The 71,641-nt window shown below is 40.0% G+C and overlaps 4 protein-coding genes across 7 annotated transcripts; all 4 read right to left on the bottom strand.

Moving 5' to 3' along the window:
- Positions 1-2,018: 2,018 nt before the first annotated feature.
- On the bottom strand, positions 2,019-9,486 carry LOC139916690 (excitatory amino acid transporter 2-like). 3 transcript variants are annotated; one of them, XM_071905662.1, is made up of 10 exons: positions 9,354-9,486; positions 8,363-8,515; positions 6,846-7,162; positions 6,708-6,810; positions 6,118-6,244; positions 5,703-5,936; positions 4,866-5,060; positions 4,190-4,324; positions 3,223-3,436; positions 2,019-2,090 (listed from the first exon to the last, which is right to left on the bottom strand). In XM_071905662.1, the coding sequence occupies exons 1-10, from the start codon at positions 9,484-9,486 to the stop codon at positions 2,019-2,021; spliced, it is 1,683 nt and encodes a 560-aa protein (XP_071761763.1). The 3 variants fall into 3 exon arrangements, with proteins under 3 accessions (XP_071761763.1, XP_071761771.1, XP_078146474.1); XM_071905670.1 differs by having other exon boundaries at positions 6,708-6,816; positions 6,912-7,162; XM_078290348.1 differs by lacking the exon at positions 5,703-5,936.
- An 11,197-nt stretch (positions 9,487-20,683) lies between these two features.
- pamr1a (peptidase domain containing associated with muscle regeneration 1a) lies at positions 20,684-34,017 on the bottom strand. Its single transcript, XM_071905682.2, has 11 exons — positions 33,894-34,017; positions 31,854-32,033; positions 31,132-31,257; positions 30,371-30,485; positions 28,997-29,214; positions 25,926-26,129; positions 25,288-25,482; positions 24,832-24,898; positions 23,868-24,094; positions 22,425-22,765; positions 20,684-21,516 (listed from the first exon to the last, which is right to left on the bottom strand). Exons 1-11 carry the CDS (start codon positions 34,015-34,017, stop codon positions 20,944-20,946), a joined length of 2,370 nt encoding a protein of 789 aa, XP_071761783.2. The 3' UTR covers positions 20,684-20,943.
- Positions 34,018-45,646: 11,629 nt separating this feature from the next.
- On the bottom strand, positions 45,647-61,028 carry LOC139916683 (cryptochrome-2-like). Its single transcript, XM_071905648.2, has 12 exons — positions 60,757-61,028; positions 59,670-59,778; positions 55,977-56,119; positions 53,674-53,858; positions 53,497-53,585; positions 52,668-52,808; positions 52,066-52,377; positions 51,288-51,439; positions 50,608-50,810; positions 49,397-49,483; positions 48,621-48,805; positions 45,647-47,502 (listed from the first exon to the last, which is right to left on the bottom strand). The coding sequence occupies exons 1-11, from the start codon at positions 60,912-60,914 to the stop codon at positions 48,624-48,626; spliced, it is 1,761 nt and encodes a 586-aa protein (XP_071761749.1). The 5' UTR covers positions 60,915-61,028; the 3' UTR covers positions 45,647-47,502; positions 48,621-48,623.
- Positions 61,029-65,772: 4,744 nt separating this feature from the next.
- On the bottom strand, positions 65,773-69,008 carry slc35c1 (solute carrier family 35 member C1). Of its 2 annotated transcripts, XM_071905728.1 has the most exons (3): positions 68,928-69,008; positions 66,985-67,496; positions 65,773-66,353 (listed from the first exon to the last, which is right to left on the bottom strand). In XM_071905728.1, exons 2-3 carry the CDS (start codon positions 67,463-67,465, stop codon positions 65,773-65,775), a joined length of 1,062 nt encoding a protein of 353 aa, XP_071761829.1. In that variant the 5' UTR covers positions 67,466-67,496; positions 68,928-69,008. The 2 variants fall into 2 exon arrangements, with proteins under 2 accessions (XP_071761829.1, XP_071761819.1); XM_071905718.1 differs by lacking the exon at positions 68,928-69,008 and having other exon boundaries at positions 66,985-67,659.
- Positions 69,009-71,641: the final 2,633 nt, after the last annotated feature.

The raw sequence follows: 71,641 nt of genomic DNA, 5'->3' as shown, positions 1-71,641 counted from the left end.
GGACAGTCAACATTGCTCTATAATTTTAACTTTTGTTATATGGTGTTTTTTTATAGAAACTTATAGCAAAAAAATAATAATTCTGACAGATGACAAAAAATGTCAGATTCTATACACTTGAATTATACATTTGACCTAGATAGAATATATACACAAAGTGCAAGGAGGCACTTTAAACATGAAGATATAAGCTGGTGCAAAAAAAAAAAAAAGAGAAATAAATAGTCCAGTTTTCAGCTAAGTTTGAAACAGAGTATATACAGTAAAACTCAACATCCAATGACCTTGTTGTTACGGCATCAGATTTGTCTAAATCCAGGAGGCAGAGCTTAGTGTGCACATGCTAAACAGACATGCCAATAGCTGGTTAACCTTATACTTAATTACAAGCTTATTTTATTGTATTTATGTGCCATTTCAAAAATGCATCTAAACACTGCAAGAGCCAAGGAAAATGTTGTGAGGAAGGCCCAGCCGTCCTCACTGAAACTCTAGTAAAGCTGGCTGGTGGAGAGATTGACAGACCTTTATTTCTTCTAATCCAATATCAGTCCTAATGCTCTAATGAAATGGATAGAGTTACTTTTATCCAGCAATGTCTTAAATCATCACACTGACTGCATTTTGCAGTTGACATCTTCAAGGCAAGGTTGTCATTTAGCAAAGAAATAAACAGTTTGAAACAAAACAGAGCAATGCACTGGCCTGCTGAGAGTCTGAGAGACAACCGCTCTTTCTCGCCTTGTATCTTACATCTTTCTTCTCTCTTTATCTCCCCCCCCCCTCTCTCTCTCTCCCTATCTATCTATCTCTCTCACTCTCCTGCACGCACGCACATGAACACAGACACACATAATATGCGTACACACGTTCCAGTACACAAGCATACTTTTGTGACTACAAACTCAGTGCTTCACACATAAAGAATAGATACAAAGATAAAAACAGAATACATTAACTGGTGATGCGTTGGTGCCTGCATGCACATGGGAGAAAACCCTACAAGTAATCTGTTTGCCCCTGCATGGCTCTCTGCAACATTTCCTGCACTGTTTGCGTCGGCCGCCGTTTATAAATATGTTGCCACATTTGGAGGCCACGCCCACCCCACTTAAGGTCTTAGTCCTGAGCTAAGCTCCACTGCTTAGGCTTGACCATGTGTGCGACATCAGGGTGTAATCTCTTACGTCAAACAGTCAAAGATCATGCAGTCTTTTACCAACCTGCACTTTCATCGTTCTGCCACAGGGAGCGCTGTTTTGCTTAGTTTGTTTTCTGTTTTCATAAACCAAGTTTGCTTTATTTTGAAGCTGAATAGGTTGAATGTTTGTGAAGATTTTATGAGAAGGCAGAATGTTTCAGAAATCATTGAAATACATGAAGCATATGGATAGTGACAACCATTCAATAATAAATGAATACAAAAATCTGTGGTTAATGGAACAAGTTGTGAAATTCTGGCCTGTTGACTTATATTTATTCAAGGTTGATTTACTCCAATTTTCAACCCATCTCTCACTTGGTCTTAGTATGGTATTTAATTGGCAAGACCATAATCCAAAGAACACACATTATCAATTCTGCCTTTAAGCTACAAAGAAAAGCATTCCTTACAAAACAAAAATGAGATGTTGCAAAACACAAAAGTATTTTCCTTTACATAACAGAAAGCTTGCAGCAGCACCAAGTAAGGCCCTGAGTGTTGTCAACTGAATGTTTTTCATTCATACAAAGTGCCTGAAATGCACCACTTGATTACAGTTTGTATCTAATCAGAGCAAGTGCAAGATCTAGTACAAGTTGGTGAGTCATCCGTAGTTTGCTCCAGTTGTTACCCTGCTGGGTAACTGGGAAGGAAAAAGACTGTCCGACCATAGTTTGGTATTGCAGAGCTAACAGTTGGCTCTGCTAACTTTGATTTTTTTTTTGTTTCTTTTTTGTTGTTTTGTTTAGTTTTGTCGGCAGAAAGAAAAAGCTGGTGGAACTCAGGGTAAGGCGCAGCAGCATCTGGGTTTGCTTTACTCGCGTTTCCATGGTTCCTCCTCAACAAGAGAGAACTCTGCAGTCTTGCCATTTTTGCCCATGGTGACCTGTAAGCAATTATCAAGGACATCTAACTATGGGGCCAAGGCACCATCATATGCAAACTGTCAACGGTTGGGAGCAGAGAAACCAGTGCTTCATTACATTCAGGCCATTGAGCTTGGGCTGAATTTACTGTGTGAATCCCCATCGGTGGTTTCCAAATAGAAAAACATTTAAAATCTCTGAATATGATACATTGATACAGTGATGCTGTTTTCCATGTGATTGTAATGTAGTTTTGTCAGTGACAGTAGCATATCATTACAGGGATGTTTCGAATTTTTCTGAGCTGGCCATGTATTTTATGGATTCTCTGCCCAACCGAATTACAATAATCATCAGTTCATCAAATTATCAGAATGCAACTTTAGTATCAGACAAAGTTGCATCATACAGGCAATGAAATATTTTAAAAAAATACTATGATTAAAATCAAATGAAATGCTCCAAAAATAACAGCAATCACTTTATTGCTGTACTCTGTTAAGAGAGCTGGCTACAATATGGGTAGCAAATAATGATTTGAGATGGGCATTTCATTAATGTATGTGTCACTTTGGATAAAACATTGTGAAATAGCAGTCTTTATGTGTACCACTGGCAACAAAAACACTTTTTAAAAAGTTAACAAAAAACTGAGAACTGTAATTTGGTCAGGGCTGCCACAAATACATGTCCAATTAAGAAAAAAACCCACACAAGTCCTTAGAAAATCAATTAAATCAATCCAAAGCAAAATACAAATCAAATATGATCTGATACAAGTCAAAGCTCAGGTTGATGCTTAAAAATATATAAACACCTTAGGCAGTTCATAAGGATTTAGTGTGAGAAAAAGAGCTTTCTTAAGGATGTTTCCAAAAGAAAAAGTATATAAGAACATAAATGGAAAAAAATAATTTGAATGGTTTTGATGACCTATACACTGGTATCACAAAAACTGCTTTTTCATATGATTAACAGGTGAATCCTTTTCACCTTTTAACATTGTTTTCAATTAAAATATTATATTTTCTATTCACAAATACACACGTATGACAGTATACGAAACCACATAAAAAGAAAGACAAGCACAGACAAACAGCTGGGGAGGATTCTCTACATACAAGTTTCTATATCCGTTAACGTGAAATGTACCTTGCAGTCGTCTATCAAGATTGAGTTGTGGTGAGTTGAATATACGTTCTGGTTGGTGTTATTTTCAAAGTAGGATTGTGTCTTTGACATCTCAAACTCCTCGCCCCGGGTCTGCTGGGCATCGAAGGTGTCGAGCTCGTCTTTGGAAAGGTGGTAGACGATACCCGCTCCATAGGAGTCTCCAACCACATTGACCGAGGTCCGGAACCGATCCCTGCATGTTGGAGGGGAATGTGAGGAGAAAGATGGAGAAAAAATACTCATTAAAAGAAGGTGGAACAACACAGGAGAAAGGAGAACAATCAGTGTTTCTTTTTCAACAAATTGATTTCCCGTTCACTCTGTAATGAGATGTGGGTAAAAAGATGTAAATGACACATTGTCTCCCACCAATGATGAAGTCACCGTCTGGGCCAATCAGAAACAAATATGTCACCTCTGTTTTCAGCTGTAATTGTCATTCCCCCTTGGGGCAATCAGTGTAAATTTGAATGTTGGAATGCAGCAGTGAGATGCATAATTTCCCAAAGTTTTGTCATAATCCAACAAGTAAACAAATGTTGTAGCGCCCCCTTTAAGCCAATCAGTGAATTTTTAAAAATGCCAGAATGGCGCAATGAGACACATCATTCCCTTAAGAATTGTAAAAGTCCGATCAGCGGCTAATCAGTGTAATTTTGAAAATGCCGCAATGGAGCAATGACATGCATCATCCCCCAAAGTTTTGTAAAAATCTGATTAGTGGTGTCCAAGACATTGTGTGTGAAGGACAGACAGATGTAAAGTCATGACTGACAGTTTTGATGCTACCTTGGCCGTTGCTTTAGCATTTCTGTGTTTTCCTGGGAAAGACCTACCAGACAGCAAGTGTGTGTAGGTGTTTGTCATACCCTCTACATATAAAGTTTGGGTAGAGTCTGTGTACAACTGTTTTGATCACAGGTGTTTGTGTGGACGGTGTACTCACAGCAGCCAGTCGACAGCCACCAGCAGACTGATATCCTGGGTGGGAAGCCCCACCGCCGTCAGGATCAGAAGCATGGTGACCAGTCCGGCACTGGGGATACTGGCCGCTCCAACACTGGCCAGGGTGGCCGTCATGCTGAAAATGAGACGAGGAAGTTCAAACATCAGCTGGAGGCAGTAAGCTTCCAACGTATCCCCGCCATTTTGCATCTCAACAATAATCAGCTACTATGTTTCTAATAAAAGTGGTATGAAAAAAAAGAAACATTTCACATGACTGAAATCAATCAAATCAAACTGAGTATATGAGTATAACTACAAAAATATGCATTGATTGTTAGTTTCTATGGATTGAGAAATTATTGAAATTTTATTGTTGATATTTAAAAGCATGTCAATTGTTTTTTAAAATTGATATGGAATCATCTTAATTCACGCATGTACAATACTATAACTATTGAAATAAATCTATTTATTTCAGTCATCTCTATTGTCCAAACAAGCTCCACGAGGTTCAGATAAAGATTTTACTGTGTATACAGATTTCACCAATATTAACAGAATAATCAGATAAATAGAAATATAATGGGCTATTCAAACCTCATTTACGCTCAGGCAGGCTTGACACCCCTGGTATGGGATGTTTGGTCACAGCCTTTTCTAACATGGAGTCTCACCTTACAGTAACGATCTGGCCCCAGTCCAGGTCAATGCCGTTCATCTGTGCTATGAAGATGGCGGCCACGGCCTCGTAAAGCGCCGTGCCATCCATGTTGATGGTGGCACCCACTGGGAGTACAAAACGTGTCACTCTCTTGTCGATGCCCAAGTTTTCTTCCAAGCATCGGAATGTGACAGGCAAGGTACCGGCACTGGGATGGAAAATGAGAACAGATGCTTTAGTATAAATTAATTAAAACTTTCCTAACTCTATAGCTGATTCAACAGTAAAATCTTGCAGACCTTAAGAGCTCCCATAACAATTTTATAAAGACTGTCTGAAGATAATTAATTTGACTAGATCACACTCAGTGATCCAGTCAGTCCAGTTTTGAAACTTAATTATACAATTCAACTATTCTTGCTAAAATAACCCTAACCCTGCTTCATTTATGCATTGCCAATTTATTAAAGGAGATAGTCGCATGCCTTTGATGAGTAGAACTTCACTACAGGAAGAAAAGAAAAACTTTTATATTGTTTTGAATTCACTTCAAGGTTGAAAACAGTGGTGGTTCTGACTCAGGGGTTGTTTTGTTTGTTTTGTCTGATAATTAAAAAGTGTTTCTCATAGCTGAACTTGGAAGAACTGAGCTCACCTTGAGAGGGGAAAGAGTGCATCTCATGTCATTAAAAAACCATAAAGTAAGGTCAATGTGAAACAAAATAAACTAACATGGGGGCGAAGCGAGAAACCATTGCTCGTAAGACTAAATCATAGTTGCTATTTGTCTCTCGAGTATAATAATCCTAGGAAAAGATAGACAAAACACTGAATATGGGAGAAAATCTACCTGGATGCTGTTCCAAGTGCTGTGACCCAAGCCTGGAAAATCCCCATGAAGAAGGTGAAGGGGTTCTTCTTGACTATGACAAAATATATTAACGGAAGAAAGATGCCTCCGTGGATGATGAGGCCCACTATCACCGTCACCATGTACAACCCCAGCTGTCTTGCAACCACCTCCAAGTCATTAATCGAGATGATCTTTCCACAGATGAGGCAGGCAATACCAAGAGGGGAGTACCTGCAGACAGATACATGGTTATGTTTACTGTAGAACACGCATTTAGATGTTTAGATGCATCACTGGGTTAGTATTCTACATGGATATCATTTTCAGAGAGAATGAACAGCAAAAAAAATGGGAAATTATTTGGCAAGTTTACTGAATGTGGAGCGATATTTTTTTGGCGGACTGCACTTACCACATAATTGCGCCAACCAGCCGCATAACAATCTCATTCAGGACATTGAAAAACTCCAACATCAGCTTGGCCTTCTCTCCCATTTTCCCCATAATAATTCCAAAAGCAACAAAAAATCCAATCAAACCTGTAAGTAAACAAAAAAAAAGCATCCAGTTTAAAATAAGCAACCAGGAAGAAAAAAGTTTCATCAATGTGTCTTACAGTCTGATTCCTAGCATGACTGGCAATAGCCATTGCAATGAAAGAGTGTTTTTTCAAATGCTAGTACAACAAAGATTTACAGGCAAACAGCTGACACTTGTTGGAATAATCTGTCATGTATATGGAAGTACAAAATGAAAGCCATATGTAAGGTATAATACATTCTTCTGCAGGTGCTGGTAATACGAGGAAAGCCAGCTGACAGATTGAAAATATTTTCACTATAAAGCAGAAACCACTTAGCAGGTAACGGTGGCAGAATGAGTAATTTTTGATCCATTGTTTTTTATATGACATTGAAAGCGAAAAGAACTTTTTTTTTTTCTTCAAAGACTGCCATTTCTTTTCAACTGTACAGTATGAATACTCTCAAACTTTTCACCAACCAAGGACATTCATTCCGCCTTTGAACTCAAGCGACCTCTTGATTGTGAACTGTGGAGGTGCTCTGGTCCTGTTAGTGGGCACCGGTATTTTGGTGATTACCGTCTGGATCTGGAAGAGAGGTGAGAGGGAAAAAAAACAGAGCTAGTAATGGACGAATCAGAATGCACGTGATGGGTTGGAAATGTTTTGTACAAGACTCGAACCTGTTGGAAGCAGGCCTGCACCAAGTTCTCTGGGAAGAGATTGCGGATGAGATCGAAGAAAGCGTCCACACTGGAGACGTCATCGTTCTTCTTCCCCTGTCCCAGATTCGCCCTCAGCTTGGGATTCCCTGGATGGATGAGCAGCACCAGCACCACTCCCAGGACGGCAGCGATCACCGTCGTCGACATGTAGTACACCATGGCCCTGGTGCCCAGACGACCGCTGGATTTGGCATCCAAACCAGCTAGTCCTGTTGGCATGGAAAGTTTAGTAGTTGAATCAAGCCAAAAGTGTCAAAAATGAAAGATATATCCTGAGATATACTGTATATTCCTGTACAATTAAAGGGGTGCTGAAATTCAAAATTTCCTCTATTTATATACATATACAGACAACGTTAAAATTAGATTTTGTTTGAGTTGATGAATTTAAAGTTATAGTATTTTCAAAGATCTATCCTTTTTTTACAGCCTGTTTCAGACTGATTTGGCTCTTAGATGAGCTGGTGTTGTCGGCCAATCAGGGTCCAGTATTGTGACTCTTCTGCATGTGAGGACTTTCTAAACTAACTAGACTACATTTATTTGCAAAATATCATTAAGAACATATTCTTATCTGGTGTCGTATATTTGAAAACAAAATCATGAAAACATAATATGGAACCTTTGGAACCTTTATATTGTTACATCAGGCTCAAATATGGAAGAAATGGAATGGAGGGCACACAAGGGCAGAGGTCATTTATATATTTTTTCATAATCTCTTTGATACTAATGTAACATTGAACAGGTGAAAACTAGCTTAGCACCAGTTACATGCTTGCCAGCTGTGAGCATCTTCGCTAATAATGCGAAAGTGTAAGCGCTTTGTTATGGATACAGACAACACCTTTAATCTTTTAGCACCAACACCAATTATTGAGACAAAGGGTTTAGAGTAGAGAGATGTTGCAAGTAATTTTTGTCTTGGAGAAACATCATGACTACTGAATGACCAGATAGGTTGGGCGTAGAGAACATATTTTTCTGAAAAAATAGCCTCAAGTGTGAAAAAAAAATCTGTATACCTGACAGAAGATTTGGAAATATATAAACCAGTGCAGGAACAGGGAGACACAGCGACAGCTTTTGGCCTAGTCTCACATTAAGCATGAAATCAAACATGTGTTCTTTCAATTTGCCTGAAGAAAACATACACCCACCTCTCCCTTCCTCCTGATGCTGTGTTTGCAGCACAACCCGAACCCCCACGCAACACCAAATAGCACCAAGCTCATTTGCATGACAGGTATCAGTAAATCAAGCATGGTACTGGCATCTGTTCTCTGGTATGTGTGTGGTGATAGTTTGTGACCTTCTTAGCAGAGCAAATTCTTCATACAATAGGAGCTCATGTTACATCTAGAAAAGGCGATGACCCAGTGCAGAATCCCTTTTTATACCTCACCCACCTGTGACCAGACTGGAGACAACGAGAGGCAGAATAAGCATCTTCAGCATCCTCATTAGGATCTCTCCTGGGAAGCCGATAATCATAATAACATCAGGAGGGAGAGGTGATATATGCCGCAGCAGCATTCCCGTGATGGAACCCAGGAACACACCTGACCCAGCAAGGGAAAAGATACCGCACCAGTTAACATCAAACACAAAGCCAGTAGACGCCACAGCATGAGATACAAAACATGAACACTTTTATCACTTTAACAGTGTCTTAAAATAAAAATATACGTCAATGCCTGCGTGATGAATTAAAACTCACCACTCACTCATTGCAGTCCCTCAAAAATAAAATCACAACCTATCATTGAAGTATCACAGAGCCACACTGTTACCTAGAGATGCATTCAATCTTTGAACAAATGGAAATTAATTATTAAAAGCCCCGACCATTTTCGCATCCCAAACGCACGTACCCACAGAGTCTAATATGTAATTACAACAGAATCTGCTCTCACCCACATAGAAGGTTAGTTGGTGCAATAATATGGAAATGTGACACATGTTTTCACTTTTATTTATTGCAGCTGATTAAAGTAATTACACTGATTTAGTGTAATTCAAGCTGTCAACACTCTCTTTATAAAGAACCTTGATCCAGACATTTTCCAAACCATTTATGTCCACACATGCCAACTACAGCTTAAAATGAACGTGTTGAAGACAGTGCCAAAACCAATGAAGATGCATCCTAATTTTAGCTATTTTGCTGGCCACTGATGAATTGCAAACAAAATAATGCAGCATATCTTCATAGACACTGTAGTTACTGTAGGATTCAAATTACATATCCTGAGAAACAGTGTAGCCACAGAGACATATGATAGTATGAAGCTACATTTTTCTTTGAATGCTGTGAAACTGTGAATCAACTGTTTTCAATATTCTATATGACATCTAGTAAAATTGTACGCGTCCAAAGTAGCGGGACCTACAACTTACCAAGGACGGTGAGAGTCAGAACCATGTTGTTCATGATTTTCTCACACAATCCCCCACATGCTTGACCCTCAGGGGGGTCATCCAGGGGCTCCAAATGGCTTTCATGCATCCTGACCTCCACTTGCTTCTGCATTTTGTTGCCACTGAAAGAAGGAAGGAAGACAAGGGGGGATTCATTACTGACAAACAGTGATGTACTAGTTGTACTGGATGGATCAGATTTAGATTTTTCTCGAAAAGCCACTGTTTAGTCATCAAAACAATATGAAAGCCAGGCGCAGTTGAGAGAAGAATTAAGCAATTCTGCTAGTTGACATTTGGAAAACAGCTCAAAGTTGAAGAGAACAAAACAAAACAAGAATATTAGAAAAATAGAGATGGGGATACACTAAGAGTCAGAATGTAGCTGACTGAGTTTTTGACAGAAGTATGTAGGTATTAAGAATTCAAACTCAATGTATATCAATGAGAATCAACCTCTGACCTTTTTTGTTTTTTAAAAGATTAAGACATTTCTACCTTATTTGAAAGTATGCATTGGAGAGTTTGAAATTATGCATTGGAGAGTATCAGGGAAGATGGGACAGAGGAAGAATAACATGCAACAGAGGTGATTAACTAGATTCAAACCCATAATGGCTTCAATAAATGATATACAACTTAGCCTGCTGAGCCATGAAGACATCCCAAAACTCTTTAAAGGGTCATTTCACACAAAGCTACTGCATGGCACTTGCCTTTTGCCATTATGATATGGCTTTGTCTACACTTACAAACTTTAAATACACACTGATGATTGAGAATTCTGAATTTATTGTGGGAAATGCTATACAATATTGCATGCTAGACTGGTATTTTTCTTATTTGTTCATCGTGTCATTAAACAATTAATGGACACATGACTAATACGGCTTTTAAGATTCTGAGTGCGCTGCGTTCTGCATGCATGAAATGTTGTAAAATGTTTGCAGATGGCCTGCCATAATTAGCAGACTGACATCCAGAAGTGATTAACAAAGAATCCACAAAGCAACTGTTTATATTCTGCATTGTCTATTCAAAAAGCATTATTCCAGTTTTACTTGCAAAACTTGAACCAATAGAATACCACGTCTTACTTATATTCTCCCCTCTGCTACTGCTGCTTTTGTTGGGAATCTAAGCATAATAATATAATTTGGGTGATCAATTTCTGTTTTGAATCAGAAACTTGAGCGACTAAACCTGCATGCAGTATTGTATCTATTTATCTAGTATTTTTTTTGTTTGAAGATTGTGGTCCGTGACTTGTGCTGATGTCGTGTGGTCAGGAACACTGAAGTGGTCTGAGGATTTCTCCAGTGATTGAGACACTTGGTAATCTCGCTGCTTAGAGATTGCAGACCTTGATTTCAGGTGATCCCCTCATCCATCCTCCTCTCCATTCCTTCATCTTACTGCATCATCACGTCACTGAAGCAACGAGTACCTCAGGTTTGTTGTGGTCTGGTTTAAAGCCTCTTTGACTTAAAGATCAGCTCTCCCCCGTGCAGCCTTTAAATCCCCCGCAGAGCACAGACGTGCACAGTTATGCAACAGTGAATGCCCCTGTCATTTGGACACTCCCGTGTCTTGAGCATTGCTGTCACTTTGTCCCAGATCAAGAGTCTGAGCCGACCTTTGTGACTTGACCACCTGGCAAATTATTTCTTACATCTATACATAAAATGAGAAGCACTAAATTGACTCTCCGCAAAAATCATGGGCTTAGTTTTTCCAATACTGCATTTATATTTCCAGAGGACAATTTTCTCTAGAAAGTTGAGATGAGTTGAGAAACTGAATGAGCTTTCCTTTATGTCTTCAAAAACATATTGGATGATTTATTATTTAAATTCCCTTCAACATAAGACATGCAAGGGAGCAGTTAGAAGTTGGGAATTTGAACAACTGCCAAGTCAATCAGGTCTGTCTGATACATTGTGCTCCAGCACTAATGAGACTTAAGCCTTTTAAAGAGGATAAAATTAGCACCTCAAGTGCACAAGTGATTGAGTTACGTAACAGCAAAGGGGCTTCCCATGAAAAGTCAAGGTGTCACCGCCACACGCCAAACGTCTATTACACAAAGGTTATACACAGAGGATTACAGGTTTGATTCCCAAGCTTCAGTGTTCAGATCACGTTTTTTCACAACTAAATGCTCCAAAACCTCTGAAACAAATCATTTAAGAGCAATGGTAAAAAACAATAAGAAGTTATCAATGGGAAAGCCTGAGCATTATTAGTTATATAGTTTGGTTCCAAACAAAATAAATGTTTGAAGAGGTGAAGAATATATTTTCTGTTGCAAGTAGAAAAATGCTGTCTACTAATACAATTAAGGACCTCACCAGCTCCCCTCTAGGCTAGTGATTATCAAGACCTCTTTTTTTATTATTATTTTTATCAAGACCTCTGTTTAAGATGTAGTTGCAGGACTGATGCAAACAGGTCAAAGGGCAGAACAGCACAAAGTGTACAAGTACGCTGTTCCCAAAGAGTAATGACAACCAATTCTGAAGGACAACATCCTTCCTGCACTAATGCATCACTAACATGGTATCACTAATGATATAAAATGACAGAAGTTTAGCCTTACTAACCAAGAACAAGGAAAGCAAAGAAGCTGTTGAACATTGTTTTGATACCAGTTGACCAAACATACAAACTACTGTCACATTACTACATGTTACTGGAGTATTCTAACATTGCTTACCAGGTGTTTTGTATGTTGCTTGTGGTTGAAATTGTATTTGTGGAGAGTAATTACACTACCATGGGCTTCAGTGAAAAAATTAACAAAATCATAACGCATCCATTTGTAAATCCAGTCAGAATCCCCCAAAAAAGTTTTTTTTTTTATCCCCTTAGAAGGGGCTCCGGAAACCTTAAAAATCTGCAGAAGAGTTCAGGGACCAAGAGGTTCTTCCTCAGCATCCGATGTACGCAAACCCCGAACTGGAAGACGATGAATGTTATCCACAGTCACAGACGGCTGCTCATTCAGCTACAGGTGTGTGTAGAAAGGTGAACTGACTAACCTGCAGGTCTGGCTGGAGACTCCCAGAGAAGAAGGTGGAGTCAACATGCTCAGCTTAGCTGCAAGCAGGGAGTGAAAGTCCTTGTTGCTCTTTGCTTTTTTTTTTTTTTACTTCTCTGTCTAATCCTTCTAAACAGAATGACTTTAAATGCCTCTGATGCACAGCCAGATCAAGACTCAGGAGGTGCTGAATGAGTGAAAGCAAGTCTGCAGATCACAGAATGAAGTGATGGGTGTCTTCGATCGGATGCAAATACAAACACAAAGATACACAAAGATGTTTGTGTTATTTCAAGCAACTAATTGGCTAACTAATTTATTTAAGTGTTCATATGCTGCACTAACAAATAAATTCACAGGTTTGTCGAGCTTGGATTTTGTACAAGCTTCTCACAAAGTTGTCAGGAGTTCAAAAACGCCTTGGTTCCACACTCACAACCGTTAATCACCAGGGCCGTTATCAGTGTCAGAAGCCCACAATCAATTTCTCACACAGTAGTCGATGTATCATGATGGGTTAAGTGTGACCTTGTGTTACTGTTGTCAACAAAGATGTGCACACAGGCACCGTTGATCACAAGCTCACTGACATTGAAAGAGAAGAAGATGTAGACTGAGAAAAAGATGATCTAGACATTACTAACAGAAAAGTGAACTGTTGTTGTTGCAGAGAATAAGCATCTTTCATCAGAACTGCTATTGTGGCAGTTTTCCTTGAAAAATGAAACTTTTATTTTCTTGAGTCTGCTTTTTCTATGATAGTTTTGTTTTAGGTTACACATATTTTAAAATGGGTGCTCATATGTGTCCTGTTTTTTTGCTATTCTGTACAGAGTTTAGCATTAACTCAGTGCTACTACTAACAACTGCCACTCCTGCATATTATATGCAATGCACATACAAATGAAAGATCTTCAGATCATGAGTAACCTTATGCATTATGCAGACAAGGTGAACGTGGCATGATTGTAATGTTAAGTGGGTTGTGCCGGGGTTCATTTGCATCCCTCATTAATATGTGAACCAGATAAATTTAAGGCCTAATCTCTGCTTGCTGTTGTATGGCAAGTGTGAAGTTCACAGTAAACAATAACTTGCAGATTAAGTAGCAAGCAAGCTTCAGGGAGAACTCATTTACCCAAAATAAAAGTTGCTTACAAGAGCAAAACTTAACAACTGAATGTATCTGTTTCCTCAACAGTTTGTTGAGTTAGATCAACATCATTTACCCAAACACTAAATATAGCTGATATTTGGCCAGATTTTTTTCATTTCTGCTGGCTTTGAATGGAGGTTGCAGCATGCAAGTCGGTTCTGTCAATTCCGTGCTTTATCTTTGTCGAAGATTGCTTGAGATTGAGATGAATTGAGTTTTGAATGGCGGAAATTATCAACTTTCCACAATTTTCAAAATTACATGTCTGTTGTACGTCAATAATAAGACCTTGAATAACAGTAATTCTTATTCTGCTCTCCATGTTACTAGTCCCACTGTCCCAGTTCATACAGCAGAGATGCAGAGCGTAGGAACAGTTAGGCCTTGATTTGAATTGAATGCAGTGGAACAACCAAGGTGCTATTTAGTCAAGTGAGTGGGCATGGTGCACTATTCCCTTACAGGAAGTGACCGTGGCACCATTTAATCTCTCATGGTACTTTGTAGTCATTATGACAGTGTTGCCATGGTAACATTTGGTCTCTTATGATGGGGTGACCATGGTTCAATATGGTCAAGATGATGTGGTTGCAGCCACAGTACAATTTAGCACTTATGATTGAGGTGGCCATGATGCTATTTAGCCATCATGACAACTTGTACAATTTTTCCCTTATGATGGAAACGTCATAGTATTGCTCAATCAGAAACAGAAGAGGATTGAGTGCCCACTTTCTGTTTCCAGACAAAGTGACAACTGGAACACAGTGTTCCTGGGTCTATTTTCCCTGCATCCATGTTACTGGGGGTTAAGGGTTGAGAGCCAATGATATCTTCTATCTGTGAAGCGTGTTTGTAAAGCTATCCATGTCTGAGTGGCTCTCAGTCCTTGGACAGGGAAAGTGAGACAATCTAAGGTCACCATTTGTCCCTTGCTCATGCAGCTCCACGCCTTGCTCCGCCTTTTCTGCCCTCTTCACCAAGCCGACCTCATGCTGCACCACCTGACAACACACACCACGCTTAGACAGCAGGTGTCTATAATTAACTAATCTGTCCTGAGCCATCCTAATCCAGCACACATACACACCGACATGGATCAGACGCACTCACAAAACAAGACGATAGCTATGGCATAATGGAAGACATCTCCATAAATCACAGTTAGTTGGTTTCATCCTTTTATTAGTTAGACTGTTCATACTTGCTACTGATCTTGAGCTACTCTAGCCTCTCAGGTCCAACAACCTACATGTCCTAAGAGAAGTCATCACACTTATTTGACTCACAGCAAAGTGAATACCATAAATCTCGCCCAGAGAATCATACTGGCCACGTGGAAAAGAGTATTCCATGCTTCCTCATGAGTTTTTACACCTATCTATGTACATCCAATTAAAAAAAATACAATTCCCAGCATGCACTAACCCCTGTTACATAACACAGGCACATGGATGCTTTACACAAAGTCCCTTAATTGCACAGAAGGGAGATTTAGTCTAAGGATACCACAACCTAGGGGGTCAGTCAGGATTAATAACAGTAAGGGTTAATAACTGTAAGGATTAATAACTGTAAGGATTAATAGGTTTCTGAAAGTCCCATGAGTGTCACACCAACAACCCAGATTTTCAGGAGAGCCTCTGTCCCAACTGCAGCAGATGAAGCCATAAAATGTCTGTGGCATTGAGGCCTTTTTGAACTCGGTGATTTCAAAAGTAATTGTCACCATGCACAGACATTTATGGCTTCATCTGTGGCAACCGCGCAACCTGGCATTGTTCATTTTTCATGGTCTTTGAATGGTATCTTTTATTTATTGTATGAATAAAAGATACCGTTCATTGTATGAATAAAAGACCATGAAAAATGAACAATACCAGAATAATGTTAACTGACCAAGCTATTCATTTGGAGGGTTAGGGTGAGGGTCGTCTGTTTTTTTTCCCTTTCTATCACAGCAACGCAGTAGTATAACTGCAAAAACAAGATGGTACAGAGAGCAATCACCACTCTCTTGTACAGTTTATTAACATTCCAGTCTATTCACCAAGAAAACTAAAGGAGTCAATTACTGTTGAAGTCACTGAATTGAAAAAGGCCTCACCTGTGAAGAAGCCCTTCAAACAGGCGCATTGAGCAGCCAGTGATTAGTGTAATTTTAGCGGTAGGGATTTAGATTTCCCATTTGGAGTCCTGACCCATAAACGGCTCAAAAATATTGAGTGTCACCACGTTTGTATTATTTTGTAAGTATTACTCTTAATACAAAAGACAGACACCAAGGCACTTTAGTTTGCAGGTTAAACCGCCATTTACTGAGGCAAGTGACCTACGTCTTGTGGCCCACACAGGATGTCAGTTTGCACTTGCATAGTTGTATCTGGCTATGACAATATGAACTTCAAGTGGCGATCATGAATATTCTCAATAGCAAGCAAAAATACTAAAAAGCACATTCGCAGTTGCAATGTGTAGGTCGTTGGCCTCAATAAATGTCTGTTTTACCTGCAAGTAAAAGTTGAAATTCAGTTCCAACCCTGATAGACCAAGAGTACCGATTCAACCTAACACCCAGGAAAGCATTCCTTGAGTGTTTTTATTCCTTTTATAGGACCAAGCAGAAATGTGCACATGATTTGAATTTTGAAGAACAATGTGATGTTTTAGATTTCCTTTGAAAAAGCTGCAGCCAAGATCCCTGCTGCATTCGACTTAACATGATATGGAGCAGCACAATTAGAGTTGTATAACAACAATTCCAAATTAAATTGCATGTGCCTTGATGGAGGTTTGATTCAGAGAGAACAGGCTCGACTGTACTGAGTGTTATTTTGGTACCTAACTGTGTAGATGAGGTCGGTCTTTATTTTCTGGATTTATGAATTCATGAATTTATTTGTGAAATGAAATGGAGAATTGGAAAATTATTTTGTTTAGTCAATAGACAATTAGACAGTTTTCCAAATTGCAAAGCTGAAGCCTCCGTAATAGTTTTTATTTATTTATCATTTGTCTTCTGGGTTTGATTTTCCAAAAAAACAGCATGTGAACGCAACGCTGTTTAGCAGCTGACTTGGAAGTCCTGGATGTTAGACCTTCCCACCAGCCCATGAATGCAGCATAATAGTTTCGGCTAAACATCCAGATCTGGATCATCACCAAAATCTACTGATGAACTGATCCCTGGGCTGTCCATCTGTCCATCAAATTCCATCATCGTTTGTTACTTCTTGAGATATGTTGCTAAAAAACAGACAGACGGGTGAAAACTCAACCTCCTTCCACCTTCGTTGGCAGAGAAAACCAAATTAAAAAACCTAAACCAGAATTTATTTTGCCCAATTAATATTCATGATGTTCACATATATTTTTGCAGAGTTTGATATGAACTTGGGTTATTTTTGTTTGGTTTTTTTGCAAATGCACATAAGACGTTTCATAAATCAAAGTATGGGCTTGTTTTACCTCAGTTCAACATAAACAACTCCATTGCAGCCCAAAAATTTGACGTAAAGTCCAATAAATCAAAGCGTAGATGAAGCTAGTAGTGGGGCAGCGGTGTTTGAACAGACGGCATCATTTAAGAATTGAGGCTTTAGGAGAAATAAAATGAAAGAATGCAGTGGAGGGGAAAAACAAGACACATCAAGGCATAAAAAGTGAGTGTTCTCACGGGTAAATATCAGAGAGGCGTGAATTGGCATCTTGATGCATGTCTGCTGATCCTGTTTTGATGACGATCCCATCTCTCCCTTCACCGTGCACCATCAACAGTGATCTAAAATTACACAATAACAAAAATGAAATAAGCACACAATGCATTGTTTTATTCTACTGCATTTCCTCAAAGGTTTTTGGAAGTGTTTTTCCTTAAAAGGATGGATGTCAAAATTATTATTAGGGTCTACACACCCCTTTGTGATTCTGTTTGTAATTCAAGTCTGCTTACAAGAGAAATGAGTCTCAAATACAACCCATATGGTTCATTTTAATCAGGATTTGTATTCCTTTGGGGAATTCTTTTGAATCTCAATTGCATCCTCTTGTATTTGAGTGGTCCAGCTATGTTTCAGCTTAGTCTGGGGTTGGGGAGGGGGGTGAGGGTGAATTTCACAGTACCTCATATTTATACTGATACACAGTGGCACAGGGGCAATAGTTTAAGGTTGCATTGCTTTGGGAAATTCTCACTTCCATAAAAATAATTTAGTTGAAGTGCAGCTATTCCTGTCCTGAGATGTACTGCAATGCTCAACAGAGCATCTCAAATGAATGTCATTAACCTTAGAATCTACAGCAGGTGACAGATACTTTAAGTGGAAATGGATCAACTCAAATATTCTGAGACTTAAATTGTTTGTGCACTGATGATTTTCACTGGCAGGCATTTTGCCAAAACCCTGGCTTGATCTGAAGCATTTACACAGGAATGCGGAGTAGGAGTGAGTTTATAAGCGAGCGCAGCACCAGCCATGTTATGATCAGGTATGTTTGGATCTGGGTCACCACACTGACACCACTGTAACAACTTCTCACTTTCACAGCTACTTATTATGACTGAACTTGCAACCATCCTCAACATGAGGCCATGGGGAACTTCTAGGAACTCCTGCCCCACCAACAAACTGTATGACACTATGAAGATTTAGTTAAGGTCAGTACCAAGCAAATATCTGTACTTTTCATATGCCAGACAGGATTGCTCTGCTTTACATTCTAAATAATTTGTACCCGTTATGCATCCAAAAATCTCCTTTCGAAGAAGGGATAATGTGTGATTATCCAGCACTGGTGTCCTTGCATATTAAGTGAAAGGTGCTCACCTGTGGTAGCCTTGCATTCTTTAAATTTGTCGGCTTTCTTCCTTGGAGAAAATGGCAGTTTCTTTCAAATGTCCGTAAAATCAAAACAGAGTCAACATTTGCTGTAAATATTCTATCTTTGAATATATTAAAATGAGTTTTGGAAGAGAAATCATTCAGGTGTTGCAGCAGGTTCCTACGCGTCCCCTGCTGTAAGACATGGAAATCCTTGCCCCTCCCCCTTGCAACACCAAACAGACACACACACAGTCTTTACTGCACACACACACATACACAATGTGCACACAGATACACACACACAAAAGGGTGGGGATTGGAGATGAGAGGTCAGTACCTCCTCTCTGGTGTGCAGCAGATATCGGCGGTTGGGGTGTGTGGGGTGTGGGGGTGTGGGGGGTAGAGGGGGTTGTTTTCTTAGCTAAAGAGTAATAGATTAGCAGACATTCACCCCCACTGTTTTTAGCATCATGACATCATACATTAACATGGAGCCCGCCTCTAGTGCAAAACATTAAGGCCAGAGGTACAGGGCAATAAGTCACCTCACTTGCAAAAATGAACAATACCAGCTTTGAATGAATTGCATTTACATTGATGACATTTACTGATGTTTACTGATGTGGTCTCATTTCTATTTTTGGGTGTGCAGCAGAATTGTCAATAAAAATCCAGTCTTCAGTATTTTCTAGTCTTTACTTCTGCAACTGCCAAGTCATTTTTACACGAGAAATATAGAACTTGGGTTGCCATTCATCCTCTGCTTTATCCTGGTAATGCAGTGTGCAAGTTGCAGGGACGAACGACTGTGCCGCTCATTGTTTAATTGGCCGGGCTTAAAAGGTGTCCTGAGCAAAGCTGCGTAGAGCACAGAGGGTGTCTGCGTCTCAGGAGTAAGAGCTAAGTTTAGCAAATCCTCTCAGTGTGTTTCTCAATGACAGCACATGTTGGACAGTCTGCAGAGAAACTCACGAACGCATCACCTCACATGCAAACGCACCGCAGACACACATGCACATATTTACTTTAACAGATGAACATGTACATGGCCTGTACATGCTTTACTGCCATGCACGTGAACTCATGCGGCGCTCCGACATGCATGCCAAGCTATGACTTGCATGTGCAGAGATTTTTCAGCGTGTTCTCAATGATGACCTATTTGGATGTTAGAACGCTTTATATCAACCAAATAAAACATATTATTTCTTAGGTTGAAATTTGAATTAAATATACAAACTATGAATGTAAATCAAGTTTGCAAAGTGAACTATTGCATACCTGAACATGTTTTACTTTGCAGATCATGACTCATCCCTGTAAGGAAATTCTCTTTCACATTCCCCGCTCCAGGCAGGTCAAAGGTCAGGATCACTTTCATGACGACTCCCCTATAGAGCTGCTAGAGATTCAGTGATTTGCTCAAAGACACTTCAGCAGGGTGGATGCTTGCCAAGACAGGTGGTGAACTCCAGTCTCTTCACACACTATAGGGATGTGACGATACATGTGCGTATCTCATGATACGATTCAATACATGATGTGAGGTTCACGATTCGATACAATCATGATACGATGCAATAAATAAAAGTTCAGTGACAACAAAGTGTGACTGTGCAGAATTATGTTTATTTCTGAGCCACAAATCTTTCTAGCAATGGCATTGGCTTGTGAAATTGTGATGGGTCAGCAAAAATGTGGCTAATATCGCAATCCATTTTTCTGCCCCACGATACATATTGTCACATTTTTGTATTGTGATATATTGAATTTCGATGTATCGTTCCATCCCTATTCCTATATCTATTTTATTTATTTTATTCTTTCATTTTCCTTCTTAATCATCAGTCATAACCCTAACCCTATAAAACAGATACAAACCTGTTTTATCATGTCTTCTGTAAAGCACTTTGTAACTGTTTTGAAAAGCGCTTTATAAATTCCATTATTATAAAGTCTATTATTATTATTGCAAACACTAGGCCACCCTGCCACCTAAATGTATTATTATTATTAGTCATAGTAGCAGTAGTGAATAATAACCAAAAAAAAAAAACTATACAAGGAAGTGATTCAAACGCTACTCAGGTGAATGTGCAGACAAACAGCGTGGTTGTGTATTTCAACCAACCCACTCATCACATACTTGTTTGAAATTAAGATAGCCTTAGCAGAGAGGTCAGCTACAATGCAATAGCACTGCACTTAAAAAACAGTTCTTAATTCTTGAAGGTTAGATTCAATAGAGTTAAATGTCCACACAAAAGGAAAATATTTTCTGCAGCTCACATGACTGAAATGGTGCAAGTAGCCAACATACAGTACAACAACATGTACACATGTAGACAAACAGTCAAACAGATCACACATCATGTGGTATTAATGACATTGATAGCACCTGGTACAAAACACGTCTTCTCCCTTAATAAATTCCACCATCTCTGAGCGTTGAAATCCTGATGGAGCAAACTGACTGCAGTAAGAAATAAATGAACGTTTAAGGTGAAAGTAGCTGAAAATCTGGTTTACAGCAGATATTACTAAAGATATCTACTTTATGTTTTCCTCTATCCAGTCTCGGAAGTTGGCTATTCGTGTCTGACCTGTGTAAGTCTCTCTCTCATGGCAGTTCCTTTCCTCATAGTTAAAACTCTCCAAACCATGCAGCTGCCAGACAGCGCTGGAGGCGTCCTGAGTCTCATGACTTGACAAAGCGCTGCTTGTGGACGAAGCCACAGATGGTATGACTGTGATGCCTGGGATAACACCAGGACAAGGGCTGCCAGGACTGGAAGGTTTCCTAATGACACACAGTACATTGTCACTAATCACTGTGGTATGTGTTCCTCTTTGAGCAAACTCTCTTTCACATTGCGCAACATCACCCAACTCCACAAGTTTAGTCTGGCCTGAGTGGGTGTAGTGGCTTGGGCGCTTCTGGTCTTGTGCTACCATCCATCTTGCAGTATAGGCCTCCTGGGCGGTCACCTCTCCACCTTGCATTGTGGGTAGACACACTGGCAACACACGCTCACTGATCTTGGCCTTGTCCGCTAGCTTGAGCACAGCCAGATCGGAGTCCAGTGCAGAGTAAAAATCTGGATGCACTACAATATTTGAAACCTGGTGAGGCAGAAAGAGAAAAACATAAGCGTGAGTGAAAATGGATGCAACTGGCGGCAAAATAGCATACAAATACTTGAGAAAGCTTGATCTTGTTTCAGTTGATGTGCCCACTTCTGACGCTGCTGAAACGTCTGGCAAGATCAATGCAGTACGCCTCCAGTTGCTCAAATATTTCAAACTTCAGTCAAACATATTTGTACCCAGGTCTGGCAGGACCTTGGCAAAGCGGTAAGTGCACAACTAAATGCCCCAGGATTTCTTCCAGCACCAATTACTCATGAGCATGTGCACTCGCTTCATCCAAAACCAAAACAAAAATCTATCAAGAGATTAGAGCCGTTTGGAAGATTCAGATTCCTTTCTTAAGATAAATGCTTCAGCATCGCATCTTCTATTTGGTAGACTTTGCATTGGTAAAACAAGACATTTAACAATCAGTCAATGATGCGGATTGATGCTAATTTGGGCTTCCCCTTTTGGTATGAAGCAATCACAGGTCAGTTTTTTTTATCACTTAATTATCACTCCTCCCACAGACTGGACCTCAGTTGGTGCTGTGGATCTTCAAAACATTTAACAACCAATTAATCATATTCGAGGTGTGAGTGCACAACTCTTTTTCAAGTAAAAGGTGTGAAATCACGACAGCCAAGATGTACAACCATTACTGAGAAGACTGATATAAGCGTCCCTTTTACAGCTGAAAGCCTATTAGATACATTATATGATGCATGTTGTTTTGTTAATGTGGTTGGACTACCAAACCCCCACAGTGAAACTATTCTAGATTCACTGTTCTACGGATTCAACTAATTAAGGACAAAAATATAAGAAGCATCATGGATTTTGGCACTGGGCTCTAGCAGCCGAAGCAGGGGGTTTCTGCTCGGTGGAAGGTTTTATACCCGGAGGTGCTGCAGGCTTTTCGTCTGATCCTGGGATGTCTGGTGCTGTATTCCCATGACCACTTTCACATGGGCCGGGCTGAGCGGCTGCTGCCTGTCTTTCTGTGCCACACAGTGAGCGGCGAGCAGGACGCTGCGCTGGGTGAGTAAAGCCCCGCTGCAGGCCAGGTGCCAGAACCCGGACTCCTCTGAGGCCCCCTGCTGGTCGGACACGCTCAGGACACGGCCCCTCCGGGTGTCGCCGCTGTGATCGGGAGGTGAGCGGATATAAATGGCGGCGTGCCACGGCCACCGAGTGTCCGTGAGCTTGTGTGTGCTGAAAGCGGCAAATTTGCCACACACTGCGGAGGAAAGTGGAAGAGTGGGAGAGGAGGAAGAATGTGTCAGAAAGAGAGCAAGTGAGAGAGGGAGGTTAAAAAAGGAAATGGCATTTCATATCTCAGATTTTTTAGGCCTACACAACATTTGTTAAAATCTTTAGAGACTGAAAAAACATGCTTGAATGATGTAATTTCTAAGGAATACTGAATCAGTTTATCATGGTTAGCTCTTCGTTTTTTTTTGTATTTTTGTATATTATTTGTTATTTTCTTTACAGAGAGAAAGCTCTGCAACACACTTTGTTGACTACAGCATCAGACATAAAGTAGGACACAAATGTCTGTGAGCCCGGTGCAGCTTTTCTTCTTAAAGTCACAATGAAACAGCATTTTGAGAGCATCTTGCTTCCTTAAATTGATGTATTTCCTGTTGAAACAGGATGTTGGGGCAGGGAGGGATAATTCAAAAGTGTAAACCAATGGGATGTCAATTAGAGAGAGAAAGACAGTGTTTATTTGATGGGAGGGGTGGGATTGTTAAAAAGCTGTGATGCTTTATTGGTTGGAATTTTTATGTGCTGCTGGTACAACAGTACAGAGATAACCGTTAAAGATGCACTGTTTTCCAGGAAGTAAATGTAATGTGGTTTTGATATAAAAATACAAGACTATAACTGACAGTCTGACACCATAACATCATTCAAATCCCACCTCAAAACTCACCTGTTCAAACTGGCCTACTCATTGTAACCCTCACCGTACTATGCGTTTCCCCTTTTATCCTTACAGTTTTACTGTTTTTATTCCCCCTCCTACACGTGTCTGCCCACTCTATGTCATTTGTCTTGTCTATGCTGTTGTTGTTGCCATGTTTCGCTGTTTTTATCTGTTTCGAGTGTGTTTTTCTTTTTTTATGCATTGTAAGGCGACCTTGGGTGTCCTGAAAGGCGCCCTCAAATTAAATGCATTATCATTATTATTATTATTACTAATTTTTGTACATTTCTTGGCATTTATTGTTAAATAGGTATATATTATGGCATTTTTTCATTTCATTGTGTCAAGCAACCAGGGTGAAATGGTCCGTCACTTGACACCGGGTCTGAACCGCTGCTGCTCTCACCTGGTGAACAGGAGACATGACGCCCGCTCCACCTGCCAGTCTTCAGACAGGTGCGGCGGGAGCTGCCGCTGTGCCGGTAGAGCAGGGAGGCACACCTGTACTCAATGCTTGTGTAGAGTTGGTGAAAACCACGAGGAAGCTCATCCGAGGTGGTGTCTTCCGTTTCCAGCTGCTTATCTGATATATGCGGGATGAAACCGGGTACCAGCAAGTCGTATACCTTATACCTGGAGGAGAGGTGGAGCCTTTGGTCTGGACTCTCCCTGTGGCAAAGTGACAGTTTATTGTAATGGCTCTTTATATACATGCACTTGAATAGCTCCAGGGGTCTGCAGGTATTCATCCCAACGAAACACTACAGCAGTTGATTTCACTGATTAGTTCCCTCTCTCTGGTTGAAGGTATGCTAATAAGGGAATCAGTTAACAAGTGTAAATGAGGCATGTTTTGCATTTTGAGCTACTATAGCAAAATAAATGAGTACCTATTTCAAAGAATAACTGTTATGTATACTTAAGGTTGTTGGGCATTCGTGGAAATTAAATCATTTTCTGTAGCTAATACAGTTTTAGAAGTATGACACATTAAAAAAGTTGGTCTTTTGGCACAACTTTACCCCAAGTTGAGGGTAAGTCCCAATCATTTCACTAGTGTCTTACCAGTATGGCAGTAGTTCAGTTTCAGGGGCAGATTCAGGGAAATGAATAACTCTTCTTCATCTATTAATCACATGATTAATTTGGGGTACAGATGCCTAGATACAAGGGGTGGCTCATCTTACCCACTGGCTCAACCTACCCCATTCTCCCCTTCAGTGTTAGAATGGAAACCTGCAGTCTCTTGGGTCCCAATGGCAAATGGTTGAGAACCACATATTTTTTTATTTGCTCAAATTGCTTGGTCAATGGTTCAGTGGCCTTAAAGAAAATCATGTAAATACACACAATACAGTGTCACAGCCTACCTTGATATGAGAGGTGACTTCACAACCCTCTGTCTCACAAGGTCAGACACTTTGGGCTCTCGACAGGCTGCAGAGGCAAATCAATCAGGTGAGTATTAGCACACCAGAATCAGCTTGTGTGAGCAAAAGAGAAAGTCATTGAGGGAGACCTAGGGTTACGCTATGCATAACCTGTAAGAGTAAAGAGTACAAATTAAAGAGCCATGTTAATGAATAATTCAAAACCATTACTGAGCCAGAAACAGCCTGGGTTACCGTACACTCATCACGCAATTTCCCAAATCAATCAAAACAGGTCATCTGCCAGGTAAATTGGAGTGTTGGATAAACAAACAGTGTGAGTAATGCATCAGAAACATTTTCAGCAGTCCCCACACGGCGTTGAAATGGAAAAAGTAAGCTACTTGGTGCCTAATAGTGTGTTCCCAGCCGTAATGTATTTTTGAAAACAAGTACCTCTCACACACTTGGGCGGCCTGCTGCTCCAGGATGCATTGGAGAGGCAGGTACTCTGGTGGTTTCCACTCAGAATGTAGGAGTTTTTACAGAAGAACTCAATCATCTCGGTACCTCCAACCGTGTCAGGAGCAGGTTTGTAGTAGCCGTTAAGCACTTTGGGTGGAGGGGCACACCGGGCCCTGCTTACATGGCCTGTGTGTGTGCGTGTGCGTGTGTGTGTGAGAGAGAGAGAGAGAGAGAGAGAGAGAGAGAGAGAGAGAGAGAGAGAGAGAGAGAGAGAGAGAGAGAGAGAGAGAGAGAGAGAGAGAGAGAGAGAGAGAGAGACAGAGTGGAGAGAGTAAGTACAGTAAGAGAAGAGAAGACAAGACAAGACAAGAGAAAAATAAGAGATGAAAGAAGTGAGGTGACATGAGGTAAAGAGAGGAAAAACGGGAGAGGAAGACAGCTGAGAAGCAGAGAAGAGGAGGAGAGAAGAGGAGAGGAGAGAAGAGAAGAGAAGAGAAGAACAAAGACATGATGGACATTGACACACAGAGAAGCTAAAAGATAATGGCTCAAGCTAGTTACCCCCATAAATACATTATTTGTCTGGTACAGAAACACCAAAAACAAAGCAGAAACCACCTGGTAAAAACAACAAAAACTACCTTTAGCACAAGTGGGCACTAAGCCACTCCAAGTGCCATTAGGCAGACAGTTCCTTTGCTGGGTGCCAGTCAGTGTGTGAGGCGGGTGGCACTGGTAGCGTACAGATATGAGCTCCTGCCCCGGTCCATGAGCTGGCAGGATGTAGCCATTCACCGGCTCCTCCGGAGGCTCACAGGCTCGACTCTCGATAGCTGGAGCTGTGGAGACATTTTCTGGCTGTGATAGATTGGAAAAAGTATATTACAGTATAATGCAGAGGTGTGACCAACTTTGCTCGAGTCCCAAGTCAGTCTCAAGTCTTGAGGCACAAGTCTCAAGTCAAGTCCCAAGTCTAAATGTAGATTACCAAGTCAAGTCCTAGTCAGGTCCATTTTATTAATATCACATCTCAAGTCTAAATGTAGAATAGCAAGTCAGAACAAATCAAGAGTCCAGTATCAATTTAATATCTTAAAGAAAACGAAATATCTAGGACTTTTCAATGCAATATGGTTTTAATAGGATAAAAACTTGGTAAGAGCATCATGAGTTTGATTTCTATAATCTGTTTCAACTTCAATAATTTAAATCATTCCATCCAAATTCAGAAAACAGAATTTAAATTCAGTCGTCTGCTCATCACTTTTAATCTAAGTCTTTTAGACAAACACAAGATCTTTTGTCAAGACTTTAGAAACCTTTTCAAGTCATCAAAGCACAAGTCAAAGTCAAGTCCCAAGTCACCAGAACCCAAGTCAAGTCAAGTCTCAAGTCTTCTCTTCATGCATCAAGTCAAGTCTCAAGCAGTTGAAATTGTGACTCGAGTCCAAGTCACCTATACTGGAATATATCAGGCATCATTCCGATGCTATCAAAGCTTTCTGGGTTGGCAGTGATGCATATCTTTTGCATGAATGGTATTTTACTATGTAGAGGTGTTTGATAAGTGGAAGCCATAATGAAAGGAATAGTGTAAATAATGTCATTATCTAAGTGAGGAAGATTAACATAAACGTGCGAAGTCTGGGTGTGCACAAGCATGAACGTTTTCGAAAGATTTGCGCTAAATAATGGTATAAATATCGGTCTTTTCCACTCACAGTGCGATTGTTTGACTGTCAGACTTGGATTATGCTGCATGAGCTGTATGGAGTAACTTTATGGTCATTTTTTGCTCTTTTTGGAACTCTAAAGAACCGGTCCCCACTGACTTCAGTTGCTATGGAGGCTGCTATGGAGTTGTGCTGGCAACCTCCGGGTGTGTTATGTGGACAAAGAAACCTGTGCTTCAGCTGGCATGAGGGTGAGTAGATAGTGACATAATTTTCATTTTTGGGTGAACTATTCCTTTAAGTGTATGATAGATTAACTTGACTCTCAGTTCTTTCTTTTATTGAAGTAACTTTTACACATATTTTCCCTAGAACCCCCTGACATCCATTCAAGGACCTAACAGCTGTAGAGAAATACCATCTTGTCAAGTTAGTAGATAAGTCTGTAAGGGAAAAGAAGGGAAAATAGGGATGCAAGTTAGATACGTAATTGGGGATGGATTCAAAGAGGCCTATTAGAGAGTGGAGAGTGTAAGAGAGAGTGTGTCACTGACCGGTCTTCTCACACCGCGGCCCTGTGAACCCCGCTGCACACACACAGCGGAACGAGTGAAGGGGGTCCAGGAAGCAGGTACCATGGAGACAGGGGGAGGGGCTGCACACTGCGTTGACAGAGAGCAGAGTAGCATAAAACTACATATCATCATCATCTGCATCATGATATATATCTCATACATATATATATATATATATATACCGTATTTCCTCTAATAGTGGCCCGGGCCTTTATTTACCTCAACTGCAGAGGGTACCAGGCCTTTATTGGAAGCAGGCTTATATTAGAGACAGGCCTTTATTTCTAATTCCCTCTGATAAGTATTTGCTCATATTTTAGTACGAAGCCTCCTTGTTTTCTGATCTGCTTCTGTTGGGGTACGTTAGGTAGCCGTTTTTTTGTTACTGCAATGCATTACGATTGTAATTAATAATTACGGTAATCGACGACGGCATGCTCCAGAGACTTCCGCCGGCCGAGCCGTCTTGTGGCACTTGTACGTTACTACAAACTACAGTTACAAACAGGCACCAGGAGTTTACCGGTATCCACCGTTGTTTGCATGTAAGCTGAAGCTAACTGAAGCTAACTGAACCTGGGCGCCGATGTGTTCCCGGTGATCCGGCCGAGATTTCGGCAGGGGTCCAGGGCTCGGATCGGGAGGATCAATGCGGGCCGTGGGCGCGGTGGAGAGGCAGCGGCGGAGAGAGGAGACGGACACGGTGCAGCCATATACTAGGTTTTGAACTAGTCTTGTTTCCTTTGTTTTTTCCCCCGGCCTGTATTTGAGACCGGCCTTTATTTGTTCGTGTCGACGACGGCCCCGGCCATTATCGGAGACCCGGCTTTTAATTGACTACAGGCCACTATTAGAGGAAATACGGTATACTGTATGTCAAAGTTTTCTGAATACTTGTATGCCAAAAGACACTTTGACACCAAAAGATACTTCTCTCAACATCATGGTAAATAAGGTTTACATTGCATAAGAATCTCACAAAAGCAAAAAAGTTTCAATTTTAATGTCACATGACCCAAAAATATGAAGATAGATATATAGATAGATAGATAGATAGATAGATAGATAGATAGATAGATAGATAGATAATGTTTATTTGTGTCACTCCTCAACATCAAACAGAGCAACATATTATCCCACTAAAAAAAAATAATGAGCGCTTCTTTTCTTTTTTCTTTTTCTTTTTCTCAAACAAGTTATTATGTTATAAACAGGACAATATCCCTTTAAATGAATTCCACAGAGGAAATCATCTTCTGCAATGCATCAGGTGATTCTTTACCACCACATTACATATATACAGTATATACTGTATGTTTGTGCGTGTGTTTGCTTGTGTGTGTTTAAAGAAATCTTAACATTTTCAAATTTTTACATAATGTTAAAAGGACTGTAGCAATGATATTTAAACAAAAATGTGCCATTTGCATCGTTAACAATTATTATACCTGCCTGAACTCTCCTGAAAAGTCAGAACAAAGCCATCAAAATTGTTGTAGCCATCTGAGACAAACAGGATGTGCAGGACGTTCCTGGAGCTTTTTACTGGAGGAGGCGGCTGATCCCCACAGAACCGGCCAATCACAGGGGAGCTCAGACTGTCGCCGTCGCGCAGCTCGATGTAGTCATATCGACAGTTGTGGTCAGGCTCCAGACTGAGCATTTGAAACCTGCAATGCAACCAAACAGAAGCTTTTCTTTAAATTATTTTTTCAAAACAATATGAAACACTTAAAAGGATAAGTTTGGTGGTTTTGGACCTAGATATAATTTGTCTCTTACATACCTGTAGTACTTGGACCTGCAGAAAATAGTGACTCTGGAGTCAGCTGTCAGTTGAAACGGCGAGCTCCTGTTGCCTCTTGCCTCTAACAATGAGTCTAAATGGGGTTTGTCAAAATATCTCCAAAAAAGCCGTTTGTGGCTCCACAGGGGAGCTGAGAGCTGAGAGCTCAGTTCCTCCATTCTGCACACATTCTGCACACTTTCACTAATCAGGAAATCACAGAACAATTTTCTCTGCCGTAGCACAGACCTCTGTGGGGTGAAAGGTCGTTACTGGCGGAGTGATCTAATTTTGTCACATTGTAAACAGTAGAGTTTGGTAGAAGATGATACACTGAGTGGAAATCGTGCGGTGCTGCTGCTTTCCTGCTGTGGATAGAAATATGTTGGTCGGTCTCCATATCGTTTTCACAGACTGGATTTTTTGGAGATATTTTGACAAACCCCATTTAGACTCACTGTTAGCAGCAAGAGGCAATGGAGCTCGTTGTTTCATCTGACAGCTGACTCTCGAGTCAATATTGTCTGCGAGTTCGAGTACTACAGGTATGTAAGAGACAAATTATATATAGGTCCAAAATCGCAGAACTTATCCTTTAAGTGTTGTCTCACATAGCTGATGGGATTTGAACACTTGTCTTCTGAGCACAGAAGTTGTGTTTACAACAAGGCTGGTATCTGGGCTTCTCATGCCTCATGTAGGACTGCCTAACTGCTGTATATCCACTCCGCTTTAACCTCGTCCTCAGATGAGAGACCGGTGCAGAGTTGATCCCCAGTAGAGCAGATTGCAGTGGAAAACCGATATCCAGCAGACAAAAACAAAACATATCCTTTATTCTAGAGTTGGGGTCTCAAACCGAGAGCCATGGAGAGCTGAGAGTCTGCAGGTTTTCGGTGTAGTCTTTGGTTGGAACGAAAACCTGCAGACTCTCACATGGTTTGAGACCGCTCTAGAGAATAATTTTCATTTCTTCTGTTTGGAACATTGCTTTTCTTTCCAGGTAAAGGATTTGACTTGAAAGCTTTGAAGGGACCCACCGAAGCTCGATGCTGTGGGCCGGCTGCACCTGCACTCTCCATTCACACCGGCCATTGGTTGGGTAACTTTCCAGAGCCACGAGACCCTGAGACCGCTGAATGACTCCTCCACATGCTAACCACAAAACAAGCAAGTGTAATTATTTTCACATAGTAAGTGCACATTCCTGTGAAAGATGACTCATCACAGTTGAATTGAACACAGAATTTGTTTGCTGTTTCAAGTTATTTAATGGTTAGTTAATGGTGTGCTGGTATGTTTGCAGGTATGTGTGTTTTTGAGAGGACCAAATGAGCACAAGAATATAAAGACTGTAAATGAAAATCCTCCGAAGTGAGTTTTGTCAGTCCTCACTACAAAAAGGGACCAGGGTTAGGGGTTATAGTTAGAATTTCTGTTAGACTGAAATTAGGATAAGGGCTAGGGTTGGCATTAGGTGAGGTTTATCAATCACAATTTGTATAGAATTTGTATAGAAGTTTGATTCCATGTATTGCTTGTTCAATGCATAACTCTTCCTTTAGTGAAGCATTAGTAAAATTATACAGCCTATTTAATTCAAACGTGCTAAGCAAAATTTGTAACTCTTCTTCATAACCATAACTTACACACTTTGTCACGCAGTAGCAGGTTATTAGCCACTTCCAAAACATTTTATCATGTCAACTATGGTGCCACAGCCATTTACATAATGACTGCCGGATTCAAAATATTATTCTATAGCATGGCCTTCATCAAACAACAGGAATATGCAACTCACTCTTACAGTCCCCTCCACTCCAGCCTTGGCGGCATTCAGTACAAAATCTCCCTCTGACAAAGAAGTCGTCATTGGCTTTCCAGGTTCCATTGTGGCACATTTTGCAGTTTTCAAAGAGACTGCAACCTGGCAGGGAGACAGACAGAGTGAGCTGAGGGAAGATGGTCTATTGATCCTGTTGAAGAGTGCAGCGCAGGGTTGAGTTTTGATCATTATTATTGTAATACAAGTCACGTACTACCACTGAATGGTCAAAAATGAGTGTCCATGTTTAAATTCATCTTTACATTTAATCAGCAATATTTTCATATCAATAGGTTTTGCTACTCTGTATCACTGGTTGATATAACACAATAGTGATTCAACCTATAGTCAGTAAACACCCAGTGTCAGGAAGGTTTTTCCTCTGGTGCACAGGAAGTGATGCGTTTACTGCAAGTGGCTTGTTTGGAATAAATAAAAGAAGAACTGGGTAGTTATCGTGAGCAGTGACAGCCACCATGGCTTAACAGACAAAGAAAAGAGCGCCACCTACAGAAACTCAAACTGCATCAACAGAAAATACAAGCTCCGCCCACACTGTTTGATTGACAGATGATCTCTGGGAAGTGCAGTGCAGAAACACCACAGCAATGCACCAAAGATGTGACCAAAATAAAATAAATCAAGCATCTCACGGATTACCCCTTTAAGGAATACCTGAGTTGAAAGTGAGCGTGTACCTGGGTGGAAGATGCAGGGGTCACACTGGTCCAGAGCGTTGCGGCAGCAGGGAACGGTGTATCCGACCCGGGAGCCTTGTGACGGACAGCGGCACTGGATCAGGTGGTACTCACAACATGGCCGACACATGCTGCTCCACTCCGAGCTCGGACAGTTGTTTCCTCCCACTGCTCTGGAGTCTAAATAAAGGGCATGGGCATCAAACTTGATATCCAGCTGTATAATCTTATTTGGCCCTGAGTAGGTTGTCAAAATACAAAATAAAATGTAAAAGGTTGTGGCTGTAGAGGTATACTAGACATTTATCTCTATAGCAGGAAATGCTATATATTACCTAAAGAGCACTCAAGGAACTTTCAAGATGTCCTCATGGTGAGCAATGATTTATTGATTCCCTTTTATTTACTTGACTGAGAAAACATTAGCTGGAGTATCAAATCAAACATTAAGTTGACTTGATTCAGCTTTTTCAAACAAGGTAGTTTTTGTGTTTACTTTGCTTTTTGAGGCAAATGGATATAAATTAGCGTGGCAGATACTAGTGTACAGCAAGCATATCCTGATGAAACAGTATAGATCAGCACTATAAAGGGCTTCCTTCCCCTCTCCAAAATAGCAGAAAAATAGTTTTGCTGTCTAATTCATCTAATTTAAAACGTAGAGATGAAAAATGAAATGCAGAAGAAAACATGGCAGAGAGAGAGACTGCAACATCCTTTGTACCCACAAACACCAAAGTTCCTTTAACTCGTTTATAATAACTGGTTTAAGTTCAAACCCACATTAACTCATGCAGCAAGCCACTGAGTGATCGTTCACACCAATCAAAATGCCCCAGAGCATATTTACTAAATGTGGTCAAAGTTCATTTAGCAGAGTAAGAGATACACATTTCTGCCATTAGCAGCACCCCGTACTGTTTGATGTCAAAATGCCTCTGCAAGCGATGGTTCCCTGTAGGGAACATACTGTATGTACCACATTTCATGATGACTGGACAAACTGTGGAGGTGCTGTGGCCAATTTTATGATTAATTAATATCAGCCATAATATTTATTCCCTTTGGGAAAATGAAAACGCAATTAATCACAGCCCCACTGAATATGCCAGTTTTTGGTTCATGACCATATATCTTGAATGGTAGATGTTGATGGACAAAAACACAGTGTACACAAAGACACAATAAGCATAATGCATCCCCACATATAGACCATATAGAGCCGCATTTAGAGCAGTGCAAAGTGTTCTGGGAGAGGCTCACAAGTCCCAGCAAATAAAGTAAAAGTTAGCACAGTGAGAAAATGTATATGATTCAATAATCTGATCATAGGTTTCATTCTACCCACAGACAGTTATCCAGTAATCCAAAGACATGTAGGTCAGGTGAACTGAAGACTCTAAATTACCCATAGTGAGTCTGTTTGTGTGTAGTATGGCATATGATGTATGTGATCTAGTATATGGCAAAGTATAGTGTATATGATGTAGTAAACGATGTATATGAAATATGTATATGATCTAGTATAGGATGTATGATGTGTATATATATGTAGTATGTATATGTATGATGTAGTATGGTATATGACATGTATATTGTATGTAAAGCCCTTTGAGACTTGACTGTGATAAAGGGCTATATGCTAAATCAAATTCTCCCAGATTCTGTTCCATAAACTATGTGTTTATTTGTCAGTCATTGGCATGAAAAGCTTTTAGACTCTAAGTCAAAATATACATAAAATGCTGTATACTGTGCCAGTAGTTGCCCTATTACCTGTTCCAGATTGAGACATTTACAGCCTGTAGCTTTTCAGAGCATGAATGACACAAAACTCAGACAGCAGAAGTGAGCACATTATGACTCACCCTCATGGAATAACTGTCCCATGAGTTAGTCAGCAATAAAAGATGTTGTTGAAAATGTTTTTCAAATGGCATCACTCTCAGAAAGAAGAGGCCAAGTGATATACAGATTCTGTCCAATGTTATACAGGAACAATATTCAATCAGAAGTATAATCAAGATGCTTTTTACTTACCATGTGGCCAGGCTGTCACACAAAGGCAGAGCATTAGGAGGAGGTAGCACAGTTTGGGGTCCAGAGGAGTGGGCATTGGTTCCTTCTTTGTGAGTAGCGCCAACTGGCACAACATACTCAGCATGTTGGCAGCCAAGCTCACGGTAATGAACTGTAAAGCTCCAAAGCAATAGCACTAGCCCAAGTACAGCGCTACCTGCAGATCTTCCTGTGTCTGCTCAGAATGTGACGTAGCTGTGGATGGAGCATTCTCCTATCTTAGCATAATGGATAGAGATCTTTAACCCTTTGCTTCCAACATGTTTTCATTAGCAAAACCCTGTATTTTCTCTGGAAAAAGTTCAGCTCACACCAGCACTAGGTCTGCAAGCAGCTCCAGTGTCTCTGCTGCTGTATTGAAGAGTCCAGAACGAGTGCCAAGCTCTGACTAAGTAACAGGGGAAAATATTTATTGGGGGAGGATGTGGAAAATGCATTTGAGGAAAAGTGCAGTCATGTTAAATGAAGAAAACAGCGAAGAACAAATTCCAGAGAGAGAAATTTCCATTTGTCAGTATAACAGTGAGAGATTTCAAGGAAAGTTAAATTAGGTCAGCAGTGAATCACCAAGCTGCAACGTAGACAGGTGAGAGGAAATCAAATATTTTTTCCACACACTTTAAAAGTTGTGTGCCATTAATATATGTGATTTATCATGCCAACTGTGATGACTAATGTCATATCAAAAGCTAGCTGTCATGCTTGGCATGACAATTTCAAACCAGTGGGAAGACAGATAACAGATGTCCTTTCTAATGAGACTGCACAGTGTTTATGATATCTCTCTCTATAGATTTGCCAAGAGCAATGGAGCAGACAGGCTCGTCACATCTCATTTCAGACACCAGCTTTCTTTTCCATTACCTAAGCCTTTACCTAGGAGGTTCCATGTTTTGATATCTGCTTTCTTCTTCATTACAGCAAGTTGAGGACAGGCAGAGTGAAGACTGAGATTGATAATATCACACAGCCTCAACTGTTGTTTGTCTCAATTTAAAAATGGTGTAGCCTTTTACTGTATGTGCATATAAAATGTATTGATGAGGATTTGCAACTTTGTTGATATTGTGGATTGCAAATAATAAATCCATATTTGTGAAGGAACTTTGGGGATCTGTTTATAGCTCACTAACTAATGCAAAAAGGTGATGTTTCCCACAATGCTGATGTTGAATCATCTTGATGTTAAATCATCTTGACAGGTCAGTGCACACATACATTAATATTGATCCACATATTAACATAAGTAGATCTTCTCCACTGGCTAATTTACATTGTCTCAATTTAGCTCTTGCTGCTGGCCATGCCTTTGGCAATAGTCAAAGTTATCCGGGTCCAGTGTGTGACTTCCCTCATACAGTGCACATGTTATGATGGCAGGCAGTTCTGACCTTGGAAATAAAAAATGCATTTGCATATTACCCATGGTCAGTTTGTGCAATTCCATAAATAAATCATTCTTCAAGTTAATTTTGCACCAGTCAGCCTATTCTGGATTAGTGTATCACCTCTATGTGCATTAATCTACTCGCCAGAATGGATTTCTGTCTGGATCCATTTTTGCAAGAGGTCATGGTGAAGACAGCTGGGACACTGACGGGGTGTTAGCAGTGAGTCGGTTAGGGCCGATCCAACACTGGTCCACCTTCTCATCAGATGACTTCTCAAACAGCCAAGAGATAATAATATAAATGCAATGCTTTATTGATCCCTGTAGGGAAATGATAATTCTTTCTGCTCTCCCCCTCCAGCAAGGTCAGAGTAGGATCCCGTACAGAGCAGCAGCCTGGAGCAGGTAGGGACACTGGGACTTGCTCAAGGACACTTCAGCAGGGTAGATGCTTGCACACACTGGGTTTGAACCTGGATCCAGTTGAAGGAAAGGTCTGTCTCATCACCGCCCAGAAAACAAGGGCAGAGCTTGGACACAGACCTTTACTAGCAGACCGTCTGCAGTTAACATTCCTACAAGAGAGGAATTCACAGGCAGAGCTCATCACCTCTAACACCATCCTGTAAAGCAAGTTGGTGGAAACGTGTGTGTGTGTGTGTGTGTGTGTGTGTGCTGTTAGAAATGTGTGTTTGCTGAAAAGTAACACAAATGAGCAAATGAGGAGCAACTGTGGGTAAAATCAAGAAAGGTTGAGTCGATGTGATTAAAGGTCTTTGAAATAAAACTCATTAAAAGAAATCAAAATTTTGCAAAGTTCCACAAGGTCAATATAACACTTGGTTATGAAGAAAAATAATGCTATTCATGATTCAATAAATTAATTCATTTTCCCCCTAAAAATAAGGTGTGGCTGACAATCTCTAAGCCTCTTCTTAATCACCATGTGGTCAGGCAAAAATTGTGGATCTCCAACTTCACACCCTTGTTGACACCCATCAACCTTACTGTTCAAAAGTATTGTGGTAACACTTTACAGTAATGGTACACTAAGTTAAGGGTTAGTTAATGCTTAATAAGCATTAACTAACCCTTAATTAACAGTTAACTAATGTGTAATGTACTAATGTTGTTCATGTTAACTAAGGTATTAATTTATACATTTAATAGTTTATAAAGATGACTATTAAATAATGTATAAATTAATACCTTAGTTAACATGAACACCATTAGTAAATGATACCAGACACATTAGTTAACTGTTAATTAAGGGTTAGGGTAGTTAATGCTTATTAAGCATTAACTAACCCTTAATTAATGTACCCTTATTGTAAAGTGTTACCAGTATTGTTAAAACTAGTCCTAGTACTCGGTAAATATGTCCTTTCATCTGGATTACTTTTTTTTTTTTATGAAGTGAATCATGGTTGTATTTTATTGTTTTGGATTACTTTTTTGATTATAACACCAAAACTGACGTGTGGATGATACACACACGTGATGACTGTAATTTGTTACAGATGCAGTCAAGCAGTTAAGGGTGAGGTTACAACATTAAATCATATAACCAACAGGGGGCATCAGACACCTTTGCAATTCTCATCTTTGCAAGATGAGGACATGCTTCACCAATGTACAGCAGGAAGATGATCATGATTATTGTTTGACAAAGCCAGTCACCCAGTAGTGATTAAATCACTCCCATCAACAAACTCAGAGCCACTTTCTGACCATCGCTTTGAACTGGCGAATGTGAAGAAAACATGACTGTCTTCTTATGTTGCTTGCAGCTGTTGATGTGTCGATCATTGTTGAAGATTTCACCTCCTCCTGCAGTGTTGAAACTGACCAAAGCAAACCTGAGAGAGGAGGAGGAGGGGCAGGGGATTAGAAACTCTCTAAAAACTAACTACAGGAAAGATTTAGTCACAATTACAAGTGCTGTCAAATTGAAAATATATTCTATTGCACTACAGTTCCATGCAATATTGATACCATATCACACAGGTATAGCTAAATCCAAAACATACAGAAATCACAGACCATGGTCTCTGTGTTAGAGTTTGGTTATGACACTAAACAAATATAAACACACCAATTCTGGAAAGAAAATATATAGGCTATATATATCGCTCAGGAATGTGTTGTGTGTTGGTTGCGGTGAGGTTTCTTCACTTACTGACAGAGACAGGTTTAGCTTTTAAAGCAACATGTAACTTGCATCAAGCTCACTCATTGTCTCACACTCGCAGCAGGGACGTCACTTTTGAACCTATTCATGGTACGCATTACCTAACATCAGCTAAACTATGTCAGTTTCACAACACCGTTTAGTAACCAACTCAACAGTAACAACTTTAATCAAATCATTCCCATAACTTAACTAGCACAATCTTATCAGTGCTAAACAATGAATGTTTCTGGGAAACATGGCAGTAAATATTTGACTCTGCTCAATAATAACCCAATATTATTAAATAATCTAATTTATAATAAGCTACAGTATTATTTCCATTTACCATTTCAAATGATGCCAGGGTAAGAAGTAAAAAAGGTAACAAGAGAGAACATAAGATGTGTATAAGCCTTCAAATCCTACAGGAGTGAGCAATGAGTATTCTCTAAAATATATATATATATTTTTTTTTTAAATTAATAAAATAAAAATGTAAAGTTAAAAGTTGGCATTTGCGGCAGATCCTCCAACCGGGTAGTTGGAAGATTGTAGGCTAAGTGATAGTAGGCTAAGTGTGTGTGTGTGTGTGTGCGTGTGTGTGTGTGTGTGTGTGTGTGCCACTTGTGAGGTGATGACATCAATTCACACACGCTTATACAACTTTCAGCAGGGTGACAGGGCTAGACACGCAGTTAAAGAGGACTTGTTGACATCAGAGGCGGACGCTGATGTTTTCTGCTGCCTGTAATCACCTATAGTGCTCTGTCAGCTGTAATTGGCTCCCCTGTTGCTCCAGGAAGTGTTTCATTTGGAGCTCAGAGACTCTCATGGAGCCCCGGCGCTGCATCGCCCACTGACCTCTCTCCTCTTCCGTCCGATGCCGATGGAAACCAAGCCAGCGACCCACACTGGCAATGCAAAGGGTGAACTGTATGAGGAGGACCTGTCACCGACACACGTTCTGGTTCTGTTAGGAGCTGGCATCGGGTTATATGGGAGTTGATTCCATTGAAATATCTTCTACACATATTCTGCACTCTAAAACAGATCATTTTAATAAAGTCTGGGAGCCCTATCTGAAATATCTTGATCCTGATTTATCTTCCATTATTTTACAAGGAATCACCTGAACCTGAACATCCTGTGACTTACCTGATCTGAGCTGGGTTTTTTTGTTTGTTTGTTTTGTTTTGTTTTGTTATGTCTATTATTATTTTTATTGTATTATTATTATATTTTATATATTTTTATTTTTATTTAATTGTATTTATTCATTTATTTGTTTGGTTCGTTTGATTATTGTTGATGAGCTTGTCTTATCATTATCATTATTGTTTTTGTGGAAAAAACAGAGAAAATCCAATAAAAATATTGTTTTAAAAAAAACAAAAAAAACACACGTTCTAGTTTCTTAAATGGCCCGTCTGTCTAAAAAACAAAAATCACTGGATGGGTTAGATAAGCTCATGTAGAGGCTGCTGGCTGGCTTCCCCATAGCAACATATGAAATCTGACCCAGAGGCCAAATTTCTCAACCACTTCCTCTCTTTATGCAATGACTCATTGGGGAAAATTAAGGGTTAATGAAGGGTTTTCTTGGATGTTTTTCTTGGATGTGTCCTTGTATGCTTTGAGGATCTGGGCTGGTGATGTCAGGTACGCTCTGTAGAATAGGTCGGCTGTTATGTCTTGGTAAAATCTGCTGCGCTTTTCCTGATGTTTGTCCTATATCACTCTGTTCTATGGCTGACTGTTGATCAGTTAGATCTAGTTAGGCTCATTCTCTGTGCAGTCCTGTGAGACAGGCTTGTGATAAATAAACAAACTTGGTTGAACTTGGTTGTGTGCACATGATCAAAGGTCTTGGAAGTAAGACAGCATCATAAAAACTATTGATTTGTCAAAATCGTTCAAGGCTCCTAAAGGTAAAATGAACTCATGGTTACAAAGACAAACAATACTATTTACTGTATGAATTTAAAAAATCATATTTTCTCCTAAGATTTAGGTGTGGCTGAGATACTCCAGGCCTCTTCTTTATCAACATGTGGTCAGATAAAAACTAGTGGGCGCCCAACTTCAGACCCCCATTGAACCACTCTCAACCCTGTTTTTACCTCCTGGCCCAGCAGGGGGACACGTGGCTCCAGAGGCGATGGGCTTAACCACTCAACTCTCTCCAGGCACGAATACTTCACAGTTTGATCTCTTTGATTCTCTGACAAACACTGTTTCTTTTGAGATAAATCACTTTTAAATGGATGCTGATATCTTGTAGGTGATAAGTGTTACAGAGCCACTGGCTGTGAGCTTCAATAAAATGTACAATGCATGATCTAGGATTTAATCCTACCAGAGATTTTTCTCCTGTGTCTCCCTTTCAGCTGTCTAACTGTCCAAATAACAAAAATGCTAAAAGTGAGTGGACTGCTGACTCTGCTGTTTAAGCAAATAACTATGAACTATTTAGCTAACCAACGGTACATCCCTTCTGAGAGAAACATATGGTTGAGGCCGGTTCACTGGGGCTTTTAGTGACAGTAATACATTTGTTTGCGATGCAGTAAAGCAGAAAGGGTGAAGTTAACTATATAAATAAACATATCTTGAAATTCAGCACTCAAGAACATTGCTGCAGAATTCGATGATTTACTTGTCTGAATAACATTCTAATATTACACCATTTATAATAAATTATTTCCAGTTAACATTTCAAATGATGCCACGGTCATTGAAGAAGTGTAAAAAGTGACAACACTGTAGTGCTGGACCTAGGTGTTTAGGTGGTTCTTAAGCACCTGAAATAAGCCCCAGGTAAGCCCCACTGAAGGTCCAAAAAACAACGTGGAAACAAAAAAAGTCCTAGGCTTAAATTCCTGGGCTTAAGTTCCTGGGCTTAAGTTCCTTAATGGAAAAGGGGCTAATATAACAAAGGATGTTATACTGTATAAGCCTTCAACACCTGGTACAGGAGTAAGTAAAACATTTTTTTAAAAATCATTGGATGGGTTAGATAAGCTCCTCCATGTTAAAAGTAAGCTTTTGTGGCAGAACCTCCAACTTGGCCTGAATAAGATGTCAAGGATGGTGCGTGTGTGTGTGTGTGTGTGTGTGTGTGTGTGTGTGTGTGTGTCATTCGTGAGATGATGACATCCAACGCCACATCAGCACATGGTTATACAACTTTCAGCAGTGTCACAGTCAATGCACACTTAAAGAGGACTTCTTGACATCAGAGGCAGACGCTGATGTTTTCTGTGCCTGTAATCAGCTATGTGCTCTGTCAGCTGTAATTGGCTCCCCTGTTGCTCCAAAAAGTGAGCCCAGAGTGAGCGGGGGAGCGACTCGTCACTCTCTCGTCAAGCCTGGCCCCTGTCTGGCAGAATGAACAGCAATAGCGTGGAAACAATAGGCAAGGCGCTCAGGAGGCAAAAAAAAAAATCAAAATATGGAAGGGAGCTGCCTGTAATGCAAAAATATCAATATTTATTTGGTACCTGAAAACATATTTGGACTTGCAATTATACAAATGCAGATACAGACACACAACGCATTTCCCTTCCCTATTCTGTTTTGATTATTTATTTATTTTTTGGGCAGAATGAACACTCAGCCTGACTTGTGGTGTAAGAATTGTTTTGACCGCTCTGTTAATTCTTGAATACTCACATTCTGATCTGATTTTTTTTATTCACAATATCAAAATGATTGTTAGTGAAGTATAGAGGTTTACTTGTTATCAGTAGTACACATTTTGTCTTCTTTTACCTAGCCTTATATAAAGCACAATTGGCCCCTGGTATTTAAAATGGGGCTTTGAACAATAATTTTACATTGCGGTCTTGTATTTGAGATATCTTTGTTTTAGGTGTAATTGCATGAGTTCAGAAACCATAATATACTAACAATCATAGGTTAAAGAGCCAGCTGGCTGTAATGGCTTGAAACAGCCCAGTCAGCAGTACAGCACCTGCAATGCATCAACAATCGTAGGCTAACAAGACAACTGAGCGCTTTAACTTGAACCAACCTGCTCAGCAGTAAAGATGCTGCAATGTATCAGCAAACACTTAACTGTAAAAATAATTCATCAGTGCATGACTTAACTTCTGCTATCATAGCTATGCCATCTTATGATAAATTAAGTCTATCTAAATGCCTCTTGAGCACATTTATGCCCAGTTGCTGGAGTGGGAACTACACTTGTGTGTCTTCTCCGGTCTTCATTATGCATTTGCAACTTTAGCTTGCTTGGTAACATTGGCCTCACTATACACAGCCTCAAATCTTAAAGCAATATTCCACTTAGTTTTAACATGGGGGTTACTCTGCACTTGACCACCATGAAAACCAGAATATAAACTAATCACCAAGATCAGATGCAGCTGGATGAGTTTGTAGCGTTCAGATTTTTACTTCCCATCCATTTGAATGAGCCACGAAAATAGGTAGGAATACCATTTAGGAGAGATAGTTCCTGTTTGGGAGACCAGATTTACTTTTATTTTTAAATATTTATTTTAGTGAAAACCAAAGATGCCAGAAATGCAAAATGACGACTGACCCAGGACTGCTTTGTTGTCTTAAAAGTGGGATCTGTTGTTGAATCGGTTCACAAACATATTAAATGTAAGTTTTCAGGCTATTTTCTTGGCCTCGTTCAAACACTGCAAACTTGTCCAGCTGCATCCGATCGTAGTGATTGGTTTATATTCTGGTTTTCATGGTGGTCAAGGGCCGAATAACAACCATGTTAAGTGGAATATTGCTTTAACCCTGGTATCGTCTCTTTGTCTGTCAGGTTCATGTTTCATCGTCTTCTTAAGCTTTTGACTGGATTCTCTGACATCACTGTTACTGCCTCATCATCACTGTTACTGCCTGAATCATTTTCCCTTGACTACAGCAATGCTGCTTGATCGCTCCATTGGTTTTACTTCCATTCTAGCCCACTTTAGGTCATTCAGTGTGGCTGCTTTGATAAGCAGCCAAGGCAAGGAGGGCAGTGCTGTAGCGATCGTTATCATATCACTCGTACAGTACATGCCCTGATGGGTGGGAGGCAGAACTCCCTCTGCTGCCAATCTCTCTCCACAACCTGTTCTGATGCCCTCATGATCATCTCCACTGCCATAGTGAACTGAAGGGGAGATGGTGCGCTCTGCCGTGATGCCAATTTCCAGGAACTGACATGCTGTGGTTTCGAGGGTGGTAAAACGTATGTGTTTTGATCAGATTTTTGGTATTCTAGTGCAGTGATTCTCAACATTTTTCATATCAAGGACCCCTAATTTAGTACACAGACCCCCCTTTTTATGAGATTTCTGACCCAAATCTTAGAATATTTGTATTATTAGATATGATTTTGTCCAGAATTCCATGACATCTGTATTGTAGGTTGAGAGATAACAGTGAGACTATGATCAAAATAGTCATGCTCCTATGTTCTATAATTGTGTTAACTTCTTGTAAATAATGGTGAAGTTTAACAATTCGTCAATTTGCTGGGGGACCCCCTGGAACCCCCTCAAGGACCCCTGGTGGTCCCCAGACCCCACGTTGAGAACCACTGTTCTAGTGGAACACTGTTACAGAACGTTGTGTATTACTTTTCCAGGTCCAGGAACACAAGATCTCTCTTTGGCTGATTGAATTTAATGCTAAATCATGCTCTTGTGTTCCAACACCCTGAAAATACCTGGCACTGTCCTGACACTCCTGTTCTCCGCACTAAAGAAAATGTTGCCATCTCCATTCAGGAGGCATATAGGGCTGAAATGGATTTGTTATTTCTTTTTCTCAGGTGCTTTATGCCGTGAACTTGGGATCATTTGCTCCTCTGAATCGACTTGCAAAAGCTTCCACAACCATCTCAAGAAATCTTGTGCACTTTTGTACTGTAAACCCAACAGGAGAGTCCATTAGCCTCTGGGCTGACAGCGCTTCTCTGTGTGTTACTGCAGTTTGCTCCTCTTTGGGTTTTGATGGAATAAAATCCATTTGGTGTTCTGGCTCTTCGATCAGTAGGCTATCTGGGGGAAACCTCAACACCTTTTCCAAGCTGTGGTCTGTTTTTAGCTCCTGCCTTTTTGCTTTCAGACTTCCACTCTGCTCCTTGGTGAAGCTTGGTGATGCTGCCCTATAGCTTGCTTTTTTTTTTTTCTGTTTTATGTTAAGATTCTCTGCCCTCCTCAGCATTATCAAATGATTCTTAAAGTTCAGCGCATTATTAATTTTGCTCATCTTCCGATGCCTTCCTCCATTGTTTTTTGAGCTGCCTCCTGTTCCTGCGCTAGCTGTTAAAACGTCTACTCAGATATTATCCCCCAGTATATCTAGTTTATTCTCAGCAGATTCTTTCAGTCTGTCAAACTCCAAAACATCCTGAACATCATTGGAAAACTAATTTCAGGCAAATGAGGGGCAGTAGACATGAACACACAGTTTATCACCTGTCATCCCTCCCTCTCTCCCCCATCCTTCCTGTCTCTCTCCACAGTAAACTGGCCAATGACGCAAAAAAAAAAAAAAAAAAAGCCCACAAATATGGAAAGGATTCTTTAAGCCCATGTTCTTCATTTTTATGTTTTGGATCATACACAAAAATGAAGAACATGGGCTTAAAGAATCCTTTCCAATTCATCAGCTTTCAATATTCACATTTTATATATTACTCATATACTACTTTCTCTTATATGCTACTCCTTAAAGACACCTATCCCCCAAAATCCTACTTATATTATGTATTCCAGTGTATGTGTATGTGTGTATATGTATGTGCTCAGATATGGGCATGGTGCTCCACCCTGACCAACAGCTGGCTGCACATGCAGACAAACCAACCCACTGCACGTGTTTCTGTCACATGCTCTATTGTAGTGGTGAACGTCTTGGGTACCACGCCTACTTCTCATATCCCATCAATCACATTATGTCATGGTAAACTAGTTCAGAAGGAGAAGGACAAATGTCGAGCAATTAATACGGCCATCTGTGGCAGTGGCTTTAGTCTACAGTCAGTAAAATGTCAAGCGATTGTGAATCCACAATGCTACCTGCGCTGTTGAGGTGTTCAGGACAGAGATGGTGTCCATACTGAGAAATTGTTGGGAATTTTGGTTCAGAATGCAAGATTAAAAGATCAAAACTGATGACAATTGTCTTTTAATAAACTCAGTTGAGATTTTCTGCTATTGGGGCATCCTGGTGGCTCAGTGGTCGAAGGCGCATACCATGTAACCGCAATGTCCTGGGTTTGAATCCGGCCCAGGACATTTGTCACACGTCATCCCTCTCTCTCTTCCCCAGTCTCTCCTGTCTTTCTTCACTATACACTATCTAATAAAGGCAAAATGCCCCAAATCATGTTACGGAGATGTTTTAATCCCATATGGTTGGGTAAATAACTTTTTGTTGCCGTCATCATTGTTACTGAAAAGTAGTTTGTTCTCTCTCTTATCATGCAGTTTCAAAAACAACAGTCAAAGCAGTGGTTACTGAAAAACAATGGTTATTGAATAGCTTTTTGATATAATACTTGATGGATTTCAAGTATTATATCGAAAGTCTAATTCATTGACATGCTATTGTCCTAAAGAGTATTATTTCAGCTTTTTATTATGGTCAAATCACAATATTTAAGGGTGGAAATTGAGAATCACACTATTATCATATCAATAACCAAGGTATGAAAATGACATGGGATTTAATTCCCATTACATTTAGCTAATGATATGCATAATGAATAGCATTTTGCGTCCTGAAAATTTGAAAACTATTCAGGAGGTTTATGTGATTCTACCTCCCTTCAAATATACATATTTTTTCATCAGCTAAAAAGTGTGTCAGTACCACAGTATGTTTTCTGTGGCATGCAGAGAATTCATCATTTTAGACATTTGGGAACATGAAAGAAAACCTGCATGGGACCTTTTCACAAGCCCTTGAAGTTCTCCCTTCCCTCTCTTGAAAGAGTATTTGTGAACCCATATTGATCTGTTGCTAAATCCATCATGTGATTGAAGACGTCAAGACTGTGACTGGCCTATAGATATAGATCTATTTATAAGTCGGACTTGTCCCCTGGTGAGCAGTCATTCATCCTCACAAAGCCTGTCATGTGTGTATCAAACACTTGAGCACACAGCATCTCTTCCAAGCATTTATTACTGACGCAAATTACACTTAAACCTGAAGTGTTTAAGACCCATGCACAATACTCCATTTGCATCACATCACCCTCAAGTCTTTCTCTTTATTTTACATCACAATAGTATTAGTATTATCCATTCTAGTTCAATAGTAGGTCTAATCAGGCAGCAAATGCTTAATTCTTTAAGCACAGCATGAAAAAAGCATATCAGACTGGAATGTGTTGTTGGTTTTGCCATGTTTTCAGAGACACAGATATTGCACACACATATCTTAAGATAACAGTATATTACCAAATAATAAAACAATACATTCCTCAGTAAAGTCAGGAGGGTCGTTACACAGTCCTTTACATCACAGAGGTAGCTAGCAGTCCAGAGTATATGATGAAAAGCACAGCATTTGTTTTGATCATCTACAGTAGCACAGGCACGCACAAACTATCTTTTAACTGGGAATAGCTGCTACAGCGCCGCTCAGCATTACTGGCATCCCTTGAAATTAGGTAAAACAAAGACTTCACATCAGATCTTTATGGCTCTAGGTTTTAATTCTAAACATAAGCCTTGAAACTAAGGATAAAAGACAACATTATTGACCATATTAAGTACAATATGGTTGCACCTCAACATATTATTGCTACTTTTGAATGTACAGTATAATGACAAACTTGCTTTGTCGTCCGTACATCGCGAGGATCACAACTGCCTCTGACTTTGTGACGTCCTCAAAGATTATTTATACTTAATGTGTTTTTAAAGTCATCACATAATTCAAATCAAACCCAAGGCTTGAGTCACTAATAAAACGTCCTAATACCAGAAGTAATACAAAGTAAACAACATTTAAATGAGTCACAAGAACTTAAAAATCCTCAAAAGTATTATTACACAAAAGGAAAATAGAACACTAAAGTGCAGAAGTAATTTTAAGGAACCATTTTCCAACTAATAAATATTGAAAATAAATAAAACTTTCAAGGGATGGCAATGGTGCTGAGCAGTAGTGTAACATGCTTCAAAAACTTGCCTGGGCTTCCTTTTAAACTGATATGTGAGAGATTTATTTAATTGGGAGTAATATATTCAATCTATAGTACACCTCCTAGTCTGAGGCCATGCTCTTTGAAATCCTCTGTACTTGCCTTATTCATTAGCCAATTCCTTTGGATCTAACTTTTCAAATGGAAAAATACAGTTGGCTTCAAAACCGTCATAAAATGATCACACAAAATTCTGCATACTCTTCCAGCAGGAAAAACTGTGTTATTGTCATTTCCATGTTTAGCCCCTAATTGAGAAAAATACATATCTATCATTCTGGGAACCGTCATAAATTTCAAAAATAGACAGCTTATGCAAAAGCTGTGAAGCCAAATACTCCAGGCACCGTCTCAATTACACTTCATTTGGGTATGATTCATATTCCATTAAAAAGTAGCCTGCCAGTGAGGCATAATAAAAAAATATGACACGCACAACAAACTGGATAAATGGTAAAATACTGTCTGGATCAAAACAGCATAAGACATGTAAGTGACATTTCATTTTCAAAGTTATTATTTGGTGGTAATGCTACATTTGGCAGTCTGCTCCAAATGAGAAAATCCACTGTCACTTATATCGATGCGTTAGCTGAAAGCAATGGCTTAACCAAAGTCCAGTATGTATCACTGACACATTGAAATGATAACATTGTACAGTTGCTATTTATTAGTCGTTACTCCATATGTTTTGCTTTGTAATTGTGGTAGGGACTTTGTAGTTACAGTGTAGTGCAGTGTGGTGTGAGGTTGCTGCATATGGTTGAGGGGGTCCACTTGCATGTTGTCCTTGTGTTGCACAGTCAACAGTCTGGAAAAGACAGAGCACAGGCACCAGTGTTACAACAGTCATCACTCATATGAATGCATATGGTAAATAGAGAGATAATTTCTGAATAAACAGTCTCAAAACATTTTGTGAAATGAGCACAAACTCTGAAATACAGATTACATGTGGACACAAATAAAGTGAAGGTTATGTGACAATAGCATGGACTGGACAAGCCATTTTAATCTGGTAGTCGCGTGAAAAGGTTAGCTAACAGTTAAGATAAGGCCATTAAACAATTTCAGTTGAGGGTAGGCAATTATGTGGTTAAAGTTAGTAAAGTTTTGGTCAAGGATAAAGAAGAAACACTTAAGCTGCACTATTTCAATGTCAATCTACTTCCTGTTTCTAGTCGTGTCTCCATGTAATCCCTTTGTAGTGGGGAAACACATTTCTCTCACTTTCCTGTCCACAGAGCAAGTTATTTGCATTTTAAAACACTGTGCTCACTTCATAATGAGACCAGACTGAAGTGGTAAGATGTCTGGAATTAAATGTCCTGATTTTATCAAATGTATATTTTTACCTGATTCAACTCTGCATTAACTTTCCAAATTAGCAGACAAAAATGTTTAATAGGGAGGTTTACTGGTCTGGCTTCGATTATATGCAGTCTGCAGTTTCAAGGCATATGTTGACACATAGCTGCTCAAGAAAGTATTTACCCAAGTTGAAATACCCATGACATTTTACACATTCTCACATGTTTTGTCTACCTTTAAAGCAACATATTCTATAAAAGTGAAAAGTATATATAGAATTCAAATGAATGAGCTCCTCCATTCGGACATGCAGGACCGAGTTGTTCAAGAACAGCACATACCCTAAGGTTATTAGGTTACTGAACTTTTAATCAGTTTGGCGATTCATGCTATTTGATGCATTTTAAGTTACTCTGATGCACATTTAAAATGCAGGAGGGGTGTGTACGTATGATTCACTGATTTATGTGTATGTGTGATATACCTTTAATGTTTTAAACACACTTGTGGCACAAAAGAAGATTCCTGGAAACCCTTGGGTTGAAATGTCAATAAAGTTGACTTGACCAATTTCATATTAACAGAGACAAACAGCATTTTGAAGCGCCGACTCCTTACCGGTCACTGCAGTGAACTTTCAGTGCACCAGGGGATTTTTGGTGGACTGCACTTGTCAGAATGTCGCTCCTGCTCCACAGGCCAGCTCCTCTTCCTCGGTGGCAACAGCTCCGATGTGGCCGTCATTGAGGCTGCTGTGGCTTTCTGACCGGAGTGACAGGAGGAGTCTGGAATCACCACAGCCCCTGTTGGAAAGTTTGGGAGGTTGACGTGTCATGAGTATTTAGTAATAGCTAAAATTGTTATGCTGAAAATGGGATATCTAGAGGGGAGGATTACCCAAAGCAAGAGACGAGATACAACATTTCTCAAGCACTTGCACTCTTTTCTCCAAAGACTGGTAATACTTTACTTCACATTGGCCTTATTCCAGTGAAACCTGTGCATTAATCTAGTACGCTCTGTAATAATATTCTGTAACTACTTAATGAGGATCACTTTAATACATATTGTACTAAGGAGGGAGTAAAGCCACAACCTCAGTGTAATTAGTGATAATCTTGCATATATTTGAGTGGCAGTTAGGCAGCAGGAACATCTTTGGGTGAGGTTGAAGCATTAAACAATAGAACCAACAGAGGGCAATGCAAGACTTCATAATGGCAACATGAGGATGTGCTTGGCCAATGTGCATACAGTAGGAAGATGACATCATGATTATTTTCTGTTCTTCAGCACTACTCCCAATATTAATTACAACACCACCCACCACCAAACTCAAAGCCAGTATTTGAACATCATTTTCAATTAGCAAATATTAACAGAGTGTGACTGACTGTTTATGCTGCTTGCAGCCTTTGATGTGTCGATCATCGTTGAAGATTCCACCTCCTCCTGCAGCGTTGAAACTGACCCAAGCAGACCTGAGAGAGGAGGAGGAGGAGGAGGGGTGGGGGATTAGAAACTCTCCAAACTAGGCTGAAGTGTAGAGATTTGATCACAACGAGCAAGGCAAAGTAAAAACCTGGAACCTGGAAGTGCAGTGTAATGAGATAGTGTTAAGTTCCACACAATATATTTTGAAAGGTATAACTAAGCCCAAAAGACCTAAAAAAAAAAAATCACTCTTTGAGGTTAGGGTTAGACACAAAGAAAAAAAAAAAAATGACGACCAATCCAAATACTGAACAGCAAAAATGTTCAACAATTTTACAAAGAAAAAACACAGCCATCAGAAACATTGACAAAAAAAAATTGTCTCACATGTCTAATAATCACTTATTACTATTAATAACAGTTTTGATAATGATATTCAGTATTTCCAGTTTCCAGAATCCAATGTTATAGAAGATGTAACTGCAAGAGGTAACAAAATAAGGTGTTTTATAATCGCTTGACGCCTGATGGAGGAGGAGAGAAACGGATTTTCCACAAAATAAAATTATTGAACTAGTTAAGCAAGGGCAAAATTATTTAAGTCTCATTCTCCCCTTTTCTCACAGATTGTTAAGGATTCCAAAATTTGCTTTTAATTTTTCATTTTGTCCAAGATCTATAAATTTTGAACTAGTGTCATGATGGGTTACTCATTTATACCAAACTTACACTTGAAGTTGTTGGACCAAGTGTTTGCTATGGAGTGTGTGAGCTAGAAGGAAATAGAGCGGGTAGCAGGGCAACAGCTAAACTAAAGGTTAGAGAGCCGAGCTTCTTACATTGACGATTCAATCCTGTGGGGAAATTCTGGGAAAGGGAATGAGTAACACTCACCTCACCTCAACTCCCAACCCTTTTTGTGTGTATGTGTGTGTGTGTGTGTGTGTGTGTGTTATTGAATTACTTAGTGCAATTTCACTAACTGGTAATCTGACTACTTAGTTCACTCAACTTTATGCAAGTCTGCTAGCTATCTGAATACTTTGAAAGATTCAATATTATATTTTGTTAAGTGAAAGGATATTGTTTTCAAGGGTAGTTTGCCAACAATTAGTACACGTTTTTATTTTTTTAGGCCACCTAACACTATAGTACAATATACTGTACTTACTGAGTCCCTTGTAGCTGGACAGCTGTTTGTAGACCTGCTTCATCCTCTCAATGTTGAGCCGGCTCTGCTGGGCGTGGTCCAGCATGGGTTTGGGATAGTCCACCCCCACCACGCAGTGTGCTGCTTTCTGCACCTCATACGGGGCGCTCCACGGCTCATGGATGTATCGGTTTGGGTAGTCCTTTAGTATGGGGATGTAACGCCTGGAAACACATACAGAACACATGCCAACCCACTGCGTGCGTTAATGTCAAATGCTTTATTGTGTACATCTTGGCTATCACACCTAATGTACTTCTCATATCCCATCAATCACATTATGTCATGGTAAACTAGTTCAGAGGGGAATGACAAATGTCGAGCAATTAATACGACCATCTGTGGCGGTGGCTTTAGTCTACAGTCAGTAAAATGTAAAGCTATTGTGAATCCACAATGCTACCTGCGCTGTTGAGGTGTTCAGGACAGAGATGGTATCCATACTGGGAATTTGTTGGGAATTTTGGTTCAGAATGTAAAACTAAAACATTAAAACTGACAAAAATAGTAGTTTAAAATATTACATTTTAGAATAAGAGAGGGAGAAGACGATACAGAGTAATCAAACATAGAAGACCATGTCACAGAGAAAGAGCAAAACACCAAAAATTGAGAATTATTGGTGTAGGCTCCTAACGTACCTGATGTAATCTCCGGAGGGGTCGATCCTCCTGCCGAAGCCCACAGGACAGTAACAGTGGAAGAACTGCTGAAAGAAGGAGCTACAGGACATCCACATCCAGCTGCCCGCATTGATGCTCCAGTCTGCATCCAGCAGCAGCTCCTCAAACACCTACACCAGACCACACATAAAACATATTGCCTAAGATCTTATTCACAGTGAAATCTCCTCTCTGCCAGTGTTATTCAACTAGTGAATTGTGCAACCACACAGACATGTATCCATACAAAAAACAGGAAAAATAAAAAGGACTTTATTTTCAGGCACCCAAACCTAAATAGTCCATTGTTTTATTACATTCTGTTAGGTTTGATTGAAAAAAATCCAAAGTTTTTTATAAGGTGTCAGTATCACAGTCTGCTGTGTCTTGATTTGTAGAAATCAAGAGGATACAAATTTACAAATTTGGACATAGGAGAAAACCAACATGTGGGTCCTTTTCACAACCCCTCGAATGTTAGGGGCATTTGGCAATAGCATTTGTCAACCTATATTGATTTGTAGTGTCTAAATGACAAACATGCTAACTAAATTTCACACCGGTTACGCAAAAAAACATGCTTTGCTAGCTCAATCTAGTTGAAACTAAAATATTCTGCAGCAAAAGTATTTTTTTGTCACACAGAGTTTGGCCACTGCAGTTCCAAAGCTATACAGTAGGCGAGTTCAATATGAGGTGAGGGAGAGCTGTTTGTCTGATCGACTGATTAACTGGCAAGGTGACAGGCTTGGCGTACCTGCATGCCACATTCCCAGCTGAGCCAAAGGTCTCCTCTTGTTAAGAAGCAGGCCACAGCATGCCGGGCCAGGTGGTGGATCCAGCCCTCCTGCTTCAGCTGGGCCATGATGGCGTCAATCCAGGGAAAGCCTGTCCGTCCCTCTGCCCACTTAGCCAGCACCTCAGGGTTGCGGTCCCAGGGGATCTGCACACAGATAGGGTTTCCTTCCATGCGGTCGAAGGAAGGGTTGTTGGTGGCTACCGTGTAGAAGAACTCCCGCCACATGAGCTGACTGTAGAGTGACAGAGGCGGCGTGTGGTTTTTCCTCACCTGAGGGTTGGGTTGAGAGAACAGATCTGAGGTGTACTGAGGAGAGCAGGAGAGTCAGGGGATGATGTGTTATATATGAGGGATTTGGTAAAAAAAAAAAAAGAAATGAATAATGTTGAAAATTAACTGTCAGAGATGAACTGGTCAGGCAAATAGAGAGGATAACAAATTCAGCATTGCAGATTCCCCAGTTCTAAACTAGTTTAATTCTTTATTATCAGAAAAGAGAAAGCAGATTGTAGGCCAACAATGCTGCTTTTTATTGCTTGGAAATGAGCTCAATTGTTTACCTTCATGTAGAGCTCCCTAAGTCTGAAGTAGAGCACTCGGCACGAGAGGCAGCCAAACCGCAGGTAGGGACTGAGGCCTGTCGGACTAGCCATGAGGGACTCTGCTCCTGTTCGCGGACGCTCAAAGTTTGCCAGCCATCCCTATGTCGAGATAAAAGAACACAGTAGCAAACAAGAACATTTTGATAAATTGTCGCAAAAGCAAAAAGCACATTAAAAGGTCCAGTACAATGAAAATTGCATTTCTCAATTTCATGGTATAATTTAACAAAGTACCTGTTAATGTAAAGTTACATTAATTATTTTAACTGACAGCATTGTGGAAATTTGACTAATGCCTTCGAAAAACTCTCCCTCTAGTTGTCAACAGAATCAAACAGATTTAGAATTCCAATCTACTTCCTGGTGTAACTATGCCTAGGTTTTAATGAATGCTCTGACTGGTTGACAGTATGCATAGTTAATTAGGTGTCCCATAGTCTGTCAGCTGCTTGCCAAACTAGCCAAAATCTCCATGCCTCCATTGTTGTTGCAGAGTGCTGAAGTTCCAACACTGGTTATTTGTTTTCCAAAGATAGAAATATTGGCCTGCAGTGGGAGGATAAACTCTCACTCGGTCCTACAGGCTTTGCACCATCTAACCATCAAAAAACAAAAAAATTATGCTCATTGTGTTAGAAATCAACATCAGACTTTTCCTGACCGAGTTGAAATCATGTCTGCAGATTAGGTAACAAAATTAATCACCAACTTCAGCTTTTATTTGTTTCATGTGACAGGATATTGTAGGTGGTCGTCTTAAAGAATGGACACCTCCAGGTTTACTCACTTTTTTGTCCACATGTCGGTTCAGTCTCTCTAGAGCCTCGGTTTCTCCTCCCTTCCAGGTTATGGGTGCCAAGCTGTGCGTCGTAAAACCTATCCAAATATAAAAATTGTCTCCGTTATATCAATACATGTTGTTCAAAAGAAAACAAATAAAAACAGAAACACACACTCTCATTACCAAGTTCCTCGAGGGAGGGTACTCCATAATGTTGGTCATGTGTGGATGTGATGTCAGTGGGGCAGCTCTCCATCTGTTGGCGGCTCACAGTGGGGACAGGCCTCTTGGGAAGCCCCAGCCGCTGGATGATGGCCTGGAAGCGCTTGAAGGTGAGGGGAGGGGTGTTATTGTTCATCTCAATTATCCTGCAGCCAGAAGGAGAAGAGACGTGTGGGAAAGTGGAGAATGGGGAGTGTGGTTAATACTATTTGAAGTGAATTTAGAGAGTGGAATAATCACTCAAATATAAGAACGAAGGCAAAAAAACATCACTCTATTTATGTGGAGTATATTCAGTCCTATTTTTGGAGAATCCAGTATCAAACCAACTCCTGGAGATGACTCTGGATTTCATAAACATCATTCAAACTGCCCTTTTCAAGATTTATCATCATACATTATTGTCTAACATTCAAATATACTTTTTAGAATGATCAAGAACAGTTGTGTAATTTTTGTTTTTCTCAGAAAGATTCAATAAACCTCGTCACAATACATCTCTGTAAAATTCATACATTTTACATAACGCCTTACTTTTAATCACAGTTCTAAAATTGAATTGCAGCTGCCTTGTGACAGTAGTTCTGAACAGCTTTATGCAACACTTGAAGCACTGAAAGAGTTTTTTTTTAACACTAACAATATTCAGTCCTCACTAGGACACATAAAAGACAATCACATAAGAAATTTTCTCTATTCACACTGGATAAAATGATTCACTCACAACATTACATCATAGACAGTTACATAGCCTGGCATTCCTGTGATTCCAGGGTGTGTAGCGGCCAGGGTGACTTTAATCCTGTCATGTCTTAGCTAGCTCTTATACAACATAGGGTGAGAGACATGTCAATGAAAAAAATGTTTAAATTCCTCTGGTATTTACAGTCTCTACACAAAACTTCTGCAAACTTTTCCTCCCGTTTCTCAACTGCCTGGATGGTTAATTTGCCTATTGTCAGTTGAAACGTATTCCCTGTGGCAAGCAGGTGTGAGGCCACCAAAGGGAAAACACAAAGACCAAGACAAAAAAAAGATCCACTGTATAAGTCAGTGAGCAAGTTTTAAATTCAAACTCCAAATCTGCTTTTGTCTTTTTATTGATTATTTCACACAGTACCTAATTCTATACACCAAATAGCACTGAAACATGGTGACATAGTCCTAAGGAAAATATATTTAAATTCTTTATCATTTCTATATATTTTTTTTTTTAGCTGGTAAAAAACTTTCTTGGCAGGTATTCATTTATTTATTTATTTTTAAAGTTTACCAGCCGTTGGCAAGTAAGCCGAAAAAGTTCAGGTTAGACACAGGATGTTCTACATGTGAAGGGTTGTACTGCATTCCTGTCAGGGCTGAGCAGCTTGGGCCGTCTGCTCTGACAGCACATGTTTATGTGGCTGAGTAATTTTGCTGCTTAGATTGTCACAGCACATGTTGTGCAGTGTGACTGTGTGGGCCTCTTTCATAACCAGAAGGGGGCAGCAGTCCATGCTTCTCCATTACCACAGACCATGCAATGTCTGGATTTGTTTTTGAGTGTGTGTGTGTGTGTGTGTGTGTGTGAGTGCGTCAGAGTACAAAAACATAATAATCAGATTCATTCAAATGGATGCAGAGCAAACAAATTCAGCCAAAACACCATTGTGCACCTTCTCACAGCCTTGCATATTATAGTAAATGAAAAGAGCAAACAGATGTTTCAGATAATTATGTTGTGAGAGCATACTGTATGGCTATGACATGGTAATTGTTGCTATGGCGCTTTCCTATTTGAATGAGAGCCACCAGCAGGTGCAGCACGCACCGTCAGTAGGCTATCAAAGTTTTTATGCTGTCAATACCCAGATGCTTCACTCTTTAGCCTACTTGCAGAAAAGTAGGTCTTCAAGTATAAAACTTATATCTCAGAGGAAAGCAAAACTGTAAAATGTGCTTTTTCCTTTTTAAAGAGAGAGAGCGAGAGCTTTTTGAACAATGCTAGTGGGGAATTGAAATGAGGGAGGTGATGGAACGATAGGGGGAAATCTAGCCAATTACTCATCCTTAGTATGGAGTGACATGTCTTTTAAAAAAGGAACTACTTGTGTTTTTGACGCAGAAAACCGTGAAGACTTTTTCAATGGGTAAGACAAAAGATTTTCATGCTTGTGCCCGGATAATTTCTGTCCTGTTTGAAATTCAGCCCAAATTGTCAGTAACAAGAATCTCATCTACCACATGAACCACATGGAATATCTGTTGTGTATTTACAGTATTACCTGTCCAGCTTGTAGAGGGTGTTCAGGTTGCGGACATGCGTCTCCACCCCAAAGTCCTGAGCCATCTTGAGGATGGCGGCGTCACGCTCTCTGCCGTAGGGTTCAGAGTCGTACTCGAAGGTCAGCCGTGTGACATTCCATTCCTCGGGGAAGAAAAGCACACTGCATTTACTAGCCATTACAATAATAAGAGGATCGCTTTCTCAGTATATTGCATTCCAAATTCGCAGCATTGAGCAGTCTTATTACTTACAAAAAAAAAAAAAAACCTTAACAATGAAAAAAAGTAGCCTCAATGGTATCTGTCATGCTTGGATTCAGTAGCGGTAGAGCATAAAGCTGATGATAGTTATCACATTTCAGATGCAATCCATTTCCTGTTACCTACGTATTGAATTACCACCTTGCTCAGCAGTCACCAGTCAGAATGTGCAAATTCCAATCATATTTAAATCAGGGCGTTTCTCTTTACACATTTGGTGGACTGTATTTGATTTGGACCAAAATCATAAATATATACGATAGAGGCTACTACACCTAGCTACACCCAAATAGCAACAACGCCCAGTGAGAAAAGACATAGTTAGTCAACTGTGTGTCAATTCATAAATAAAATCTATGATTTGTATAACTACAACGCAGCAGATATGTCAAATTAGAGATGCGGTATAATTTAATAACCAGAGACTGATTACATCCAAGTAGGAATAAAAAATGCCTAGAGGTTAAGCTGGTGTACAACAGAGGCCGGTGTAAATGGGGGAATAACTACTAAATGTGTGACACTTGAAGCAAATGTGCAAAGATCACGCCAAAGAGGCGGTACAGTTTCCAACCTGCACCAAAGATTTGGAATAGGCAATTGTCTTGACTGAAATCCTACAGTCAGCATACCTAACAAAGTATTCAACTTCTGTCACAGCAATACCTCTCCGGGGATCACTTTGTCAGCTTACAATATAATCCACTTTTAGATCTGTCGGTCACAACAATGACAGAGGTGGGAGTTGCCATAATTAAGTATTGTCACATAACTATTCAACTCTATCCCTAGTCTCAGGTCCAATTCAACATCAGTAATGGCCAAAAGGGGTCAATAGTCCTCATTCCACTTCCCCGTTTCAATCTCAGCGTCCTTCCTAAAGAGCTTTTACATTATATCAGTCAGTGTTGTCTTAAAAAAGAAAGCATTGTGATGCCAAATGAGTTGGTTGGCCAGAAAGGCACTGGCATCTCTGCGTGTTACGTGATTAATGACTAGTATGACCACTTTTGCACACACTCTTCTGTGCCAACCAAACACAAACACAGCAGCACATATGGTACACAAACACACCTCTCTGATTGTTAACCACTGGATTTTCAAAGAGCAGAGGGACTATTGTTAGGCTTAAATAAACCAAAAGACAAATGCACCTGGACTCTGTCCATTCAAATTAATTGGTTGCAGGTGCGTAGGATCCATTTATGAAGAGCTAATGCACAAGCTAATACAATGAAAAAGTGCAGTGAAGACACTGAAGATGATATAATCATCAAAACGTTTGTCTCTTTCACTCGAGCACTTTGCTGCACCGATGATCTTTGTGGCTGAACATAACTTTGGCAAATAAATGTCATGAAAGAAATGTTGTCTCTCCTTGTTTATGTGTAGAGTGTGGGTTTCCCTTGATCTGCTGATTACTAGCCTACTTCATGGGCTTCGAATGAGTCAGAGTTGGACACATGGATTTAAAAATCAATCAGCGGGGTAAACAACCAAGGGATGAAGGTGGACTGTGCATGACTAAATAAACACTTTTGCAGGCTGTAGATTTCAGTTGGTGTAGCAACCATGGATCACAGGTGCTTGATGACAGAAGTGGATCCTTTTGCCATTTGTGGCAACTATGATGATTGATGGATCAATTCAGTATAACCTACTGCAGAGAGCTAGGCACTTCAGCTGGAACTCAGCCGTTTCAAACAAAGATTAGACACCATCCATTCTGTTTTGGACCGTTTGGGACAGTCTAAGGTGAGTGGTAATGGCATAATTTAAAAGTTATGATACTTTAAAACAGACCAAAATAACAAGAATGAAGACAGACAAGATTGAAGTGTAATGATTCTATGGGGTGATTTTCATAATAAGCTATTTAAAACTGCTAAAAAAGGACAAATGACAATACCATCCTTTTGATGAGTCATGCCATTCAGATCAGTACTTAGGCCATTTAAACATTTAATAGACATTTTGTGCAGACTTGTCACTGCCTTATGTTTCTACTAAATATGAAATGTGCTTTAAGCACAAAATGTACATTTGATGTACATGAGAAAGACAAAGCATTCCATACAGAATTAAGCCCCACTGCAAACCAAATAGGCTATATAATTTACTTGGTCCAAATCGTAAGCTACTTTGATGTAGCCGACACTGTAGTCAGTAAACGAGGAGCTTGGTTTTGCTGTTTGAATTATACCTTTTTAACTGAGCAACTGCAGGTCATGTTTGTGAAACTGTTTCGTTATGTCACTCCCATGATGAACGGAAGGGACACCAACTGCCACAGTTTACATCAAATTATTTACTAAATAGCTAATTAGTCATATAGCTCATGTTCTAAGTTAAATACAAACAGGCAAAATAACAGAATGACTTCCTCCTTACTAGCATTTGCTGTAATGAAGGTTTAGCTTGCAAGGCTAAAATATATGGGCATCTATTTAGCAGGTACGAACTGACATACTTCTGATATTAAAATAGCAGTCAGAATGTGACAAAAAACCTCAAACATTTTCTGTTCAGGTGGCCTGCGTGAAGGATGGACCTTATATCTTAATTTACACATAATAAAATTTTAGACTTTTCCATGCCTGCATAAAAATATTGCTGCAGTGCCAAGGCCACACCAAAACAAGAAGACATACTCCTCTGCCAGCTTGCAAGTTATGTAAAACTGCAGGGTGGTGTGGTTTTGCATGATGAAGGTGGCTCAGCCAAAGGAGGTACAATAGAGCTAAACCATGACAACAAGGGCTCAGCATGGATTGAAGAGACTAAGCTGTTCACAGATATAGTTTGAGTATGTGTATACACATGCATGCTGCTTGATAGAGATGCTCTGTTACAGCATAAATCATTGCCTTTCAAACAGGTCAATTACCACGTCTGCATTTTTCATGCTTGTCTGTGGAAAACTGTACAATTACAGTATCCTACCTAATGTCAGGCATAGTAGTGACTAGCTGCTAGACATAACCAATGAGCTGGTCAGCTTGTGATTGTCGGACCCTTCTATGACAAAATCAAAACACAGCCTGTGAATAAGTAGGCTATTTACAGATGTTAATATGGCACAGAAAGTGGGATTGTGGACAGAAAAATGCTGATTCAGAGCTTCTCAGTGACCAACACTAGAAGACTGCAGTTGTTCTGGCCAGCTCCCATGTATGAAAGTCTGTAACTGAATGTGAGGCAGGGCAATGCATGCTCAGCAAATCCCTAATTTGAAAACTACCGACAGGAAATGATAGGAAATGTTTACTTTAATTCCAAGGACTTATACCATGTAGATACCCAGCTTTGGGGGCCGTTCAAGTTCACTTCCAGAATAACTCAAGGAACAAAATCATGTGAATGGGCCTGAATACTACAAAATAAGCAATAGCAAATCTTTTTCCATTTCCTACCACTAATTTGATACTAACCTTGAACAGGCGTGGAAAGACATCTGTGGGTTGTCCACGGACCACAAACAGCCTGGAATTTAGTTTACGGAGGCTTGTGTCCAGGTCCTCCAAGGACTCCAATAAAAACCTGAAAAGAAACAAACATAACAGCAAATTAGCATGTATGCAATACCATAGTGGCTTCCTTGATGTGTTATTCTGTTTTGTGTGATGAATTCCTGTCTGACAGAACTTCTGAATGGTACAAAGTTTTAGTTGCATTATGGTAATACTACAACTTGTGCACAATTACATTAAACTGGCTATACAGTGAGCAAAGTATTTGGACAGTGGTTGATAATATGGCCCGATACTGTAATTACTTTGGATGTGGAATGGTACAGTTTCCCTGAGCTTAATGTAGAGGCTGTCAGCTTTAATTTAAGGTGTCTCAACCGCTGAAACAGTTAAACAGTGACAGCCCTTCATGTTCATGCTTCCCCCGCATGGGTCCCCAAAGTGTCTGAACAGACTAAAGTGGGACTTTTCAGCATGTGATCTAACCCTTACGTGCAATGACATCCTGAAGTCTGCAAAACATAAAAGTGTCTGTCTAACACTTGCCATGGATTGCAAGAGTTTTCTTTTACAAGTGCATCAGACAATAGTTTTAGTGCTCTATTATGTCGTCAAATGTTATGACTGATGTTAACTGAGTTAATTAATGATAATTAATGCATTAATGCAGATTTTGCGTTAATGTTGTTAATTAATTTTGCATTCATGTTGTTAATGCAAAATCTGAGGACGCGGGGCTGCTGAAAGCTAGCTTTCAGAGAGACCAATTAACAATTTAACATTTCGTGTGCTGATTTATATTACTGTACAAAATCCGCTTTAGGACATCGACCTTTATGTTTCAAGGCAGCAAGCTAGCCAATGTGTTGCTTGTCATGCTAGCCAGCGTTACGCTAACTTGTTTGATGCCACTGTTTCGTATGACTTAGCTAATTCTAAATCACAGGATTCACAGTTTTCTTTCTGAGTTAGTTACTTGTGGGCAGAGTTGGGGAAAGAACAATGTGAGAAAAGTAGTTAGGTTTCTGTCTAGATTTTTAACACTGACCTCCATCGGTTGAGTCCAACATTAGCAGAACCTGCGAACCAAGGGTCCAAAATATAAACACAACGCACCGTGTCCGCTCCGTCCAAAGCCTCCTGTAAAGCGGGGTTATCGTGCAGCCTCAGACCTTTGCGGAACCAGTGAACAGAATTTACCACCATGATTAAAAACAAAAGTCTTCGAAAAGATTACAATGTTTGAGTTAAATAAGTTCGATGAGTCAAGTCGATCTCAAGCTTTAGAAAAGTAAGACCATTCCTCTGTCAACCACGTTACTCTCTTGTATTCGACTTGTGATGCAGCTACATTCACTGATACGAGGCGTCATCAACTTCCAACGGTCTGGTCTCCTATTGGCTACACATCCGCACGTGCAAGAATGAGGGAGAATCTTTGGTTCTGATTGGCCGTTCAACACGTGTATTCGCCACCTTGTCACGTTCCTCTAGTGTGTTTACAAACTGACTGACGGAGACAAATACGTGATGTTTTAAACGGTCCACAATGCCTCTTCTTCAGTAACTGTTTATGGTTGTTCCCACACCATCTATTCTTCACTACTCGACAGCCTGTAGATGCTTTAAACGCACTGCAGCTACATACATTCAGGAATATTGACTTATATAAGCTTAATTTACCAAGTGGTCTAATACGAATGTAAAAGTAAACGAGGTCAACAGTTTTATGTTGCTATTTGCCCATCTCAAATTGAACACAGATGGGACTACTACTTCTTTAGCACGGACATGTTCGTCTGCCCTGCTGCTTCAAGGTCCTGTACAAAATATCGAAATTACCAACGGTTCACAACAATTTGGGAAATTGCTTTAAGTGGTGTGTTTTCTATTGGCCTAATATATGTTATTATTGGGCGTTCTGTACAAATAATTAGTAGGCCTATCGTTGTATGTTTCTCTTTTCACTCATAACTTTTAATTGTCATGCATTTTTGTGTTTATCACAGTATCAATTCTCTTCATTTTGCAACTGCAGCACAAAGTAGCATACCTATATAACGCTTGATTTCTAAAATAAAACAACAGCCGTCAAAAACAATTTTGTCCCAGTGTCAATTTTGTGTCCGACTACATAAGGCACAAGTTGTGTTATCAAAGTCTGACCTTGGAAGTACGACTTTACGAGGAGCATTTGAAGGCAGCATAAGTCTAGCGTACCCGGCGCCCTGCCGTCGACTGTCTCGTGCAGCGCGTGTTGAGCCACCGGTGATTTTATGTAAGCGAGCACATCATTGTTTTATATAAGATACACGCAGCCTATTCCATAATAACCTGCAGACAGTTGCAACATGATGCGGAAAACTGATATCAAGTCGGAGTTAAACTGTCGGTCAGTGTTGAAACGAAACCCCAAAGAGCCTAGTAAATTACAACCTCCAGGAGCGATACGGTCTCATCGTCGGATAACAAGCTGAGCCTCTTCATCTTGTTATCCAACAAAATAGACACAAAACCCACTGGACTTCAAATGAAGAGGTGAAGACTTTTCATCTCGTTTCATCTTTTCAGTCGCAATTTCTTCACAGTCTGTGTTGTTACACAATTAAGATGTGATAATAATCCTAGCTGATTTCAGTACATATTTTACGCCGAGGCCACTGCATGAAATAATTAATTGAACTTGGTTACCAATAAGCCAAAACCTCTGATTAATTCCGCACCGGTGGTTCTGGCTCCAGAGGCACACTTTGGCAAATTACTGATTGTAGCCTATTACCGATTAGGCTCAAAAAGCTTGGGGATTTCACATATTCAAGGCCTAATATGACTATGTCAAGGCCAGAAAAGACAAGAAACTTCTGAACTAAGTTCAGTAAGTAAGTAACTAAGTTAAAGCACACATAGATATGCCTATTCTAAACAACTGTTAGATAAGCATCCTGAGAAATTATGGTTTTAACTGTTATTTCTTGTCTGTCTTGTTGGTCCAAATAAAGCTATTTTACTTAATAATCATGTATTGCACTGGCTCGTGGGAATCCAGAAGCAGCCTATGTAATGCACACTGTCTGGGTTTCAGAGTGTTCCTGCATACTGATGAATTCTGCATTTTTTATTTCACTCACCTGTTCTCAGACTTCATCTATTCTTCATCACACTGAGGGAATTATTGATAGAAAGGTTATTCTGCTCACGTTTCAGCAGGTGCACGGTTACCATCTCATTTCTAAAGAGTGATAAATAATTCTGTGCTGAGTAACACAGACTGAAATGTTTGATGGGGTTCCCTCTGCCCTGGACAAAGGGTTACCTGTTCAGGATGTTTTGACGTGGGACTTGAGACTTGAGAATCCCTAGGTTACACTGAGAAACCCAAGACATGAGAGTGAAATATGTTTATGTCTTATTACTGCCATCTAGTGTCTTCAATGAAAGTTTCTACCAACCTGACAAGTGGTGTTATGGGAATAGATCTTCAATCTAGCACCGCATAGTTTGATTAAAAAAGGAAAATAGTAAAAAAACTACACTGAACATCATTTAAAGACAGCACAGTCCCACAGTCTATTTTTTAATTTAGCTTCTCAAAATAGTACACCAAATGAAGGACCAGCATTATCTTTAGTATATGTGAGACAGCCACAACATAATTTCACCTTTAAAAAAAACAATTCCACCTTAAAAACTGACAACCCTCACTGGCAGTTATATTGCCTCTTCAATTCTGAAAGCCTTACATAATTTTGGAGAAACATGTATTTAAAAGGAAACCCTGAGCAGAAATACAGACAGAATGTATCATTTTATTTCACAGTGTATTTACCAGTGGGTGTGTCCAACTGACCCCATTACAGTTGATGCCGTTTTGACAGGCCTATTCTTTGCTTCATAATACGTTAACAACCAATGGCAAATACATAGAGATAGTTATCAGGTGTGATGTTGTGTGGTGTTTTGGAGCAGATGTCCCACCTGGTAACTAGGTATACCGTGCTGTGAAATGTAAAGATACCAACACATGTACGCCACAGTTAACACAAGCGGAGAGAGCATCATCTGAAAAGCAAAAGACCCTGTAGATAATATTACAAGCTGCTCCCTTCAGTCTGTCCCAGTTCTGTAACCTTATTTTGAAATGCAAATGTATTTGCATAGAGCTGATGTCAAGGACTATGCTTACAACGTAAACCCAAACTTGGACTCATCATAGCTCTGAAACATAATACACAAATATACTGGAAATAAAATCTTAAAAATCAATCTTCAAACTCATGGCTTTAACACTTTGAAATAGTGTTTTACTCATGAGATAAAAGGCCAATTATGGTGTAAATGCCAGTAATACACCAACATGAAATCTCTGATTCCCTCGAGCCGTCTATTCAGTGGAGCTCCTGTAATCTTGGTTTGGTTCATATCCGAGAAACAACACATTGTTCCGGTACCCTAAAACCATTAACAGGATAGTGACATACATAAAGATTAGGGGTGTCACGATTTCGATTCTAAATCGAAAATCGATCGAAATGAGCGTTCCATATAGCGCCCAAGAGCGCCCGTCATTTTTAAATCGTTTAAAATGTACCAAAAAATGAAAATCAAGTTATCAGCTTTGTTTTATACTTCAAGTTGTCAACAATGAACCGGAACCGGAAAATACTGTATATCTGGTGAGACGTTTGATTTTCCCCGGGTTTAGTCGTCCTCCACCGGTAACGTTAGATCTAAAAATGGCTTCGCCGGCTAAGCGTCACGCTTTTAAAACCTTCTGGAAGCTGTCAGATTGTGCTGTGAGACAGAACCTGACCCGCCGTATGTAGTGGAAAGTTACGAAGACATTGTGAGTTGAAGTCTTTTGATCGAAATCGCTTGTTCTTGCTCGATAAAACAAGACACAAGATCACCTTCACTAAACAGCGGGACGTACCTGCTCTCACCGCCGGAGACGGACGCTGTTTTCCGGGAGGCAGTGCGCCGAAGAGTCGGTAGGAGGACTGGCCGGGTTGCAGCGACTTTTATCCATAAGTTTGGCGACTTTTTCCATATTTGTTTGGCGACTGTTACTGTCTGATCTTATTACTGTGTGGGCTGAAGCGCTGGAGGTTTTGTATGTATTTTGAAAGCTTATCGTTAGCCAAGATAGGAAGGATCTGTTTTGTTGTCATACTGTGAATGTTGACACTGACTGAAGTAAGGAGACGCCCTGAATCGCCTTGCCATGTATTTGGTACCAAATTAAAAGGGAAAGTTGTGTTTTTTTAAATGGAAAAACTTTGAAAAAATTTGACCATATGGCCTTAGTGTGGTACATTCCAAAAAAAAAAACATGGCAGTAATATGGCACTTGATACAATCTTTTTAAAGAAGAATTTGAAAATGTAAATGATAGTTGTCAGGGCATAAAACCAATGATCTGTTGATCTTTACAAATCAAGACTTGATAGTCTAACAATGGCATAGCCGTCAGTGCTGAAAAAAACAAACTGTTTAAATCAAAAATCGAATCGAATCGTGACCTTAAAATCGAAAGTCAAATCAAATCGTGGATTTGGAGAATCGTGACACCCCTAATAAAGATAGTTTCAATTTTTACGTTTGATATCCCTTCTAATAAAAATCAACACAATTAATTCAATGAAAAATGTATAAAAGTTCCTTCATTCCTGTATGACACCAATACCCTCAATCCAAATAAATATCCTTATGCCCTCCTTGTGAATGGAAAATTTTGAACAATTTTCCCTCACTCTTTTTCCTGGCCATAAGAAAAATCATCATATTGCTCAGTCATTTTCAACATAATTTTAAAAAGGCCCATAATGAATGGCAATATCTTTAAATAGAATATAAAGCCATTAAAACCCTTTGACTCCATGTCAAACTGTATAAAACCCACGCCTCCCGACCATTAAACCCAACCGAAAATCACTGCAGCCAAAACAAACTGTGCAACTGAATCCACGGTATGTACCAGCTGTAATCAGTCATTATGCTGAATGTCTGCATTATTTCACATTCTCACACACACACCGGAGAACAGCAGACAATCTGGGTTTGCCGGTTACACTCCCTGGTTGCTCTTCTCCCCCGGCAGCAGTTTTTCCCTGGCGGTGTCCTGGGGGATTTTCTGGGAGACCTTCTTCATCTCGAGGCTTTTGACCCAGGTGTAGGCCGACGAGCCGCCCAGCACCATCATGTTACTGGTCCACCACAGCAGGCTCTTACTGGACGAGTTGTACACCACAGCGATGACGGTCTGCGCGCAGGCCTTCGCCGTCCCCGAGACGTTGTGCGTGAGCGGGCTGGTGTACTTGATCTGCAGGCCCGTGACGTAGCCGATGGCGAACCCGAACACTCCCCCGAGCGTCATCATGCCCCAGAAGTTGAGGTCGCCCAGGCGGCTGAAGCTGGCGAGGTGGCCCAGCTCGCCGAACACCAGGATGAGCGGCAGGAAGAGGACGCAGGCGTTGATGTTGTTGTAGTAGGACAGCTTCCAGATGTTCCCGTCCACCGCCGGCATCACCTTCTTGGTGTAGATGGCGTTGAGGGAGACGCAGGCGCTGGCCAGCACCCCGAAGAAGACGCCGGACCAGGAGAGGGAGCCCGCCATGCTTTCCTGGTCCACGCCGAGCCAGAATCCACCTGAGGAACAAGGCAAACATGCAGGGTTTTAATGACAAAGCACACAATGAAGAACATGCTTGACACTGGAAAGGCCACTGAAATATCTCGGCTTCCACAATGTCCCTCCATGACTTTCCATAGAGCCACTTTTCGGTGCAAACCAGTGTTGTTAGAGTTTCGCAAGGAAATAATGGTTATATTTATAATTACCTCCTTTGTACGGCTTATTGGCATTCTTTTAAAACCTCAAAATTCATTGGTCTTGCATCGGTCTGCATAAAGGCAGATGAAACCTTTGCTGAAACTGTTTTGAAATGATGATGCTGATACTGCCCATGGTTAGAAACATAACCACGTAATATCACACAACTGAGTTATCCATGTTTTCAGCTTGTTTTACAAACTCTATAAAGATGAGAGGTTTTAAGACAGCCAAAATGTTGAAACGTAAGCCACAAATGGCAATACTGTGTCTTTTCAGTGCCAGGATAAACTGAGTGCAGATTTTATTCTCAGCCGTTGGCCTATTTCAACAAAGGTTTGCATATCGCCCCAGTTGCAAATTAACACAAAACCAGGCCATAAACCGAGTTTCTTCATCCCAAATGAAAGTGTGGTTTAAATTCCAGGAGAAGAGAATGACACCTACCCAGAATGACCCCACAGCACAGTATGGCTTTGAAGGATGTGCTCTGTTTCAGGATGATGTACGATAACAGCACATTGAAAAGCGTGCTGAGGGAACGACCGACCGTGTAGAAAGCGACTCCGACGTACTTCAGGCACAGGTTGTTGAAGGTTATCATGCCGATAAACACGATGGATAACGGCAGGACCTCCCGGGACGTCTTCAGGTCGAATTTGACAGACGGGAAGTCAATTAGTCCCGGGCACAACTTGGACAGTAATTGCATGAGCCAACACAGTCCCACAGTCACCACGCACTGGTAAAAAGTCACAAACAAGGGTGCGTCCAAGTCTCGATTATCCAGCAGATAATTATTGAGAAACACCATTGTGATTGAAATGAACCAATATAGTACAACGACAGCCGCTATTCGCATAGCTCGGAGGATAAAAGTCTCTCCGCGTCCTTCTTCATCCATCGAGTCCGAGTTGGCCAGAGCCATTCTGAGGATGTTCGACCGCTTCAGCTGGATCCTGTTCATGATTAGCAAAGAAACAGAGGCGAAATGGGTAAAAACCGCAGCATTTAGGTGAGCTAAACTGTAAAGCGGACTAACGGTGTTGTCTCACATCTAGAGGATGCAAAACCAATGAGGCTTTATATACACAAACATGAGAAAACCTCCTCCGGCTACACTTCCTGACTACTTCCTGGTTTGCAGTTCTGTGATGGTTTTTTCTTAAAGAGACACACTACCACACATGACCAGATACAATTATGCTTAACGTAACTAAGTACATTTACTCAAAGTACAGTTTTGAGGTACTGGCACTTTACTTGAGAATTTCCATTTTGTGAGACGTACACTTTTACTCATTTCAGAGGGAAATATTGTAGTTTTTACTCCACTACACACATCTGCAGAATAAGCTTTTAAAAGTAAAAGTGCAAATACTCATTTAAAAATAATACTCTGGTAGAAGTTGAAGTACCATTTCAAATCCTTTACTCAAGTCAAAGTATAAAAGTACGTGTACTTACATTTACTTAAAGTATAAAAGTAAAAGTCGTTCTCTAAAAAAGTCATTTCTAATGTTCTAAACTGGTTTTCTGTTGAGCGTTGCTCTGAATTCCAGATGAGAAAGAGTCTGTAGTTCAAATCACTAACTTGAACCCTAATTCTCTCTCTGTTGCTTCTCTCTTCTTCGTGTTGCTTCTCTCTTTGTCCCTTTCCCTAATTTTTGGTGTCGCTTTGCTGAACAAGCCAATCACATTAAGGCTCTTGGCTGCTTCCGGGATGGAAGCTGCCTGATGCTGAAAATAAAAATGTTTTAGAAAATCAGTTGATGATTTCCCGAGAGTAACGAGTCTGTTTTGAAAATGTAGTGGGTAGAAAGTACAGATTTTTCTTTTGAAATGTAGTGAGTAAAAGTAAAAAGTCTTGAGTGAAAGAAAAACTTAAAGTACAGATACTTGAAAATCTTACTTAATGAAGTTAAGTAATGAAGTATTTTTACTTTGTTACATCCCACCTCTGCTCATACAATATGATGCATTGTTAGAGTTTAAACTACAATAGACCTACAACATTAAAATACTTCTTACAGGATAATGCATCAATAATTTAACACTCTGAAAGCAACAATTCTTCAGAACAAGTGCTTTTACTTTTGATACAGTACATTTAACTTTTGAATGCAGAACCTTTGCTTTTAATTAAGTATTTTTCCATTATGGTATTGCTACTTTTACTTAAGTAAAGGATTTTAGTACTTTTTCCACCACTGAAACGTCATATGTTTTTAATGATTTCTGAGCTCCCTATTATCAAACTATATTCCTTATCAACATGTTTCCACTCGCAATCCAACTTTACATTTACTGTTACTACAGTAGCCTATTCAATTTTTAGTTTTCACGTCTAATCCACTTGCATCTGATTCACTGATAAAAGGTTGTCTTACCTAAGGTTGTCTTGTCTGAGGCTGATCTTATATCTTTTGAACGTTTGCCAAAAATGTGTCTTGCTTCCACAATAAGCGTGTTTAACATTCAATAAGGAAGTATCTTCTGTAAACTATTATATTCTGTCCTGCCACCCCTCCCACAAGGCTGCAGCAGTAGGGCTTGGCACGACCTGTTTTACCTGATATTCAGCCTTTATTGTGGCATGAGGCTGTGCAGGGGTCAAACCTGCAGGTCCATCTTTATCACATAACTCAGGAATATTTTTAGTGGAAATGAGATCAATAAAATGTTTTTAGCTACTGTTAATAACACTCCACTGTATTTGGTCACACAGGCTCATCTCACAGTTCAATGTGCCCACAGTCTTCAGTTGTCTTCCCCCCAAATGTCACAGGTGGATATTTCAGGTGTGTTTGCGTATTAGGAGTTTGAAAAGAGGATAATAATGTGAAATCACAAGGCCACCACCACAAAGCATAATATACTGTATATGCTATGGAAAGTATTTATCATGTAACATACAGATCCCAATTATACAGGATTTTGCCATCATATAACATCCTGTTGTGTGGTTTGACGTAATCAGTAAGATATAAGAGGGTAATTCTGTACTTTCTCTCCACATGTTTGTAGCACATGGTTTGACAGTGCACATTGCCATCTAGTGGCATTAACAACTATTATGAAATGTGAAAGATGGCATTATGCTGCCTTCAAGTCCTCTTCGTAACCCCCGTCTTCTGAGTTTATCAGTTATAAATATGACTTGTTGTGCATTCAAGTGCTTTTGGTTGGAAAAAAACCCCCACAAAAATTAAAATGGACCCTATAACAAAAGTAGATTTTTGGTAGCTGTTGATTTATTTTAGAAATGAAGTGGCGGCTAGTTGTGCTGCAGCAGCGGAATGAAGAGGAGAAAATGTGCATGTAATAGAAGTTTTAATTAATTTATTCAAAATTAAAATGTGTGACATCTAACAGTTAAACAAATTGTGAAAATAGAGCAATACTTATGGTGGAGCCTAGGTGTAAAAATATATAGGTAGGTCACACACAAGGTAATAAATAATGCTCATCTTCTTTATTTATATTTTTTTGGCACAGGAGAACAAAAAGACAGAAATGTTTCGGGCTGACGGCCTTCTTCAGCAGCACAGTTACAGGCTAGTCTTACAAATGGTGCTCATCATTACTCACAAGTTGTGTCTTTTTGTTCTCCTGTGCCAAAAAAAAAGAAAGAAGATAAGCATCATTTATTGTTTTATGTTCAACCTACCTATATATTCTGGGCCAGGGATGTGTAGGTGACTGTGGTTCTCCTAGGTGTGGAGGACACCAGAACTTTCTGTTGAGCCTTCTGGCGTATAATAAATACATCACTTTATCCATCAATTGTTGACGCATCAGCCTCCATTCGCTCCCCCATTTTTCCCCTCATGACATCGCCTGTAAAGGTTACATCTCGGCAAACTGGGTAGCATAGAAATGTCCCTCTTTCCCATGCGTGTTTTTCACTTTGTTGGGTTGCTCAGGTGCGCTCACCTCATAATTGCGATATTTCTGACAGCACTTAAAGGCAGCAGTATGCCTACTTCCTAGCTCCAGTGACACATACATCAGCCTCACACAGTAGGTGGCAGCAGATAATCAGTTTACCCTTGTGTGGCTGCCTATGCAAGTATAAACTCATGGGCTGAACTGACATGATACCATTGTCCAAAAACATACTGTACTATGAGCTGATCAGTACAATTTGTACTGAATTTAAAAGTGGTTTATGGTCTTTTTTTCCTCCCACATCAGTTGGCCTATATTTGAAATGGCAGGATATTGTGCTCTTCCTGGGGTCTAAAGAGAAGCTTTAGACAGCACAGCAGAACAGTTTGGCAGAGATTTCACAAGTGTCTGAAACTCTTTTTCAGAGGTGCAACACCACTTTTCAACAAGACATTCTATCAGTTGGTGTTATGACTGTGGTAGTGGAAATTGCTGTCTCAGTTGCTGTGCCAGAATCGGTAACACTTTATTTGGACAGTCCAATGTTGATACTCAACTCACTATCAGGTGGCAAAAAGTAGATGTTCAGTAAAGTAAAGTGTATTTGCTGCATCTGTGCTATAACATAACTCTAATCCCAACCCTACCCCTATTTCTAAACCTAAATCAAACCCAATTAACCCAGACATTGAATATCTGTAGATAACTTTTCACACTATTTTCAGTATTACCTGAAACTCAGTAGACTTTTTAGTGACACATATTAAGGTGAGTATCAGCATTGGACTATCCAAATAAAGTGTTCCATCGGGCTGAGATCCGGTGATGATCTGGTGATTTATGTGCTGCAACTCGCCCACATTATGCCTTTCTGTGAAGTTCTCGCTGGGCTGTTCTTGATGTAGCTGCCTGCTCAAAGCTGCTTGTCTGCTTTTTGTTGAATCTTGAACCGATGCGAAGACATCGCAGTCGACGGGTGTGTGTGTCTGTCCATAGTTTTCCTTAGTTGACGCTCCCTCAGACTTCCATGCCAGCATCACTTTAGCCACTGTAATGTGTAAAACAATGTGTTGAGTAGTCTTTGTCACTGATGCTCCTGCTAAACGTACCCCAAGAATTATCTCTCTCCCAAAGATCTTTTTTTCAGTTTTCTTCTCCCCTTTGCTGCCCTCTCTCCTTTTATTTCACTGCCCATTCTTTGTTGTTTAATGTT

This window comes from Centroberyx gerrardi, chromosome 1 (assembly GCF_048128805.1).
Source record: "Centroberyx gerrardi isolate f3 chromosome 1, fCenGer3.hap1.cur.20231027, whole genome shotgun sequence".
NCBI lineage: Eukaryota > Metazoa > Chordata > Actinopteri > Beryciformes > Berycidae > Centroberyx > Centroberyx gerrardi.
The sequence above is the reverse complement of the archived record's forward strand: the minus strand, read 5'-3'. Positions and strand labels throughout refer to the sequence as shown.

Bases quoted from the DNA above. Each gene is read 5' to 3' on its own strand.
- LOC139916690 (XM_071905662.1), bottom strand. From the start codon at position 9,486: ATGCAGAAGCAAGTGGAGGTCAGGATGCATGAAAGCCATTTGGAGCCC. The intron at 6,245-6,707 runs GTTGGTGAAAAG...GTTTACTTACAG, and splicing joins AGGCGGAATGAATGTCCTTG to GTTTGATTGGATTTTTTGTT. The intron at 5,937-6,117 runs GTAAGTGCAGTC...ATCTGTCTGCAG, and splicing joins CTGGTTGGCGCAATTATGTG to GTACTCCCCTCTTGGTATTG.
- pamr1a (XM_071905682.2), bottom strand. From the start codon at position 34,017: ATGCTGAGTATGTTGTGCCAGTTGGCGCTACTCACAAAGAAGGAACCA. The intron at 32,034-33,893 runs GTAAGTAAAAAG...CCCTTTATTTAG, and splicing joins TGTGACAGCCTGGCCACATG to ACTCCAGAGCAGTGGGAGGA. The intron at 31,258-31,853 runs GTACACGCTCAC...TCTCCCTGCCAG, and splicing joins CCCCTGCATCTTCCACCCAG to GTTGCAGTCTCTTTGAAAAC.
- LOC139916683 (XM_071905648.2), bottom strand. From the start codon at position 60,914: ATGGTGGTAAATTCTGTTCACTGGTTCCGCAAAGGTCTGAGGCTGCAC. The intron at 56,120-59,669 runs GTTAGTATCAAA...TTCTTCCCCGAG, and splicing joins TCTTTCCACGCCTGTTCAAG to GAATGGAATGTCACACGGCT. The intron at 48,806-49,396 runs GTCAGTCACACT...ACTTTCCAACAG, and splicing joins GGCTGCAAGCAGCATAAACA to GGGCTGTGGTGATTCCAGAC.
- slc35c1 (XM_071905718.1), bottom strand. From the start codon at position 67,504: ATGAACAGGATCCAGCTGAAGCGGTCGAACATCCTCAGAATGGCTCTG. The intron at 66,354-66,984 runs GTAGGTGTCATT...CTTGTTCCTCAG, and splicing joins GTGCTGTGGGGTCATTCTGG to GTGGATTCTGGCTCGGCGTG.